At 33.3% G+C, this 59,855-nt stretch overlaps 1 long non-coding RNA gene across 1 annotated transcript; it reads left to right on the forward strand.

The window, feature by feature from the left end:
* The first annotated feature begins 1,121 nt into the window (after nucleotides 1-1,121).
* LOC139905235 (uncharacterized) lies at nucleotides 1,122-59,605 on the forward strand. Its single transcript, XR_011779877.1, has 3 exons — nucleotides 1,122-1,222; nucleotides 1,962-2,075; nucleotides 59,470-59,605. It is a non-coding gene; the product is annotated as an uncharacterized lncRNA (long non-coding RNA).
* The last annotated feature ends 250 nt before the right edge of the window (nucleotides 59,606-59,855 follow it).

The raw sequence follows: 59,855 nt of genomic DNA on the forward strand, positions 1-59,855 counted from the left end.
GGTTTCGGGCCAGCTTGCAGGCTTTTGGGGGAAAATATGATAATTTATTAACTAAAAGTATTCTAATATATATTCATGAGAACTAAATATATTGAAAAAATTAGCATGTAATAACTAATTGATTATGTCAAATATCACACAATATCCTATGTATTTTTTGCCAGCTGTAGATCCCCTCGTATTTTTTAACTTATTCTTTTTGATAAATAAATGCTATAATAAGTTATTCTAAACGTTTGCTCTGTTTCCAAAAGGACAGGAATATAATTTCTTGGTGATTACTCGTTCTGTATATTTATTTATATATTAGCCATTTTATTATTTATTTGAAGAAATTTTGGGTATCATTACACACATACAAATGTATAGCTAGACTTTTAACTTTTACTAAGCCATATTATAATATTTAATAAAATACAATGAATATTTTAATATTACACAATATATATATTTAATTAATTTTAATAATAGTGAAAAAATAATATGATGGTCACAGTTGGGGAGTACATACTTAAGAGAAATATAGTAGTTGGTATGATTGATTTATTTGGCTTACTACGGCCTTATAATTTTGGGCCTTTTTTTGTTTCTTTTCGGAGGAAATGTTGCGTGATAAATAAAAGTAACGACGAGATAACCAATGATGTCATTAAAAAAAATCATAGTTATAATGCATTTATTAAAAAATGAGCGTAAACGTTTATAAATAATAAAGTTATACCCATAACAAAATACAAATCATTTCATTTCATTTTAAGAATACCCAGTTTTTTAGGTAATGAGTTGGTTTAAAAAAATCATCTATACCCATTCACAATCAAAGTAGCAATATTATCAAGTAAGATCAACTTGTTAGATCCTATAATATATTAATAAATTTGTAAATGAACCTTTTTATTGCTTATTTTTAGTTGAAACCAATTTTTAAATTTTGTTCTCAAAGTATGTAATGTGTGTTACTATAAAACGCTTAAATTATTGTTTTCTCTTAAAAAACTGATGTATTATGCCTAATGTATAAATCAAACAAGTTTTCCTATGTGATGTAATCGAACCAGAGACAAAATCAGTAATAAAATTAATTCAATAAGAAACACAATAATAGGTTATTACGGCATCAACTTGAATGGAAGAAGTGCTAATCACTTCTCTGTTATTAATTATTATTAAATATGATGGATTATTTATATTAGAAAAAGCTAACGAAGAGGCACAATATGAGGTAAGAGCATAATTCAATCATTATTCCAACAGAAAATAAACATTTAATGCATTTTTAAGTAATAAATATTATATTTTTTGAATAAAAATTCAAAGGGAACATCATTTTGAAACAAAAATAAAGAATAACTACGTATAAACCTCATTTAGTAATATATTCAGGAATAAACTTGAAGCAATAAGTCTTTCAGGCAAAGAAATGACCGTGTTAATAAAATATCTTTGCCTTTGTGGCCTACTCAGAGCTTTTTTCAAAAATGTATACTTTTTTCCCAAAATTTTCATTGTTTAGATTGTTTTTTTTGCCATGGAAAATCTAAACAAACGAAAATTTTATATAATATAATAAGTAGGCCTTTAATTCCAAAGGAAAAAAAAGTATTCGAGTTAAAAAAAAAAGTTTATGTATCTCTTTCTCAATACAAAAAAATAAGAAAAAAATAAACTCTGATAACTGAGTAGTATGTAAGGTTGTATTTGTTTTGAATATAGGACTTACAAATCATAATGAAATTATAATTTATCTTCAAAAAGTCTAAAATGTGAAACACATAAAGAATGAAAAGATTATTACATCTTTCATACTTATATATACAAATTGGAGTAATTGCATGCACAAGAATAGTTTCAAATCATTCTTAATTAAAGAAAGTATGAAAGTGTTCAATATTATGTCCAATGAGGACTTACTGTTATAATTCTGCAACAAATCCGCAAAATCATTCTTCGTCTTTTTTCAGCACACACAAATGTTGAATCCGGTTTTTCTATATTATTGTTTGTAGAAGAAAAAGAATTCTACTTTTAGTCTTCTGTGCGTTGATTGGTTGTATCAACGAAACTGTTGGAGTCAGGTAGGATAATTTTATAATTGCCAGACATCATTATTAATCAAGATTTGAAGGCCAAACTGCCAAAAATCGTTGTCAAATCAATGATATTAGTTTCCAGGGATTAGAAGGTTAACGAGACAACTATCATAAAGGGTATAGGCGAGGACATCAGATACAAGTTTAACAATATTAGAGAAGGTCAGCTATTGAGGACATCCCATAATGGACCTGAGATTACAAAGGTAAAAGAAGCTTCTCTCAAAGCTTAAAATCATCCAAATTTACTTTATCTTCATTTCTGTGACTATGAGTGTTATATTGGTGCTGAGAGAGGCTCTAATAAACGACTTAGAGCCAACATGGACAAGCTGATCTAGAATATTTACTCAACATTAATCAATCTTATAGATTCCCTAGTCAAGATGATATGGAGTCTCTTCAGAGTCCATATTGGATCTATTATTAAAAATACTGGTTGCTCCTAAAGTCTTGGAATTTTGTTTTAAAATGACAGTTTGGGAGTTTTTTTTTGTAAGCATCCGGTTTGAATTTTTTGGCAAGATAGTTTTAGAAGTGATATGAACTGATCTTGGTCAGATAAAATACTCTCAAGTGGATAATGGAAACCAATAGAAAGGAGGTTGCCGTTCTAGTACGGACCGGTCACATAAACAGCATTATCATGCTGTCAGTCATCAACCAGATGGTCTGGAGTGTCAGGAAACTGGTTTCTCTCTCAGGATACCGTTTTTCCAGGATTTATAAAGGATTTCATACTTACTCATGAAAATCCTGTGTATTTTGAGCATGTCAGAAAATAAACAGAAACTGAAAGTCAACATAGTAACTCTGACAGTTTGAATAATGTTCTGTAAGAGAGAAGCTTAGCTGTTATGACGTTACATTAGATCAGCTACAAGCAGCTGTGACTAGAGGTGAGGGGAAAAAGGAAATAAACAAATAAAATTGGCTACAATTATCAAATGTCGATCCCCAATTCTACTTCGAGTCCAACAAGGACTTAAAATTATAGCTCTAACAAATCCTCGAGGCTATTTCGCCGTCTTTTATGAGCACACACGAATATCAAATTAGGTTTTGAATATAATTGAATGAAGCAAAAAAATATTTACTAAGCCGTAAAGGCTTAATAGCATACATAGTAACAAATAATGATGTGTTGCACCCTCAGAAGCTGAGAGCAATTGTTATTCCTGAAGCCGCAAATAGTTCGTGTACTTTGACTGGAGAAGAAATTAAATATCTTCCGTCAACTTCAAGACACTATTTTTAAGCTTTAAAAAACATTTAAGGACAATCTAAAATTTAAATTTGAGACTTGTTTTTAGTAGTTTCATAAATTATCTTTGTTTTATTGTGAATCCCGGATTTTATTACCTCCGATAGTATTGATTTTATCAGTTTGATGTTCGTATTTTTTTGTAAATTTGAGTAATATTGCGATGACATCTTATCCCGAAGCTTTAATTTTAAATTAAAATGTTTATTTAGGTATACATTTTACGTAATTGCTTCGGTATTTTAGTTTAAGAACGAAAAAAAAAAAGAAGTTCACTACTTAGAAGTTAAATAACAATGACAACAGCTGAGTAAAAGCAAATTCATTATTCAGATGAAGAATTCCAAAAAAGGGGCCCACTCAAAAATACAAATAATTTAAATAACTGTTTATGCCTATCATTTTACTTGATAATAACAGAATCAACAGTAAAGGGTTTTTCATCACGGAAAAACTGTTTCCATGATATTTAAGATAACTAAAGATGCATTTACAGCGTTAGACACAAGTTTTTTTTTTGGACCTTACAAGTAAAGGTCGTTTTGAAGCCTCACGGACTTACCACCAGCATTTTTTAAGACTCTTGAACCTGTGGACATAGTGGACATTATTTTCTTGGCCAGCTCAGTTATTTTCATTCTCAAATTCACTTCAAAGGACTTTTGGGCAGCTTCTTGAGTTAGTTTGGTTGGTCCACCCCTTCAAGGTTTTCTTTAATGTTATCTCCAGCTGTAAGCTGATCCTCTTCGTAACGGAGCCGGTAGAAAAATATATGTGAAGCTGTGTTTCTTTTTTATGCAACGAAAATGTATTCATGTAAGATAAATATTTATAATATAAACCAAGCAATATTGATTTATAAATGATATTTAAAAAAAATGCAATCGTCATACTTATAGTTTAAGATGCATCTCTAGTGATTAACTATTCATGAAGGATATTAAGTTGGTTTGACTAGAAAGAAGTATACGTACTTTGAATTGAATTACCAATATGTTAATAAAGATAAATGATTTTTGCAGAATTTGGTTGCTATATTTTCATAAATCTACTCAGAAAATAAAATACAAGTTAAAAAATCAAGGATGATGTTGTGTTGAGTATGATTTTTCTGGGAGAAGTATTCAATAATTAAAGAAGGGATATCTGTTAAGAAAAAACTAAGTATAACAATTAGAAAAGGAAAAATAGTTGTTCTTTTAACTTTTTTGTTCATTATTTATGTATGATTTAAAATTTAGCTATAATATTGTCCCTGCTCTAATGCAATTTTAAATGTAGAGGATGCTCTTCCTTATAGCAGTAATTCATTTTCTCCCTCCAAAATCATAAAGCAGACAGCTGATATTAAAAAACGATATTAATTCAGGAACACCATATCCCTCGCTCCCGCCTTTTCCTCGCAGTCTCACACATATCCAATCTATAACAATGAAACATCATTAGTGATGTAAATCCTGTGAATTTTTTAGGTGTCTGTTTTTATTTTTATTTGGTAATCTGAAGAATAAATTTTCTTTTCCCTAGCAGTTGTCATTATTCTTTAATTCCTGAGTTGTGAACTTCCTTTCCTAAATAGATTACCATTCCTGTGTACTCATATAAGACTGAGCGTATCCCTGAGGATTTGTTGCGGATTTATAATTGTAAGTCCTTTTTGGACTCAGATTAACATTGAGGATCGATATTGGAGCAATTATTGCCAAACTCCTGGTGTATTATCTTCTCCCCCCCTTTTTACATTTGATCTCCTCCAAAACATTCCTTAAATTGCCAGGGTTACCATGTTGATTTTCAGTCATTATCAGTGATGGACAAGTTAACTTATATTTTTAACTAGTTAAGCTAAAGTTAATTAATATTTAATTTTTTAATAACTATTTGAATTACAGATAATGTCGATTCCAATGAAAATTAAATAATTAAGTTAAAGTTAATTTTGAATTTAATTTTTGTAACTGGTAACGTTTAAGTTAGTTAATTTTAGAGTACTTTCAGTCAATTTAAATTTAAACAACATTGGTTAGGTTGAAATTAGTTTCAATATTAAAGAGTAACCATTTAAGTAAGTCTATTGAGATATTTATTGAGGCTCTATAATAACAATGATTCTGTCGGTCTCTAAGGGTGGGATTTTATAATTGAACAATCACGGAAAACATACAGATTCAAACTTCCAACAACTTCTGTTTCGAGCGAAAAAGCATTGCAAGATAAACTAACTAATAAAATGAAGGTCAAGGAAGCTAAAATTTTAGATTTTTGAGTTTTTATGTAATATTAAACTATATGTAAAACTATGAAAATATCCGAGATAATATAAAAACGATTTGGTTTGGAATGACCCAGTTTCAAAGTTTGAACAAATAGATAGTGTCGACACATTGTTTTTACTAAATTATCGGCAAAATAATGATTATTTCAGAAAATTTGTTTTAGTATTTCAACTGAGAATAAAAAAAAATAACTTAACTTAATCCAGTTAAGTTAAAGTTAAGATAATGCAGTTAAAAAAATTAACTAGTTTAGTTAAAAGTTAATTTTGATAAAAAAATAAATAACTAGTTTAGATACAGTTAAAATAACACTTTTTAAATAATTAACTATTTAAGTTAAAAGTTAACTTAACTTATTTTACTTAAGTTAAAGTTTGGATAATGCAGTTAAAAAAGTTGACTAGTTAAGTTAAAAGTTAATTTTAATAAAAAAAATTAACTAGTTGAAAGGAAGTTAAAATAACGCTGTTTAAATAATTAACTAGTTAAGTTAACTTTACTTATCTAAGTTAAGTTAAGTTGCCACAATCTGGCCATTATAGACTGGATTTTCATCACTGTACGCCAACATCGGAGGTTGGGGAAGAGTGATTACAGGAGAAGGAGCCGTAGGAGGAAGTCTAATTCTAGGGGTATGAACATGGGGAACAAAATTGTTGTCATTATTATTTAATTCTAGAAGACAGAAGATCTAAGTAAAAATTAATAACTAGTGGCTGTGCTCATTATAAACGAAGAGTAACAATGAGGTTTTGCGCGGGAATTATAAGGTTTCCTTTTGTTCCTTGTTGAACTTGGAGTAATTACAGCTGTGAAAGGCTGGAGACTTTACTTCACACACGACTCGACTTGGAATCGTTAGTTAGTGTTATATATTTTATTACTTAAGTAGTCGTTCTAATCTTCACTTCTTTACTTGTTCCCTGTATGTACATTGTGAATATTAAGTAGGAATAAAGTATCTCTAATCAGTTCTAGATGGGAATCGGAAGTATTAAGACGTTCATTTATTGATCATAAATCCTTGATTCGGTATTCCCGTGGTTCCCCTTTAGGAATCCCTCATCCTCCTTCTCGTGTCACTAGCGTGCCTGGTGCCTTTTTGGGCCTACCCTTTCGGCGACGAGGAAGATAACTAATAAGTGATTTATCATCATTCTTATATAGGTAAATACACATCAGTTAGTATTTACTGAGTTAAAAAAAAAAAGACTTTATACTTTGTATCAGAGATGCATAAAATATGTCCTAGAAAGCAGGAGCAGCTTTTTCTAGTTGAACATCAAAACAAGCCTTGTTTTCCAAGCTACAATAATGATTAAAAGCAGTATAAAATAATAAATATTTAGTGTGCTCATGAAAGACAGAGAGTATTAATGAGGATTTGCATGGGAGTTACTTATGTAAGTCCTTGTTGCGGAGTAGGATTTGTGTTTATTCCTTACTCTCACAGCTATTTGCAGCTGATTTAATAAAACACCCTAACAGCTAAGCTGTTCTTCTGTCAAGTCCATAGTAACAATGTTAATACATCAAGAAGTTGGTTGGGTAAGCACTACAGATTTATCAAATGAATCTCTCTCTTTCTTTTTATTTCTGGTGACGTCATTGGGACGAGTCATGGTTATTTATACTATATAATTTAAAAAGTCAAAATATATATAAATTAAATCGTTATTATAGAAATGGTTGTTACTCAGTATTTTTAAGCGATATTTTACTTAATCTAATAACAAAAGTAAGTTTTTAAATTGAATGAGTTATCGATACACTAGAGGTCGAAATAATGAGATCTAATAATGGCTTTATCAGTATTGAATTCGACTTTTCTTCCACACGCCAAAATCCAACCCTTCCCTCTCGCAACGTCTTTCGGGTATCGGTGTTATCAAACACATCTTGGGCGTTTACAAATAGCCATTCTAGAGACTCTTTAAATTTTATTTACCTAAATAAATTAAAGATATGAAAAATCAAAAATATTAGAACATTTAATTTATTCACATGCCTTAATAATTTATGAAATTTAAAAACTTATTTTTGGCATTACATTTAGTAAAATATCGCTTAAGAAATATCGAGTAACTATAAATTTTTACTTTTTAAATTGATGTAGTATTTTGTATTAATAACCAAGCATCGTCCCAATGACGTCATTATAAATAGAGAAACATTTATATAATAAATCTGCTAGGCTTGGCCAGCCATGTTCTTGTTGTCCAACCTTGTTCGAGTAACATTGCATGATTATATATTTTTTTGTTGCGTAACATTGTTATAATAAGATTGTATCGTTGTAACTCCTATTTTTTTTTTCTTAGATATGAAGTGGGATATCTTTTCATCCCCTTGTAGCTAATTACAGCTAATTTAATGAAACGTCATGAGAGCAAAGCTGTTCTCCTCCTAAACATTCTTGAAATTCAGGATTAATACGTATATTTGCAGTTTCTTTAATTATTACATACCGAGAGGAAATGTCTGGATATGAATAAGACATTTAAGGGAGATCTTGTACTATCCATGTTGATGTTATTTGTTGACAGAGTATTATAATTTGAAATAGAGTAAATGCTTTAAAAATAAATTGAATAATTGGTTTTTTAATAAAAAAACACAGAATAAGGCAAATATTTCTAAAATAGAGATGCCCATTCAATTCAAATATCCGTATACGTCCTACCCGAAGGAACGAGGCACAAACATAGGAATGGGCAGAATAATTATCATATTGAATACTGAAATGTAAACAATTGTCTGCATGTGCAATGTTAAGATTTTAACTTGAATTATTCATAGCGGTAATTATACCATTTTTGTAAACAAAAAAACTCCCAAAAATAAGCTTAAGAAATGGTGGGAATGATACATATGGTCTTGCCATAAAGAATGATAAAGATACTGTATTGGATCCATAAACAGCAACCATTTTTTTGGCTGCCTTCTCTGCTTTTTTACTTTGGTTATAGTGATACGGAATAATTTTTAGAATTTTCTCTTGTTTTGCTTCCATTTTGGAACGCTGTAACACACAACTGACTTCATCAAACACAAAACTGTGAATGGAATTTTTTAAAATGAATGCTTAACCTTTAAACATACTTTAAGATCTTTTTGATGCAATGTCTAAATCGTGTGAAATTACTACTAAAGACATCTAGCAAAAACCGCTCAGAGCTTTTTACTTAACCTGTTATGTTACAATACAGGAAGAGGGGATCAAATTGTCGCCAAAATATTTTTCTTCAAAAAACAACACAAAATATACATTTTTTAACTTTTTTATTGAAAATCAAAACTATGACGAGTATATAGGTATAGAGTAGCCATTCATTCGATATAATCACCGTTGGCATCAATAACAGCCTCAATACGGCCTTTGAACCGGCCGCAGGGTCTTCTGACCATCTCATTGCCCATGTTGCCGAATACCTCCTTGATGGAGTCCATCAGGCTGGCCTTGGTGCTATGGGGATGTCTGTTGGTATGTCTCTCGACATAGCTCCAGACAAAATAGTCCAAAGGATTAAGGTCGGGAGAGTTAGGAGGCTACAAATTCTTGGTTACGACGTCATAACAGTTCTCGGTTAAACACTGCATGGAGATTTTGGACACATGGCAGGGTGCTGAGTCCTGTTGACACACCCAGGACCTGCCTCCAGCCACCCCTTGGATCCAGGGCAGAACCACCTTCTCCATAACATCCAGGTAGACCTCTGTATTGACCTTTAGACCCGTTTCAAACATGTGGGGAGGCATAACATGACCTTCACTGCTGACCACCCCGAACACCATGCCCGTTGCAGGGAATTTGGTCTTCATTACCTTCCTCACATGGCTGGTGCAGGTGGCTATCCACCTGTTGTTCTGGTTGTTTACCTTCTGATCTTAACAGAAATTCTTTTCATCAGAGAAAAACCACAGCGTCCCGGGCTGCTTTGGGTGCTTGAGCATGTTGAGCAATTTTGTTGACTTCATCAGCCTGTTGTCCTTTGCCTTCTGGGTCAAGATCTGGCCCACTTGCATCTTGTAGCTCCTGCAACTTAAATCCTCAGATACACAGATCCTTATTGTTTTCTCATGGCAGCCCAGATCCCTGGCCATGGCCTTGATGGACCTGTTAGGGTCATCCTCAACCATCTTCTTCACCTTGTCGACAAAGTCGGTGTCCCTGACCTTCCTGTCGGCGCCCTCCTCCTTGGATTCCCTCTTTATGGTGGCATCAACATCCCAAGTGTCCTCTAGCTTCTTACGGATACACTGAACAGTCCGTAAATTCACTCCTAAGGTTGAAGCAATCGTTGAATTGGAGATTTAACCTCCATTATTAACCAATGCCATTACTACGGCGGACCTCGAAAGCTCATCGTTCCACTTATAGCTCTTTATCTCCTCATATGATGACGGCATGGTGCTAACTGAACTACGTATCGTCAGCTGACGAGAATAGCTTTCCTATTTGGTAATCGGTTTTTTATTTGATAATGTCGTCTTCAAGTTATCGAGGTTTAAAGTAGGCGACAATTTGATCCCCGCTCCCTATATATATCCATATTGTCCCAAGGGTAAAACTGCAATACAACTCCCTACCGTACTAGTCCCAGACTACACCGCACTATACTATGATTCATAATAATTCCAAAATATATTTATACAAAATCCGCTGTGCTTGAAACTGCGTTATGCGTCCTGTATTTTAAACGAAAAGTTACAGACTGTCACACCCCATAGTGGATAATATATATATATATACTTTTCGTTTGGTTTTGCCCCTTGAAGTTTAAATTGATGAGAAAATTCTATCCTTCATTTAAAAAGCCATTTAACTTCAATTCTGTAACAGTCTAAGGGACATATTATCATAGCGTGGCAAAATGCCTTTCTTGGATTTTACTGAAAGATATCCATGACTAATCAAATATTTATTCTCCTTCATTATCATTTCGTTTTCAGCAGATGTAGACAGTAGGTATACAAACGAGAACTATAATAAATTAATAACTCTTCGAATAAAAGTTAAATACTTTTGTTTAAATGAATAGTATATGAATGCTTTCTACTAGAGATAATATTAGGCTGTCCAGTTTTTTGACTTAATATGGGTTTTTCCTCCTTTTCTAAGGAAAATCAAAAAATCCGTTTTGGCAATTTTTGCAGCCCTTCAGACCATCTAAATTTAATATTATATGATCTTCAGTGCAAAAATGAATTAACAAGTTGTACATTGAAATCTGAAAACTGACTAAATTTAATAATTAATAAAGGTTGAGCGATTAAAATTAATCTATATTTCAATATATTAAAGCATGAACAATTAGTTATAAAAATAAACAAACAACTTTAGCTCTTTAACTTAAGTACTTTTCGAGAAAAATAAGCTTGAAGGTAAGTTTCTATTCGCGCACTCCAAGTAGTTACGGGTCTCCAGAACCACTGTCTACCCCGTTAGCAAGTCCAAAACGTCCGAGAGGAAGAATGGCTATGTCCAAAAGACCAAACTGGACACGGAGGAGTGAGAGAAAAAACCAGGTCAATCCTTTCAAGTCCATGAGGATCCATATAAGAGATCTCAGAGGTTTCACAAGTCTGAGACGCCTCTTTTGACACCATAAATGGAAGAAACCCATCTCTATCGGCGCAAGACTCTTTTGAATGAGTCTTTTGAACTCTATCTTGATATTTTTGGCACCTCTAAAGCCTTGATGCCAGCCCCCTCGACTACACCTTTTGGATACATATTGAGAGGAAGGTCTTCAGTGTACGTGATTCAAACACCGAGGCCTCAAAGCCACTGTCAGATAGTACTGGGACGCCATAAAATAAGATTACATCGACAGCGGGCGACAGACCTTCCGTCGCCTCTTGGAAGCCATCAGTTAAGATTAAGAGATCTCAGACCCACATCCATTTATACAAATAATTCGGTTGAAATTCTATTGTTTATTAATAAATTATATCTTGTTGGCGTTAAAGCAATACTGAATGTATGCATAACCAAGCCCCAATTCCCACTTTTTTGAAATAAAAAATGATCTTAGAAGTCTCAAACTTTATCAAAGTATAATTTTTGATTCGCCCAGCTGAAAAAGTCTTGTGCTGAAGGAAAAGTATAGCCTAAAGACAGAACAGTCTACTGAACTAAATTTTTCAAAAAGCAAGCATACATTATTCACCACATTATGTATGCATTTGAAAAAGGAACCAGGTAATGTACAAATAACATATTTATATTCATTATTTCATTGCAAATCTAATAAATTCTCATTTTTATTCTTTTTGTTTACGAGGTGTAATGCAAATTTATTTATGCTTCAATTGATCAAGACGTAGACATTAAATAGAGGGAAATTGATTAATTTTATGTAAAAAAATATTTTATATGGGAAATTCGAATGACAGGTGACAACAATCACTCATCTTATTCAAAAATATATATTGTTAAACTGGTCTCTAATTGGTTTCAAACATGTCCTTAGAGTATTTAATCCTATTATGCTATGACAAATTGTGAGTATACTTGGGCTGATCCGTTTTTGTTTTTTTTTGGAGTTGGTAATCTGAAGAAACGATATTTCTTTTCCTAAGCTACTGTCATTATGACTTAATTCACCTGAGTAATGGGCTTCCTTTTCTAATACATCTTCTTTATAAATCCCTTACAGAGCGTCCACGTGATTATATTGTTATTATTTTTTTTTTGGTGGGGAAGAATTTCAGGAACATTTTTTTTTTTACTTCGCTGCATAATTTGGCCCAATAACATTTATTTTTAAAATTTATCTCCATTTTCTTTCATTTGGAGGGAGAGGGATACAGCTCTATCCGCCCCCTCCCTACAGACGCCCCTGAATTGCAGGCAACAATGATTTAGGACAGTTTGTAAGAATTCAGGGATTTAGGTGATCTATTTATTACTCAAATAAGATAACTACAGACCCAAGGAGATAAATTTGGACCAAGTTCATGGCCTTCAAGAGCAGTGATATCTACAAGTAGCATATTAATCTAGAGATATTTTGTAGGGTATATTAATAACTTTCCGAGAAAAAACAAAACAAAATTCCACTTCATGAGGATGAAGCATAAAAAAAAGGTCCGCCGTGATCGAACTCCATCGCAGAGGACACTCTGACCCAGACATCATCAGACTCATGATTTACCCAAAAGCACCATCTACACCATCATCAAGAGGTCTATCAAGTCCAAGCACAGTCCCAAGAGACACAGAAAAATGACCCCAGTCCCCCATGCCTGGCTCTAGAGGTCTATCAAAGATGACCCAGGCAAATCCATGGCCGTATTTCCCAAAAAACCGCTCCGTGCACCTTTTTACCATCTCCAGGGTCATAATTGAGAACTTAAGGTACAAGAGCTACATCCTAAGGGTAAGACATCTGTTAATAGATTTAATGAAACTCAACTCACCAGGTGCAAGAAGATCCCGTCTTCATTGAAGAAGAGTTGAGGACTCTTGCAATTCTTCTCAGATGTGAAGATATTCACTGTTGAAACGAACAGAAACAGCCAGAATAACATATGCATATGTAGATAACTTTCTGAAGTACCTATGGTGTTGAGGACAAAACCCCAGTCGCCGTAATGGTCCTGGGCATCATTAGCAGTGAGATTAACATTATGTAGCCCTAATTATTTATGCCCAAGCAGAATATAAACAAAGAGGTCTACTTGGACATACTAAAGGACGTGGTAAAGCTCTAGATGGTAAAGTGGCTAGAGGTAGAAGGCCCCACTCATAAGCCCAAGATTGTGCAAGGCTAAGTGAATAGATTGTACCTCATTTTGGGAATTCAAGAACTGGTCCTCTAACTCTCCTGATCTTGATACTTGTGATTTTTATCTGTAGGGAAATTCGGAGGAGGATGTCTTTGCAACCTACCATAACTCTGTGGAGGCTCTGAAGCCGTATATCAGGCCCGTGGCCTGTGCCATAGACGCTGAAAAGGTATCAAAGTCTGTCAAAGCTTTCTCGTATGAAGGCCGTCCTTGAAGAAGCAAGAATAGGAGATTTAAAAGAAAATATTCAAAATTGTTTCATGCTCATTTTTTGTAAAATAAAGTATTCTTCAGAACCATTCATTATGGATCTTGGTGGCCTTAAACTTGGTCCAAATTTATCTGCAAGAACCTATATATATATATGTATCCAAAAGCTCGAAAAATACTCTTGCGACCCTGGAAGGGAACGGTTAATTATTTACTGGTGCACCTGTCTAAAATAACTTATAGTTACAATTAACTACATCATTTGAGTCTCTGAAGTTTCATAATAATTCATAACCTCTTTCAAGGCATCATTGATAGTTTTATTGGCAAATCAGTTTTGTATTACGAAGATAATTCAAAAACTAATGATTATCACTTTACCTGTGGTAATGGATTACTTGTAAATTGATAAATTAAAGGATATTAAGGTATATTTGTTAAAGTAGGTTTAATAAGTATGGGTATATTAAATAAATACTTACTACTAAAAACAACAATAAATAATTGTTAAAAGTTTCATTAAATGTTTTAATAGAGGATATATACATAGAATCAGACAAATTAAAATGACAAATGATAAGATATAGAAGCTATTGATAAAAAATAAAACAAATAGATTCAAAACAATTAATTACAATTGAGGTGGATGAACGCTAACATCAAATTGGCCTGCGCGGGACACAGACCACTGTACATCAAGAAAATGCTCGGGTATCCAAAACGCACAATCTCCAACGTCTACAACCACCAGAAGGAGGACAAGGCACATAATAGAAATGCCCACATGTCCCAGAGTGATAAAAACGAACTTCCAAATTACTTGTAGGACTGATTCGTTCTGTGAACGTATTTCCTAGAACTCCGATTAATGTTCTAGCCAAAAAACGCCAAGTCAACCTTGCAAAGTCTCCATGGCCATAAATACTTACCTTAGGATGAAGTCGTACTGCCTTTATAGAAAGCATATCCTTACATACAAAATGAAGGCCACTCAGTCTACCCACGGAAGAAAATTGCAGAACGATTTGACCCCATGTTAACCGAATCATCCATTATTCAGATAAGGCATATTGCACTGTTGACAGATATTGCAACATCCAGAACGATAGATGGTAATGTTATTTTCTACTTCAATAAGTTATTGAGAAAATTCAGAACCTGGGACGATTATTTGGGAGATATCCTGTTAAACTTCATTTCCTTCAATCACGTTACGAACTCAGCTTATGTCTACGTGAGCTGTTCTTGATTTTAAACTCTAAAACTCGCTGGAACTTGCTATTAGGTATTTATTTAGAGACTTTGAAATTAAAGAAAGTAGTTGCAAAAAGTATAATGGATTTTAGAATGCCAGATAAATGCCTTTCAGACAACAAATTGTGTATCATAGAGAAACTTTCCAAGGCCTGGAACTGTCTAAATGGGTTTTAATTACAGATAAGTAAAAGACTAAAAACAACCTTTACTTATGAAATGAATATGTTATACATTGAACGTTTAAATGAACAAAGAAATAACATACTGGTCAGACTATTAAAGTATTTTGCAACTTCTGCCTCCCCCCTCCGTCATTAACAACCATACACCGAAACATTCAATCTTTTAATAACCATAAAACCAAACATTCAATCTTCTAACAACCAAACTATCAATCTTTTGATAATAATACAAACGTAATAATTATTTTAACTTAATGACGTAGGGATCAGTAATGTATCGGACTTCTCTTGACGTCATCACTTGTAGACCATATGCACAGGCCTGCAATATTTATATTATTTATCATTATGCCATAAAGTATATTGTGATGAAAATCCCTGTGTATAATGAGACTGTTAAAAAACAAACAAAAAAAAAACAATAATCAACATGGTAACCCTGACAATTCGAAGAATGTTTTCACAGTTATACTCAGCTGTGACAAGGAAAAAGGAAGAAGAAAAGAAAATAAACAGGGATTTTGCAAAAATTACTCCATTTTCGATCCCATATTCTACTTTGAGTCCAACAAGGACATACGATTATAACTCCACAACAAATCTTAGTACACACGAATGTTCAATCGGGGTTTGAATACAATTTAATCTATTTAGGAGAGGATGTTCACTACTCAGGAATTAAACAATAAGGACAATTTCTAAGAAAGAATAAATTGATTCATCAGATTACAAATTCAAAAAAAAAATACGATCCACCTAAAAAGTAAACACAATTTACATCACTGAAAATATAGAAACCAATATGTAAGCAAGGTGCGTTTTATTATCTCTGATGTAGATTATATAAATATTTTTGATATATGAAATAATAAAGTAGACGTATTTATGAAATATAGCAGACGTGTGCATCTAACAAGTGCACTGTTTCTCTTTATTATTCTCAATGGTCAACTATATCTACGAGTATATTCGTAAATCAGTTGCTTTTATTTTAATAAAATATAAACACTTGTACGTTAAAATAAATTTACCTTGTTTTTATTTGTAGGCCCACTAAAGATTAAAGTACTCATCAGTCATCCCAACACATAAAAAATGAGAAACTCTTTATATTAGTCTTTCATCCTTGAGGAGGGAACACACCACATGAATTGATATAAGTATTGAGTATTTACGTATGAGTCCTTTTATGAAACAGGAAGAGTAAGACTGAGGATTTCTGGAGGAGTTGTCTTCTATATTACTTAAAATAAACTATATCTTCGTGAAATTTATTTAGTGTACAAAACTCAATTTTTTTACCAAATTTGAAAAAAAATATTGATTAAAAAAAAATAATAATTATGTTTTAAAAGTAATATACAGCCGCTCGTTTTTCTTTTTTGTGGAGCATTTTTGATATGGGTCATTTTGGAGTCATAAACAACCAAGTTTTACATAATAAAAACATTTTTATCATTAATATTAAGGAAAGGAGGAAACTATTGGATGTCAAAATGTGGCTAAAAAATAGAAGTATTTAATCTTTACTGTCTTTCATAAATTAACCACCTTATTGTCAAGTTTAATTATATATCTTACCCTAAATTGTATTAAACATATGTTATTGCATCGTTATAGAATCCTATTTCATAAGTGTAGATATACCAATTAACTAGTATAATCGAAAGAATAAGATATTTTTCTCTAATGACCCAACTTTTCTCATCACTAATTGAACAACAAAAAAATACGGATTTTCAGAAGATATTAATTGGATTATATTCAAATATTAGTATTTATCATTGGCATCAAGTAGCAAGTAGTTTGAAACGAAGAGGTTAAGTATTTTTTTATTCTTAAAGTCATTTGATGGACTTTAGTCAATATTTATTGGAAGTGTGTTCATTTTATGCTATAAAAATATCAACTTTGGTCTCCTTCAATTATGAGGAAATTTATGAAGTCAGTGAAAACGCTTTACACTATGTACGTACTACCGAGTGGTCCATTAAAATATGAGCACTTTGAATTTTAAACTTAAACAAGATATAACTTATTAATTAACGATGTAATTTCTACAAAATTAATATAGCAAATAAATGTGTGTTTGAGCTCTATTAATTACTAATTCAGGAGCCCATAGAGGCAACGATGGCATCCAGGCGGTAAAGGAATACCTAGCAACATCTGCAGATGTAGACATCTGTCATGGTGTCCCAGTGTTGGTTGACAGTGGCTTTGAGGACCTTTTTGTTTGGATGGCATACCTCTTGACATCCACCCAAAAGGTGTAGTCCATTACCTCTTCGAGAGATGTCCAGAAATTATTCCGTTAAAGAACGATGGTTTCATTGCTTGTGTAGCATTTAGCGCCATCTTTTTGAAAGTAAACCTTGTCCAGATCAATACCATCCCATTCCGCCCATAAAAAATCATTAATCAACGTGTTATCTTTCGGAGAGGTGATCGTAATTGGCCACGTAAACCTTGTGATTTAACAGCTTGTGACCTCTTTCTTTGGGCCTCGTGAAAGATAAGGTCTACGCCAACAGCCCAGCGTCGATTCAAGACCTAAAAGATGGAATTCGTGAAGCTATTGAACCCATACAACAGCCACTTTGTGATTTGGTGATTGAAAATTTAATAATTAAGGATACGGTCCTGCAAGTGAGGCTGTGGTGGTCATTCGACTGATATTGTTTTACATTATAAATAACATGCTTTTCTCTTAACATTGAAATACACATCCGTTCATTTATTTCAAGAAATACCATTTTTCTTTGAATATCAACACCTCTTATTGGAAAGCCCTATACTACAGCGTGCAGCCGTTATTTAACAGCGAACGTTGAGGGCTAGCAACAACTGTGCATAGCATGTACGATGTTGTTTATTGTTTTGGGTGGCTACTCAAAAGTGCTTTGTGTCATTTAGAAAAAAACGACATCCATCAACAAATTATTTATTACACAATCGTGCAAAAGCAGAATATATTTTTTTGCGATCTGCAACCCATAAGACAATGTTAATATTGCAAACTTCTTAAAACAAGTTCTTTTTCTGGAGAGTAAAAAAAAAGACAAAAAACATTGATGGTGAGCCGTTCCAATCAATGAGGGCCATTGTCAGGGACCTCAACGGTCCTGAAAGGATGATCTGGAATTGAGAGGCAGATAATTTGCGATACTAATAGTACAAGATGCGAAGAGCTCAACTTCTGACGGAAAAGAAAAAAGGTTGTCCTGGTTGTCAAAATTATTTTTTGACTTTGTTGGACAGAGTGTTTGGCCTCCAAGCTCACTGGACCTCAACCACATGGACTTCTTTGACAAGGGTGCAGTTAAACGACTTACAAACAATCCTCATATATCACAATATTCTAGCTGATGTCCAGGATCCCGTAGGAATTATGAAATCTGCAATGGAGACTGCCAACAAGACATGCTCCCCAGTTTCCGTGGTCGAATCGATTGTTATTAAACCCAATGGAGATTGTACTGAAAAATAATATTTTGTGCATGCATAGGTAAATCGTTGTTTGTGTTTTTGGCTATCAATCATTTTTTCCAAAAACATCTTCATCATACTTCCAAATTTACTAGATCAAAGGAGAAAAAATATATCTACTATTATCATTCTAAATTTGGAATGAACGCAACTACTTGTTCAGGAGCTAGTTGCCATTTTTATGTACTTGTTTTGAAAAATTTACTTGCCCTTGGTTGCACGGGACCGAGTTTGTAAATAAACCATCAAACTTCTTATTCATCAAAGACAATTCAAATTTGATTAACTTTCTGGTAGGTAAATGGCCACTGGCAACCTCTAGCTTTTTGGTATCGGGCTCTTTTAACGACACAACAGAAATATTCTAGGTTTGATAAGGAATTATTAAGTGTTAAGGAAATCATCAAAAGATTTCTATGGGCTTTGGATGGACAAGTTTCTAAAGTTTCCACGGACCACAAATCTTTAGTCCCTGCAATTGACATTTGCAATCCCTTTTAGACACCAAGACAGTTCCGTACTTTGCATTCATAGCAGAATTCAATTGTGATATCGAACACGTTTCTGGAAAATTAAATCCTAATGCAGAAAATCTTTCTAGATGCATAAATAGCATAACAATAGGCCCAACCTTCATTGAAGATATAATTGATGATCAAAAGAAACAGGAACCTAATTTACTTAAATTTCAAATTCAACCTTCTTTTAAAAACATTGCAGGAATCCTACTTGTTGGTTTGACAATTTTGACGCATTCTGCGTTGCTGTGTCATCTCCAGAATTACGTGAAAGAATCGTGCATTCTGTACACGAGGACACTCATATCGGGTTCAAAGAAAGAACCGTTCCGGAGGGTTTCACTTTTTTATGCTTGCCCTAATTTGCAAGCAGACGTCAGCCACTTCACTAGAGAATGTTTAGCGTCTCAGAAAATCAAACAATGTCTTGATGGATAGACCATGACCTGCATTTGGAGTTCCAAGTATCCTTACAGCGTCTCAGACGCACAAGATCTACAATTGGAGAATGATCCATTTGTTTATTTATCAATGTTTTTATGATACATTTTATTGTGTATTACTAACTAGACGATCTTTTTACTCACTCTGTCGTGCAGGGGGAGTAGTGTAGGAGTTCAACTGGTTTCGATGATATTTCATGATTATTCATCATAGTACCTTATATTCTTTTTCTTGTTTTTTATTTTTTATTTTCGTGTAAAGGAATGATCATTTTTACCCAGTTAAAATAAATATATATTTAAATCTTAATAAATATATAGTTAAAACTTGAACAAGACTCATTGCTTTTCATACTACAATACCAGAGTGACAGGTATTTTTTTTCTTTTTTGCTCTTGTTCTTTTATAACCACCATCTTGATGGTTAAATTAAAATGTATATTAATAGATATTTAGTTACATTCATAGAATATTCTAAAGGAAATTCTTTAGATAGATAAAAATACAATAGAATTAAGCATATTAGTTCTAGATTTTTTTATACTTTACACAAATATGTACGTATTTAAAAGCATACATAAATATAGAAATAAATTATTCAAAAACTATTTTTGTTAAGAAGGTAAATGTTTTTGATTTTGACGTGCTTTAAATTTTACCACATTTCATTGATGTCTGATATTTCATTTAAGTCTGAGAAGTATTAAAAAAAAATAAAAACTTTAATATTACTTTATGTTTCTTATTAATTTCAAAAATAGGACTAAGCCACAGCGGACTATTTTATAGCTACCACACACAATAAATACCCTGGAATTATTTAAAAAAAAAACCAAAAACAACTGCATTTGTTGTCAAGCTTAAATCCTAAAATTTATGTTTCTCAAATATTTTTTACATTTAAATAATATAAGACTTCAAATTGATTTGTTGATTTGCATATTTGATATGAATTGTACAATTTTTATAATATACTCATCCCAGAATTTTAAAATGAGTTTCTTGGGATCTTGCTGAAAGACACTTACATGGACAATTAGAAAATATAAGAGAGAAGGTTCTTAGTTATTCAGTCTAGCCAAATCTTAGGATTTGGTCTTAATTGTTCTTGGGAGTGGTCCTTAAGACTGTCAGTATCAAAACTGATCAAAAAAGAATGAATAAAGTTGAGTAACATTATGAAGGACCAAATATCAGTTTTTAGGACTGATCTGCAGGACTGTGTTGGACCGGAACGAGACTAAACTAGACGCAAATGCAGTCATTATTCCCGAAGAGGACTAACACATCACCAGATTGAATGAATGAAGATTGAGTGATTGAAATTAATTCAAATTTCGATATATTAGAGGAAAAAAATTAATTACAAAACAAAACCAAAATGAACTCTCTTATCTATGTACAAGTCGAGAAAAGGACACTTGAACGTGATGGACGAATATCAATTCACACACTCCAATCAATTGGGTGTTTCCAAGACCACCGTCTACGCCGTCAGTAAGTCTCAAACGTTGGAGAAGGAGAAAGTCTCTGTCAAGAAGGCCAAACTGAACCCCAGAGGAGTTAAAGAAAACAATCCAGGCCAATTTCCTCAAGTCCATGAGAGCCCAGGCAAGTGATCTCGGAGTTTCACACTAGACAGTCCAGAGAGCTATAAAAAGTGGGTAGAAAGAGCCTTGTGAGGGTGGAGAGGCCACTTTTGCCACCAGCAATGAAAGAAATTCATCTCCTCCGTTGCAAGGCTCTTTTGAGTTATTCAGAATTTTTTTTTGACACTTTTGTACCCTTATAGACCTAATGCCAACCCCTTTGACTACATACACCTATTGGGTGCATCTCGAGTGGAAGGCCTCTATTCTTCGTCATCTAAAAAACCAATGTCCTCAAAGCCACTGTAAGCCAGCACTGGGACACCATGAAAGATTACTATTTCTGCAGCGGGTTCCGGGCCTTCCACCATCATTGCCACTAAGGGTGGCTACATGAATGATTAAGAGATCACAGACACACATCTATTTAGAGTAATCATCTTGTTAAAATTCTATTGTAATCTAATAAATTATATCTTGTTGAAGTTCAAAATTCAAAGTTTTCAGATTTTAATGTACCCCTCGGTACTGTTATTGACTTTATTTAACAAAAAGGGAGATGACGTCAGTATATTACGAATCATTCTTTTTTTTGGAATAATATTTACACAATTTTGTCCCTTAAAAATAAACTATTCTTTATATAAGATTTTGTCTGTTGCTGATGTCTATGTTTTCTGCAATTGGTTAGTACGATCTCTTTTTGCAAATTCGTAATGAAATATTAATCCCTCAGGTAGACTGATCAGTGGACAAAAAAAATGTTTATAAGATACTTTCATAATTATTTTAATCAGGGATGCCTAATCAGGATGCCTTGCTGTTGATTCGTAATCACCTTTACACTTTTCCAGTTCCTTCCTGACTTTTCAAGGACCTGCCCAGGTTTAAGAAGTCAACATTGTTTAGTCCGACGGATATCGCAACAATGATACTTTTCCGCGAACGTAGAATAAATACTTCGTTGATCAATGTCATTTTTATTAACTGATACTAAAATCTTCTGGCTAGCTGGCAAAACAACTGTCGCAGGTGGCCAAAGTTTCTTTATTAAACAACGGCCGCTCCTTGTAGTGCACATACGGGAAAAAATGGGTTCACTGACCTTTTTTGAAATTATAGGAGAATAAAATTATCTTAAATGATAACACTGGTAATTAATTATGAACTAATTCGAGAATTTACATTAAAAATAGAATCAATTCAGAAATTAATGTGTTAAAAATAGAATCAATTCAGAAATTAATGTGTTAAAAAAGAAATTCTGTTGAAAACAAAGAATTATTTTGCTTAAATACTTTTCTATAAATATTTCGAGAAAATGATGTTGTTTCAAATTAATTTTCTCCATTATATTTATGTTTATTATTCATTCAATACATGTTATGAGTATGTTCGTTGTTTCATAAGATATATTTAAGAGTAGGGGAGACAAGGAATGTTTAGTACAATTATTCATTATTGCTCAATTAATCTGAGCTGAGAAAATTTTTATAAATGTTCAAGATTCCCTACTGAAATTCCCAAGAATCAGTACTAAAATCCCCCCAAAATAATAATAGTTTACAGAATATAAATACAATTTGTCACTCACTTTGAATTAGTTATCGTATTTTTTTTAACCTCCAGTAATATCTGCTGATAAGTGTAGAAAATCCTTCCCTTGCCGTGTTTTAAAAATATGTTTGTATGGTTGATGAACATTCCCCTCTTCAAGTTTTGTTATTAAGACGATATCAGGATCCCAGCTCGAACGTACTCCACAGTTCTTTCTCATACAGGGCGTTAAAATGAAAGTGGAGCTGACGGTGATTTTGTTATGATGTTATGTCTGAGGGGGGTCTTTTTTGCTGTCAGAAACGTTGTTGTATCAAAAAATTGTAGTAAAGCTTCGGCCATCATGGCGCAGTTGCTTCAGATATAAGAAGATTGAACTTACAGTGGAGGTACATGGATATTTCAAATCATGAGGTCTCAAATGTCTCAGGAGATCGGCATTGGGTCGGGCAACAATACTCAGCACCTTGACATGGCTCAGACAGGTTGCTCAAGCGGCTGAACGAGCACTGTTATAATTTAGCTGGGAAATAAATGTGGTCCCTCAGTAGTCTGGATCTTAATCCGATGGATTATATTGTCCAGGGTAAACCAATTTGAACATATTTGATTACCTCCATCACGGAGACAATTGCCCACAAGCAAAGTAACTACCTAGTCTACAGTTGTTCCTCCTTTCAGGACGGTACCTATTGATGCTGGAACCAGTTACATCAAATGAGCTCCTTTTTAACATTCATATGTATAATTTAAGGCAATTTGTAACTAAATCCGACGAAAAATGTGGCCTCCGTAGTAATTTTAAGATTTTTGAATATGTGTCGACTCGATCATATATTATTTAGTCGCAGTTAAAATTAGACTAAACGAGAACCAGATCTGAACGAGTTGAAGTAACTAAACATGTAGTAAACTCTTAACGGTTTAGATAAATAAAGTTGGAGGATATAATTGAACGAAAGTAATCAACTCTTGTTAGAAGAATAAAATCCTCAGTTTTCGAAATTTTGATAAAAGTCATCCCTAACGTACCGTCAATATCTAAACATCTTGGGATACATTCAAAGGAATGCCAATTCCGCCTGAGTTGGTTTGGCTACAGTCTTCAGTCTTAAATAAGGACTATCATAAAACTAATAGTGACTCGGACTTTAACTAGACCGGGATTACGAGGAATTGGAACCAATTGAACTCGAATACCTCCCCGTATCGGAACTGCCTGGAGTCTTGGGACTGGTCCATAAAGAAGGACCAACATCACAACAATGATGACCTGGACTTTAATGAAACTGTGATTACGAGGACTAGGACTTGACTTGGAATAAGAGGCAGCCGAACTTCTAAACAGCTTTGCTTCCCTTATTGCAACTGCCTGTAGTCTCCCCTACAATTACTATTAAAATAATAATCAAAAGCTAAAAGCCTACAAAACATAATAACCCTACTTGCAGGCTTGTATTAACTTAATGAAATCATTAGATTCTATGTTTTAAGTATGTAACATGTGATTCAAAGTATGGAAGACTCAAGAACAAAGTATGTACACAGTACATACTTACTCTATAAAAAAAAGAGTTTTGATCCCTTTTCTTGTGTTTAAAATGGATTGTTCTATTCAATGTAAGGGTTATCTTCTAGGGTTTCTCATTTCTCGGAGAATCGTCCTTGATCGGGAGCTCAGAAATATTGGGACCATGGTAGTAACCCAATTCTTTGTGTATGGCATTCGTTTAAATCCAGGAAAGGAACGGAAAGATTTTGACTTCTGCCTTGTACATAGATTCGGAAAGAAAAATCCTCATCCACTATTTGAAAAAGCATAAAAATATTAGAGGGGCACATTATTCATCGTTATTGTACCGTTTGAAAATTGAGCTCTAATAAAAACGCCCACAATTGGCTCACACAAAAGTAATTTTCCATTATGACAATGCACTAGTTCACTCCTCAGCTGTTGTGGTCTCAAAATTAATGGAAATAGGCCCTGAGCATTAGCAATCCGACCCACTTTCACTCTTCCATCATCCATCGCCATATGATGGACTTTATCAATGATTTCTGGAGTTGTAACCTCGACAACAGAGCGTACAGAACGTACTGCGTCACTTGTACTAATATGTCCACTCCAAAAATTTTGAAACAACTTATAAACTGTTCTAATCGAAGGTGTAAAGTCCTCCCCATAATGTTTCTTAAACTTCTTTTTAGTCTCTTGATGCGTTTTGCCTTTCATAAAGTAAAGTTTAATCAACACACGAAATTATTTTTCGTTCCTTTTTTGAGAATTCCTCCACTTCCTCTATTCAAAGGAATACTAAACATAAAGACACGTACCAATATGGCTGAAAGTTGGTGTGTCTTCTTCCAAGAGATGCTACTAACCTACATACAATAGACGCAAGTATTACCATCTCTTGGATATTGCACATACTTTTCAAACGACCCTCGTTTATATATATAAAAAAAACTTGGCAAATTATTGACTATTTAGTAATTTGATTCCATTATTTCCCGGGATCCTACACCACGACAATTTCCCGGAGGAAATAAACCCTACTCTATTTACAGTATAGTTACTTACCCATGTTAGATTTCTTGTACATATCTTATGATTATGTTTATGAGAATGATATTCGAAGCATTAATATTATTGACAATAAAGCTTTATGAGACATCTATGTTATAGGTATGTATGTAGGCATAATATTATATAAAAACATGTTTACAACAACAGGGAAATGAGATTCTTTTTTTATTGGTTGTAGAGGTATGGATATAAACAAATAAGGAAGCTTTATTCATGATAGAGCTACAATGACATGTCTTTCATTTCCTGAATTATGTTCCTAGATAAAATGTCATACTTTTCACCTACATAAAATGTTCTTTTTTTGGCAATACAATTTGCCTGCAGCCTTTTATCATAAATGAAGATACAAAAAAGGACAAAATTCTGCCAAGCCTATATTAAATAAATAATCTTTGTTGGTAACCTGCAGAACCCAGGGATGGGGAAAACTTTGAGAAAAATCACTGGCTACGTATCCATATGAATAAACCAAAATTTGTCTGTTTATCTATCTAGAGAGAAATCTTTTTTTTTTCTGACTTACCTCTCTTAATCATTAATGTAGCCACCCTACCAGGTGGCGGTAGATGGCCTGGCACCCCTTCTGATACAGTCCTCTGTCATAGGGTTCCAATTGCAGGTAAATAATGGCTTTGATTGCTTCGGTGTTTGGATGACGGAGACTGCAGGCCTTCCACTCGACATGCATCCAAAAGTTGCAGTCAAAGGGGTTGGCATCAGAAGTGATGGGGAGCCAAACGTGTCAAAAAAGAGTTCAAAAGACTATGCCAAATGAGTCTTGCAAAGGAGGAGATGGGATTTTTTCTTTGTTTGTGTCAAAAGTGGCCTCTCCACCCTCACAAGGCTCTTTCTAACAATTTTTTTGATTGCTCTATGTACATTCTGGTGTGAAACCTCGAAATATCCTATATTGACCCGCATGGATTTGAGGGGATTGGCCTGGGCTGTTTTCTTTAACTCCTCCAGGTCCAGTTTGGCATTTTTCACAGAGCCCTTCTCCCTCTCCAACATTTTGGACTTACTGACGGTGTAGACGGTGGTCCTGGAAGATGCCCAACTGCTAAAAGCGCCTGAATAGAAATTCGTCGATCATGTTCAACTGTCATTTTCTCGACTTCTACCTAAGCTAGAGAGAGTAGGGGTTTTAAAGCAAATTGTTTTGAATTAGCATATTGCAATATGAATTAATTTCCATAATTCAACCTTAATTGATTATTGGATTATTAAGTGCTCAGATTTCTATGGATCACCCGGTATGTACAGGGAGCGGGGATCACATTTTCGCCTACTTCAAATCTTGATAACTTGAAGACGTCATTATCAAATAAAAAACCGGTTACCAAATAGGAAAGCTATTCTCGTCAGCTGACGATACGTAGTTCAGTTAGCATCATGCCGTCATCATATGAGGAGTTAAAGAGCTATAAGTGGAACGAGGCGCTTTTGAGGTCTGCCGTAGTCATGGCATTGGTTAATAATGGAGGTGAAATCTCAAATTCAACGATTGTTTCAACCTTAGGAGTGAATTTACGGACTGTTCAGCGTACCTGTAAGAAGCTAGAGGACACCTGGGATGTTGATGCCACCATAAAGAGGGTGCCCAAGGCTGATGAAGTCAACAAAATTGCTCAACAAGCTCAAGCACCCAAAACAGCCCGGGATGCTGCGGTTTTCTCTTATGAAAACAATTTCTGCCAAGATCAGAAGGCCAACAAGTAGAACAACAGGTGGATAGCCACCTGCACCAGCCATGTGAGGAAGGTAATGAAGACCAAGTTCCCTGCAATGGTCATGGTGTTCGGGGTGGTCAGCAGTGAAGGTCATGTTATGCCTCCCCACATGTTTGAAACGGGTTTAAAGGTCAATACAGAGGTCTACCTGGATGTTATGGAGAAGGTGGATCCGAGGGGTGGCCGGAGACAGGCCCTGGGCGTGGCAACAGGACTCAGCACCCTGCCATGTGTCCAAAATCTCCATGCAGTGGTTAACCGAGAACTGTTATGACGTCGTAACCAAGGATTTGTGGCCTCCAAACTCTCCCGACCTTAATCTTTTCGACTATTTTGTCTGGAGCTATGTCGACAGACATACCAACAGACATCCCCATAGCACCAACGCCAGCCTGATGGACTCCATCAAGGAGGTATTCGGCAACATGGACAATGAGATGGTCAGAAGAGCCTGCGGCCGGTTCAGAGGCCGTATTGATGCCAACGGTAATTATATCGAATGAATGGCTATTCTATACCTATATGCTCGTCATAGTTTTGATTTTCAATAAAAAAGTTAAAAAATGTATATTTTGTGTTGTTTTTGTAGAAAAATATTTTGGCGACAATTTGATCCCCGCTCCCTGTAGGTCATAAATCCGAAGCATTTTTTAGTTTGCGAGTTTTGATGTTGGTGACAACCGGAAAATTGTTTTTTTTTTATTTATTTTCTATTGCATTTATCGTTGTTCTTTCATTCTTGAAGAGACAACTTTTATGTATTGAGTAAAGCACGTATGTCTGTGCACATAACAAACGGAGAATAACACTGATGATTGTTTCGGGATTTATTTACTATACTATTAAAGGAAAGTTTAGGATTTTATGTTAATTATAAGGTAAATAACTAACATTTATAAAATTTCATCTCACACTAGTAGACCCGTATAGAAGAAACCAAGCCCTGACACCTCCCAGAATATTGATTACCCCATTCCTTGAATACATGTGAGTCTGGTTACGGGATTGATAGGGAAATAAATAAAATAAGGAAAATATCATCCTGACATGTAGGTTGGTCGAAGGATTCATTCACAAACCAAGGGAATTTCTGTTGAATTGAGTGCCACATAGAAAAAGGTAGACTATGAAAAGAAAGTATTCTATTCATTTCTTAGTATTTATTTATAAATCAGTATAAGAATCTTAATATGGAAGAAGAAGCAATCAACTCAAGAATCATGTACTCAAACCCCTTTACTGCATATTCACATGAGTTGTTTCGGTAATGGCTGGTGACATCCTCGAAATACACCAGCAAGTCAAATAAAATGGACGTTGGAGGTTTTTTCTGTAAATAAGGAGTTAAATCTTCGATCTTCGTTCCATCCATTTTATTTCTGTGAAGAAGTGAGACCTTTATTGTTGATGGTTGAGAGTAAAGGGACTGAAAAGGAAAGAAGAGATGAGATGGTTGAAATAAAAAGAACAGAAAACTATGTTGATGAATTATGTTCAGGATTCACATAACCTCGATAAAGAAATATTGAATATAAATATCCTACGTAGATGATTAGGTTTATGCATTTTTGTTTTAAGGTAACTTTTATAATTTTTTAGAGCATAATTATAATTCAGATACTATCAACTATGGCTTTAATTAATAGTTTTAGGTTTCTAGTTAAATCTAAAGAAAAATACATAGCCTTGTCCAAAAGGTTGATTGCTATTAAATTACATTAGATAAGTCTTTGTCAAAAGATGTGATATCCAAAAATGCGCAAGAGATGAAGAAGCGCATACACCGAATTTTAGACGAATCAGAATGATAGATAAGAAAAAACATTTTATTTATATGTTTTATTATTTTAATTTTGATCTTTTTTATATATTTAAATGTTGAATAAATTGTAAAAAAATAATATTCTTGATTCATATACATGACGCCTATTTTCCTTATAGTCTCTTTAGCGGAGAGTATCCATAGTTTTAACACAGCTCTCAAGGCTGACCCATTGCTCTTTCAATGAGAGGATGAAATTATGTACTTTAAACTGGAGGCTATAATACCAAAAACTATCAAAATACTTTATGTATGCTGATAAAAAAGGACTCCTTTTCCTGCAGGTCTAAACTAAATCATCGTGAGATATAAATATAATCAATGGACTTTTAAACTGCACAAATTTTATATTTATATTTTATAAAAGATACATTTACCTCATGTTTTAATAAATTTTCAATCTTTAATGCTTTTTTAGATAACTTGAAGAACTCTTTTTTATTTATTTTTCTTTGTATATTTTGTATGGGTGGAAAGAAAAAAAACAATTCAAATGTTGGGACTTGGTCCGTGACCAATTTTGGTCTAGTTCGGTCTTAAACAATTATTTCTAGAGCAATTGGGAATAATATTTTGATGGTCAAGATTGCATTATAAAATTGTGGACACTTTGTCACTACATTTAATTGCTTAATTAATTTCTGCAGTAATTTACCAACTTTTGAATGAAGACACCTTTTGATGAGTCTGTTAGAATGACGAGGTCAACGAGTCAAGGGAGAGAGCCCACGCAAGATATAAAAAAAAGTAGTAAAGGCAGTCCGGATTTATTTGAACGACCCTGTAAAGTTTATAACGAAAATCACTGTCTTTCATATTTAATAAGTTTTTACATTCTCTACCATTGGATAAATAATTAATTAATCATATGTATACTTAAGTTTATTTGCCAAGGCACATGACAAACAAAAAGAATGACTCATCAATAATTATTTCCATATCTCCAGACAGTTTCCTCCCTCTTTTTCAGATATAATCAATTAATTTTTGATAATTATCGAATATTTTTGCTTTGACATTTTAATGTGCACAACAGAAGGACAAAGTTATTTGTACTCTGCGACAGAGAGTCGGTCCTCTTGCGTATTTAATAAAACTCAAATGCCACATAGTTTAGAGATGAGAGAAGGTTGGTCGTTTTGTTCCTTTTGTTATTTTATTTTTTTTCCCATATGGCATTCTATATTTAATTAATTGTGATATTAAAAAAATAAAAAGTTCATTTTTAGAGCATACACTTAAAACTATATTAAAAGGATCAACAAAACGAACATATAAAGCTGTAAATTAAAAGTAAAGTAAAAAAACGACAACTAAATAAGAATTTAAAATAGTTAATGAAGAACTTTGATCACCAATTATATCGTAGGAATTACACCTCGAAGATTTATATCTTATGGCGTCCCTTTAGCATGAATAATCTTTTGGGTTTTTATAATAATAGTGTTAACTTTATCTTCTTCCTTTCCTATAAAATGTGATGCAAAGTCTTTCTGATTAGTCTGGGCCTTATGATTCTCTAAAAGAAGCTGGGAGAGCTGTTTGTACAGATCCTTTAATATGTCCAGAATAGGTAGTCCGTTATTTACTTATCTGTGTTACAAAATAAGCATAAACATCTTTAGTCTTTAAAAATTTGGCTCCAACTTCTAAAATTCCTGATCAAAGGCAGTATTTAAACAACTTCTCCGGTGCTCCCAAGCATTCGTTTCGCACGTAATTGATGCAGTCTTTTGTGTCTTTTGTATGCTTCTCTTCTTCAAATAACACTCAAATGGTTTCATTTCCTCTTTTTGTTATTTTAAATACGAAGGGGGTTTGAAAAGTTTCCTAGCTCAACGTGAAGAGGGCCACACTCGTACATAAAAGCTAGTTACATCTATCTTGCATCTGTTGATAGTGTCTCACCAAAAATTCAGCCATTTTGGATGCACTTTTGTTATGTACCCAATTGTTTAAGTAAGTTGATATGAGTGTTTTTGTAAAATATACAAAATCGGTTACCGAGCTGTCATCATTAAATATTTGTATTTGAAAGGTTTGTTGTGTTAAAATGAGACGCGTCCAAATTAATCAAATTTGCAGTAATTTAGGCAAAAAAGAAATGTTTCGTGTACAATTATTTTGCGGAGAGAATGCCTAGTAATATTTGAACGGGTTTCTCGAAAGGGGAGCATCATTTGGAGAAGTGTATAGAGTTAGAAGGGGACTATCTTGAAAAATAAAAATTCAGAATAAATGTCTTGTTTCTTTGTTAGGTCGGAACCTTTTCAGACCACCCTCGTATATGGATTTCAAAGACACTTCCTAGGTTCGATAAGTAATACTATAATACTTATTTATACAATCAGTACAACTCCATCTGATTAGGAACAATAAAAAAACATATTCAAATTCTTCGACTTTGACTGTATGACATTGAAAATGTTACTCACGAGAATAACAAAAATGGCTGCTATTAGGATCAAGACACATCGTGTGTAACCAAATCCTTGTTGTTTGTCCAATACATTACTTTAGGAAAGATCCATGCCATAGATCTAAATTTTGTTGTACTAGTATAATGTTAGGGTGAGCCTGGTGCCACAAAAATTCTCAAATTTTGACAGATAACGCTCAACCATTTTTTGGTACAATTGTGTATAGCTTAAGGAGCATTGAAATAAATTAATCTTTCATTTTAGGACAAAGCCATTTTAGAAAAGTATTGATCACTTTTTGCATTTTGCTAACGAGGGTATGAGAATGCTTTCCCCTCATTAGTAGAAGGATTTCATCAGGATAGCCAACAACCTTGACTGCGTTATTATTCAATTTTTTTAAGTAGGATGGTAATGATCATGTTCCATATCATAGGTAAAAGCACACCTTCTTGAGGACTACCCCGTGTTAGTTTTTTGGCCAACTTTTCTCCATTAAGTTCAGCTGTCACTGTTCGCCTTTTAAGGAGTTCTCTGTATCAAGATCTGATACTATCTGGTATTCCCATTTTTCCCATTGCACATTTCGCTGAGTTGAATTGAATACAGTTAAATGCACCGGTACAATCAAAGCTGACCCCGACTGTACATTGATTCTGATATATTGATTTCTCAATGATATCCGTCACCTGTGACAAAGCCGTTTCTGTTGATAAATCTTTCTTATATGCATGTTGTGAGGAGAATATTGGAATTAGTCCTTCAACTATCCTTTGAACGATTCTCTCAAGACCTTTAAGGAAGAAGTTAGAGACACTTATTGGTTTGAATGATTTTGCCAAGCTGTAATCATCTTTACCTGGTTCTGACTAAAATACAACCTTCATTTATCTCCAGCTTTGGGGTGTGTAGCCTGTACTGAGAATCGCTTTATAAAGTTCCGAAATGTATTGAATTATGTTATCTCCTACCTGATGGAGGATCATTGGCTTTATTCCGTCTGGTCCTGAGCTCTTGTAAATCCTGAAGGAACTAAATGATTCTCGTACTTTGTTGTCGCCTACAGAGTCAATATTAAAGGCGGTGGATCGCAATGGGTTTACGTTTTTTGTGTTTATTTTGCATCCTGGGAAATGGGTCTCCAGGTAGCTCTAACTCTTTTACCCCATTTTTGGGGTTTCCGCTTGATAGTTTCCCATTTCATAACTGTAGAGCTTGGGATCCCAGTTTGATCGGTCCCCCATATTGATTGAAAACAATTTTCTCAGATCAAAAGTGCGTGAGGTTGCATTACTTTAATAGAAAAAGTTTCGCTAAAATATCTCTATGATGAAATACTCCTTACAAGGTGAAGAGGAAAGACAAAATAAAACATAAAGGACCTATCTTTAGTGAGTATCCAGCTTTCAATCCGTGAAAAGTCGACACCACGACGACTGAAGAAAGATCCTTGTACTGAAAAAGATGCTGGAACACTCTTATAATACGCTAAAGTTGAATAAACAAGTCAAAAATCACTATAACCTCTTAAAATAATTAAATTTCTAAGACAACACATTGACCTATGTTGACTGTACAAAAGTAAAACGGTAGCTCACAAAGGAGGCTTAATTGATTGAGCTTAAATTCAATTATTGTATCTGCTCAAAGTGTCTCTGAGGGTCTCCATTTTGGGATAGCGCAACCTACAGACCTTCCCCTCAACATGCACCTTAAAGGTGTAGTCAAGGGGGTTGGCATAAGAGTTATAGGGTGTCAAAAAGAGTTCAAAAGACTTGTTCAAATGAGTTTTGCATAGGAGGAGATGGATTTTTTTTCTTTGCTTTTGTTAAAAGAGGCCTCTTCATCCTCACAAGGGTCGTTCCACCCATTTTTTTTGATAGATCGCTGGACGGTCTCCTGTAAACCCACGATACCTTTTACATTGGTTCTCATGAACTTGAGGGAATTTGCCTGAGCTGTTTTTTTAACTTCTCCGGGCACAGTTTGGCCTTTTTGACAGAGTCCTTATTTTCTTTCCAACGTTTCCGACTTGCTGACGACAATGCACTGATTCTGGAGACGCCCAATTGCTTGAAATTCGTGGATTATCTTCTAGTGTCATTTTCTTGTCTTGTACGTAAGCTAAAGAGCTCAATTTTTTTTTGTACTAATTGTTTATGCTTTAATAAGCAATTGATTTTTATTGCTCCCCATCATTAAGGATTGAATTAGTAGTTTAGACGACAAAGTTGTCTAATTAGCCTCACCCTAATGACGGTATTTACTATCTCTGGTGGCATTTGTTTGTATTTTAATTCTACTAATATAACGAAATAGGAATGCATCATGTTCGAATATATTAAATACCTATAGCATTGTTCTTTTGATGGTTCCATATGAAACCTATATATGTACTAAATGTATTTTTTGTTTGTCTTAATAATTATTATAATTTAAAAACAAATATTGTAAGTGGCACACAACTAGACAATGTAGACATAGACGGGTGCACATCAAAGAAGTTGAAAGTAAAATACTCTTTTTGTTGTGTGTGTTTTTTTTAAATTATACCTACTAGGTGATGCTAATCAGAAGAATTTTGGGGGTCTTAAATAACAAGAAAACAAATCTAACATGAAGAGCAGCATAGTTGTCGTGACTTTTCATAAGATCAGCTACAAGGAGATGTGATGAGACGAGAGGTGAAGATAAAAATATACAGGGTGTGCAACTATATATATGCTGCCTCATTTGCACTTTCTTTTTGATAAACGTAAGGGGTAGGCTGTAGGAGCTCTAGCCCCCTCAAATGAATGAATTTTTGCTTTTTCAAACAATTTAATGTGTTTTTTTGTTTGAATATTTAATTTTTGTGAACAGTTGTGAATTTTTGTAACTTTTTTTCCATAAATTTAGTTTTTTGAACATAATTATAGGTTTTTTCCTTAGAATTTGTTTTCTTTTGTTAACAGGAGTAGAAAATTTAATTATTTGTCCAGTTTTTTATTGTGAACAGGTGTGGATTTTTGAAACACTTTCCAAAAAATTCAATTTTTTGATAATTATTATGAATTTTTGTGAACAGATGTGGTGGATTTTAGAAGTATTTTTCGAGTTTTTTTTATTTTTTTGTGAGTAACTGTGGATTTTTAAATTGAAAAATATATTACTTGAAATTTAATTTTCAAAATTGGTATCCAAAGAATGAGTAATTTGTAAACAGCTGCTGATTTTTGAAATTTTTCTGTTAATAGCTGTAGATTTTTGAAATTTTTTTCCACAAAATATTAATTTTCAATTTTTTCTTCAAAAATTGGTAAAAACCAAACCCCCCTAAAATATAGTCCAGCAAACACCCCTAAACGTGGGCACTTAGGCAACTGATTTTGTGTGTATAATAGCTTGTTCAAACCTACATCATTTAAAAAAAATAAAATGAAATAAATTGACAAATTCCTTTTACTAAATATTTCGAAAAGGCACAAAGCAGTCCTTGGAATCCGCGCCAGGAGCTACAACTTAACATTTACATGGATGCTCGAGTGACCAATGTGAAGTCTTGGATCAACATGTTTGCATATGGGCACGCCTTGGATGTGGTGGCAGGACTTGGCTCCCTGTTACAACTCGAAAAATCTTATCAAATGACTCCAAGACCATTCTGATGACTTCATATAACCAGACTTTTGGTCTCCAAGTCGACGGATATGAATCTGATGGATTTTTTTTTGTGGTGTGCCATCGAACGACAAACCAACCGAATACCTTGCAACACCAAAGACAAACTTATCAGTCGGATATAAGGAATTCCAGGGTTTGTGAGGGGATCAATTGACAAAGGCCATCTTGCACTTTCGGAATCGTATAATATACACTTATAGTGAGGCTGGAGGTGATTTTAAAAATAAAATTAATCCAAATCCATTAAGCTTTTAGAATCTGGTTTTATTTTTTTTAAATTTGATAACTTATTAGAGATAAAATTCCCTTAAAGACAAAAGTCATATTCGAGACACAGATAACTTGTACACCCGGTACAATGACAAAGGCAATAATTACTCTGGCGTCACTTTTCAATTATACTTGGCGTCTATCAAGGACTCCCAATAAAACTCCTTTTCGAATCTTTTTGGTTACTCTTTGTCTTTTATGAACACACACAAACGTTCTATCAGGTTTTGAATATAATTGAATGTAGGGGAAGAGGAAGTTCATTATTCAGGAGTTGAACAGTAATAAAAATATATTCAATCTTCCAAACGGGCTAGTTCAAAAATAGATCCGATTTACATCACTATCCATGTATGATGTCCACTGATCTAAATATGGAGTCATATATTGTGTTCTTAGCGGTACCCAGTCAGTTTTAACTTGAATGTTCCAAGATGGTGGCTTTATTCCCTGGAAACAAGTTAACTAATAAATGAGTATTTATATTGATTTTCATCATAGAAAAACAGTAAAAACAAAGTTATCACCAATGATGAAAATCGTCTGTAAGTTGGACATGTTAAAAAAACAATAAAACGGAAAATCCACATGGTAACCCTGACAATTCGAAAAGTGTTTTGGAGGAGAACAGGTTCGTTTTTTGGAACTTTTTCCTTTCTATTTTATAAAAATATCTTTTTTGAGCCCCCAAAATGGTATTTCCTTCAACTACGATGCAAATTATGACTTAAGCGAAAGGTCCCTATAGAAGTGGATATCGGAGTGGATCCTCCGACTTTCTTGCCTTTGTAAGTAAGAGCCGTTATCCGGAAAGAAACCAACTTTAAACTCAGAAAATAGATTTATCATTTTACATCGACTCTAAAATTAACTCGTTTGAGTTATACTATTCATTCATCCTTATTTCAAGCTCCATTGACTCAAGATGACACGCTGCAGATTCGTAATGAGTGATGAATTCCATGTGACAAACTTTGGATGGAGTCTTTGGAGCAGACCCTCACAAAATAAAATCCTTGCAGTCACGGACAGTTCACAAGGATCTCCATACAGCACATGCATATTTCTTTATTGATTAATACCGATCCCGAATACAAGATCCTATTCTCGAGATTTATTTCATTTCACCCTTTAAATCCTCCTCTCCTTTTCTCTTTCTTTAAGCTATGGTGTACAAATATATGGACTTTTATTATGAGATCAATTCAAAAATAAGTTTCATCCTTCTAAAAGACGAATTTCTAATTAAAAACACGAAATTTTGTGTTTTCAGAAAAAATATGATCATTAGAATAAAAAAAATCCAAGACAGTAAATTTAATCGTATATTAAAATTTAAATGTGTGGGGTTGGCAGGGGCATGGGGGTCCATATTGTCCTGGTCTTATTTCAAATTGACAACAATATACATAGATCGTTTTTGGGGAGGCTGTTAAAAAAAAATTAAAGTTCATATTTTTTGCTATCCAATGAGATACATTTAAACTTTTTGAATATATTCGTCTTGAAACCATTTCAATAGAAAGGTGTGCCACCTATTTTCAACTTTAAGCAATGATAACTCGAATTATAAGCATAATATAGACATTTACAGAATTTTTTAGAATTTTTTAACATTGGCCTTTTCAACAGCAAGCGCTTACAAAAGCTTGGAACCTTAAAAATAGACAAAAAATGAAGTGAAGGCCACAAAATAAGGTCACATTTGAAATCTAGGGATCCAACGCTATTAAACTAAGTACATCCTTTTATTGTACCATTTTTGTTGTTGGACAGTGTAATCTGATCATCACTTTTCTAACTTCAAAGAAAAGAACAAGCTAAAAAGTATAAATTGCTAACAATTAGAAGAGATATAGAAATATGCTCTAAAAAGCAAGTGCGGCTTTTTCTAATCGCCAATCTGAACAGGTTTTATTTTTATTTTCCTAAACTTAATAAAATGAAATGCCTGTTCTTATAAAAGACGGTGAGTAAAACGGACGATGTATTTGGTAGTCTAAAAAAATATATATATGCATACACAAATCTCATATATAGACTAAAATTATTCTGATGACTTTCCTCAATTCTAATCAATCCAACAAGGACTTTTAGATATAACTCCCTAGTCCTCATTGTCCAAGGTTTAAAAAAAATTAAAATTTTAAGATCGCACTCTTTCTATAATTCCTACCTGAGAAGAATTGCAAAATTTACCAAAGTTGTCTTATTCATATATTCTTGAAGAAATATAAGTGTAAATTAATTACAAGTGCGTAAAAGAATAAAAATAACTCTGAGAATTTGTTGTGGAGTTAAAGTTAAAAGTATACTGGAATCTGGTAACAGACAAAGAGGATGGATTCAGGGGGTTGAGGTGTGGCAAACGAATAAAGAAAAGTGTGAGTCATATTCTGGGATGCTGCCCAACAATCAGAGAACACTTTGAGCATTTGAAGAAGACCCTGAAAATATACCTCAACAAAGACTTATCTGAAAATAGATTAAATCTGGGATTATTATAAAAAACAAAATGGACGCACTAGCAAATAAATCATTAGTTAAATTCCAAGCGATGGTGATTCAGGGAGTTGTAAACAAAACGTTCTTAAGCAAGGGTCATGTAAAACTAGCACTGACAGAAATAAAACTACAAGTAACTTTACAATCAAATACGAATCCAAGGTCAGAAGTAGTATTTCGTATGTTCATGTTTGAGGTTGACGTGTTTGTGTTTATATAATTATTTGGTACTAGAGAGCGCTTCGTTTTGAATACTTAACCTGTTTTTAATCTGAAAGCGGATTCTTACCATTTGTGTAAATTATGTAGTATGTATGCTTTTTGTTTTTTTTGTAATACATTTTATAAGAAAAAAAAAGTATATGTTCTTATAGGATTCTGACTCTAATTGAGAGTGGACATCTTTGAAATTCCAGCCTATATCTTTACTGGATATGGGGTCAACTTTCTTTTCACTTCTATCGTTGCAAAGCTGATTGTAGCTGATTTAATGAAACACCATAAAAACTACCCTGCTCATTTCTAGACATTCCTCAAACTCTCTGTGTGATCACGTTAATTTTCAATTTCTTTTTTTTTTAGCGTACCGGCAAATTATATTTTTTTCAACTATGACTATTTTGCCCTCTGTTTGTAAAACCACCTGTGAACAACCACCGTTTTTTGTGATGGTAAAAGCTATTTAGTTTAACTAAGTCACTAATTAGTTTAAGTCAAGTTACTTTCTTTGCTTAACAATAGAGTTCATGGTTAATTTATTAAAGCAAGCAAATCTGGAATACATCATTTATTTTGTGGCAAAAAAAAAAAAGTGATTATTAATTTTTACACACAGGAGGCAGTATTATCACTTATTCATGGACAATCAACGCATTGCTGCAAATAAATTAAATGTATCTTTCTTAGGTAAAGCCCGCTGTCTGTTAGAAAAAATGGTGACTGATAAATCGGTTCTATACATATCTTGCTCCTTATCAATCATCCTCTGAAAAGTAGATTGGTTCTCTTCAAATTATGTTTTGTTAAGTTGTCAATGATTCCCTATAACTATTACATAATTAAGGCCGATAGGTTAACTGCTACTGAATGGTTTTGGGTTTCTTTTTTCACTTCTTTTTGGAGGATAAAATAGAGATAATTCCGTCCCATGCATTGTTGTGTATTATGTAAGACAATATTAAAAGAAAATATCCTATTTGATAATATCAGAGTTATTCTTCATTTACTAGGAAATATTTACAATGCAGTATTTAGTTTTCATATTTTTCTTATCAAAATCATTTGATTTATTCCTCTACCAAACATAATCTCTTTTTTCTGCAACAAAGTTTAATATGAGCACAGATAATTTTCAGAGTAGAAATGTTTCCTTTATCACAAAAGCTATAACAAAATTTTCACCTTTCTTTGATATTAAATTTAGTAAGTCTTCCATCTCATTTATCTGATTAGAGGTAGAAACAAACAAAATTGATTATTTTCTAAATTTATAAATATTTTTTGAACGAAATGGGTTTTCCCAAATATCTTCAGAGTAACTGTCTAAAATAAAACTATTATATTATATAAACGTTTTATAATTTGCTAATAGGCCACCCATCTTTGCTTAATTTTTAAAAATAAGCACGAGAGGTTTCTTGGTGTTTAAAGATAATTTGAATTGGCTTAAACTGTTTTCCAGGCCTTTGTTGATTTCACTCTTTTATAGGTAGATTCAACGGAAACTTATATAAAGATAATATATTCTTGTTTTTTTATTATAACTTAGATGATTTACTTGATATTCAGATGCAACACAACCATCACTCATTCTCACAAAAATCAAATTTAAGAGTGAAACAACTTTCTTAAAGAAATATGTTAACCTATCTATAATTGTACATACAAGAAAATAAATATGTTTATTAGGTTATATATTTAAAAATGTTCTAGAAAGTGGGAGTTGTCTTTTTTGTTGTTAATCTGAATAGTACTATTTATTTTCGAAAGCTTTTATCATTGTTATTTAATTATTAAAAACAGAATATCTTAGTATAAATTAATCGCTAGTAGGGTTCTCATGAAAGATGTAATGTAACAAAGATAGTAGCTTAGGGAGTTATAGCAAACTGGACTCGTAGAAGAAATCCGGCCTATAAATCCTCGCTGGTGAACAAAATATTTGCAAAATATTGTAATTCCTTTTTTTTTTTTTCAATAGAATAGTTTGAAAGTGAATGTTAATTTGATTGAAATCACTTTACCTTTACTTCCAAGAACTTTGAACTTGTCAAGAAATATACAATATCTGCGAGAGAAAAATGTTCAAGTACATCCATTCCTTCTATACGGAGTTTATAAATTGCTAGCCCATAAAAAAAACTTCTTGCTACTTAAAAGTGGGCAATTTGATGCAATCGTATATTGGTTTTTGGAGCAAAAAGTGGTATTCTCGACCTCGTTAATTACATGCATTGGGCTTTTAATAGAACTTTCTAATACTATCAGCTTTTTAAAGTAAGTACACCTATAGGAGAAGTATTTATACCTTCTCTTTTTGTGTTACTTACAGTGGTAACATATATATGAGGGCTGAAGTTGCCGTAAAAATTCATCGGGTGAAACATCTTAGAATATTCTCCGCTACAAACAGAATGGGATATTTGTTTACAGTGTCGTCCGCAGGAGGGCTTGGTTTTTGTAATTTCTTTGAAAATATTCCAAAAATTCATAGCTATACACAAAAAATTAAATTAAAAAAAATATATCAAATATATATATCAAATTTGTATTTTTTTTTCAAAAATCCTCAGCTATTCACAAAAAAAAATCAAAAATCTATAGCTATTCATAAAACCTTACCTTTTTTGGAAGGGAGTTTATAAAATAATTTTTTTCCTCTGCTACAAAATTTTCGGGAATGATGAAAAAAAATTATATTAAAAAGGCAAATTCCTTTATTTTGGAGGGTTTATAGCCCCTCCAGCCCACCTCTGCAGAAGCCCCTCTTTTATATTCTTTCTTCTCACGGCTGCTTGCAGCTGATCTATTAAATGAACCTAAGGTGCTTTTCTCTCAAACATTCTTCTAATGGTCAGGGTTACCAGGTGAATTTTCAGTTTCTCTTATTTTTACGTACAGGCAGGATAACTATTAAACAATATTGGTTTCTACAAAAGAAAATAGGAATGGTATCACAATAGTTTTGGAAATATAATCTACTCTTATGCTCAGAAAACATAACACAAATCATATACTGGTAGTTGCATAAATACGCGGAATAATTTCTAAACGCTTATATCTCGAGGCTCCGCGACCCAAAATAAAAAACTCCTGCACAAGTAACTCGGTAAATCTTTTGGCTTTGTTTTTGTTTTTCTTACTCGCAACAAACAAAGTCGTTTACGATGAATGACGAGGCCAAACGTCATATGGTTGCCACTCTCCTTCGCGCCGGTAGGTCTGTCAAGGAGATAATCAAGGACACTGGACTATCCAGGACTACTGTACTCAAGGTCCACAAGCTTGTCAAGGAGGGAAAAGATCTGAAAGACCTGAATATACCTCTGGAATTACTCAGGATTGGCTCACTGCCAACATGTCATTTTGGAATAAAAACATTTGGCCACCTCAATCACTTGATTTGAATCCCCTTGAATACAGTGTGTGGTGGCAAATTGAGACGAAGGCCTGAGCTACCCGCCACCCGAATTTGGACTCATTGAAGGCCAGTGTAAATGAGAAACCATTGAAGACCATTACGTCATCAATGTGTGTAAGGGCTTGGAGGGTGTCATAGCAGCTGATGGCGGTTATATTCAGTAATAATATTTAATTTTATAGCAGAATAAACTCTCTATTATATAATTCTCAAAAAAAATACGTCATACGAATTTTATTACACATTTAATTATTTGCCACAAATAGTCCGCGTACTTATGCAACTACTGGTACTTAAGTCGCACAATTTGAAGAAAATTTTTAGTAAAGAAGCTTAGTTATCATGATGTTTCTTTAGACCAGCTTCAATCTGCCGTGAGAGGAAGAAAAAAACAAAACATGTCCCACTTTTTATCTTAAAAGGACATAGGAAGGAATTACTCTGATATCAATCCTCAACTCCACTTCGAGTCCAAAAAGTGCATAAACTTTTAACTAGTGGATTGGACGATTAATCAGAATCGGGAAAAGGAGACTCAGATGCTTTTCGTGAATGGGATTCGGAAAAATAATGTTTAATTTCCGATTCTGATTCTTATGTATATCTCTACTTAACAATTTATTATTGGATATAGGAAGGCTCGTCTTTGGAAAATTGCATAGGGAAAGTTTACCGAGGGATTACTCGTCCTGGGAAAATTCGCCTTGGAAAACGCTCGCCGAGTAGATAATTTATCTGATATAAATATTATTAACTTGAAATAAAGTAAACGATTGATTTTATCAATTATAATTCTTCGAAATGTAAAGTAAAATATTACTTTTTATTAATTATTTTTATTTATATATTATAAAGAGTGTAAGTGAACTTGTGTAAAAATAACTCCCAGAATAAAATATTAAATTATGTGATTAAATTCATCAAAAATTGATTAAAAATTGCTAAATATACGAGGAAATCTTGGAATTGAGATTATTTCAACAAAAAAGCTTGCGTATCTTTTTACTGGGTGTTTCAAGAGTATACTAAAAAGTTCTAGTATAAAATGTAGCTTAAACCAACGAGATGCACTATATAAAATTCGGGGTAAAAAAATCCCAATTCCACAACAAAGGGTAAAATAATCGGCATCCGTATCATAAATTATTACTCAAATTACATTGGAATTGGCTTGAGGAATTTTTACTCAAATTTCATCGGGATTTTTTAAAAATTGTATACTTTTAACTCTCGAGTAAATCCTTTGTGTTACTCTCTGTCTTTCACGAGTATACACACGAGTGATTCTTTTATATTTAGATGTTTTCTCTAAAAAAGTCAAATAATATAAAAAAGTGCTCTTTGGATTACACGCTAATTTTCTTTTTGCCACGTATGTAGGTCATATTTTATAAAACTATAGGTATGACGACTAATGTTTACCTTGCAGAAAAATATTTACTTTTTTATTATTCTTCTTTTAAGTAATCCGCGATAATACCACAATGGAAATGTTGCAGGATGAATTATTGTTTCTAATAGAATCTTTAACTGTCCTTATTTGACAAAGCCTTGAGAAAAATCAATTAAAACATTTTTGTAGTAAAAGAATAATGAGGGAACTCATTACCACATGTAACAAAGTTACTTCTTTGACACTTGTTTCTAAAGAAACAAACAATACTATAACATCATTTTGGTAGGGGGAGATGTCTACACGAAGGATTATTGGACATTTCCAAGTTTTTTGTCTCTTCCTCAGTTGTTGGAAATGTTTTATCAAATTAAAGTTAAGATAATAATCTCTACATTGATAAAACTATATATCATTATACAGAGTGAAATAGCAAATAGGTGAATCAATTAGCCTGAAATTTGACAAGGTAATGTTGAACAGTGTCTTTAGTAACGTTGTCAAAAAAATTTGGCCTTTTTTTTTTCTCCAATAAATAGTTCCCTTATCCAAAATACAAAAGCTCAATCGAGGTCGTTTGCTAGTGAGGTCCTTCTCTCCCTCTGCAGGATAAGAAGTAACTCTAATGCCACCGGAAATGAGGTGCCACATATGTTTGTCAGAGCCTGAGCACGGGATCGACCTCCTACCCGAATTGCTGGTATCACACGAGCATCTCTTAGGTAGAAGGTATCCGCCAATTACATACATAGACAAATGGCAGACACTTTGGTCGAACCTTGACTATTGCCGTCAAAGCTGTGCAATGCTCCTTAGAAGTTAGACTTGGGAGGTGGAAGCCGTATTTGGATTTTTCGAAAAGAAAACGGAACTCCTTGGTTCATTTTATCACTGGGCATTGTCTCGTACGCCAACATTATCCTCTCATGGACTATATTGTTAGCCCACTATGTCGTGTGTGGGGTTTAAGAGATGAACAACCACTTCATTTTGTTAATGAATGCCCAAAATTTAAGGTTGAGAGGACACCGCTTTTGGACAATTTTCAACCTTTTTCAAGGAGATTCCACCTCCAGCCTATCCAGTCTTTTAATGAATTCTGATGTCAGGCGCTGGCTGAGAAATACATAATCTCTAAAACACGTTCATGACAGACTGCAGTAGGGTGCTTAACCGGCAAACGATTGCGATGGACCCTAATTAAAGTTATTTAATACATGTGACCGTACTGATTGTATGTTTTTATATGATCTGTAGCAATAAATATTTTTAAATAGAAACCCTCAAAATGGCAATATTTAATTTTTATTAAATTTTACATGTGAAATAATTTTTTCTATTAAATTTCAAATGAATAAATGGATAATTATTAAATTAGTAGACCTCCCTTTGTAAATCCCCAAGAGGCCGTTGGAAGCCAAAATATCTTATAATTATCTTATAGTGATCAATTTTTAAAAGATTAAAATTAAAACTGTTACGATTTCAAGCAAATTTTGTTTCTGTCAATATTTGATTTGGGGAATTTTACTAGTTGAAAAGTTATTGACCTAACACAGAGATGGAGCTCCAATCAGAAAAAATTATGTTTCCTGCTGGGTGGAAGGGTCATCACTTTTTATTACTAGTTTGAACTGTGTTTCTCAAGTAAGTAGATTGTTTAAATGAACTGTACCAGTAAATGTTTTTCGTCTGTTATTCTTGTTAAAATTTATACAATTGAACATCGTGTGGTCATGGCTATAAATAATTTCGTTTTGGATGGATTAACCCCTAATGAAATCTCTAAAGTTGAGAAAAGTTTACATGGACTCTGCTCCTTCCATTTCAACTGTTTATAAGTAGGCAGCTGAATTTAAACGTGGTTGCACGTGAAGGTCAGCCTAAAGCTCCTACCACGAAAGAAATCATTAAAAAAGTGAATGATAAAGTGTTGGATAAGAAACGAGTGAAAGTACGTTATATATCGGAGGCTGTGGATATATCGGAAGCAAGGGTGCAAAACATCTTGTACGAAGAATTTCAGATGTAAAAGCATTGCAAAAGATGTGTGTGGTATGAATGTTGAGTCCTGATCAAAAGCAATTGTATGATTTGCTGGGTAATCCTCATGTTCTCCTTATTTAGACTGTTCACATACCCCCTCCGTACACAAACATTAAGATATTTGTTTCTCAAAAGCGTTTTGCATTCAATTTAAGAAGTTAAAAGGGCCTTAGATGAATACAGGGTGTCCACGATAAATTCAAACTACTTTACACTTCATCCAGATCCATAATATGGCTATTCGTGGTTAAATCATTCTAATATAAAAGTTTGCGTGAACAATACAGTATAACTTCCATCACAATTGTTTTGACAACAAACAATATTCATCATGGAACAAGCAAGGAGAGACGCCGTCCTCGAATTGGCTCGCGCGGGACACAAGCCCTCTGCTATCTACAACCTTCTTCACTACCCCAAGACCACGGTGTACCGGGTCTTCAATGCCTGGGAGGTTGAGGGGAAGGTCTGCCGCAAGGCCCACAATATGAGAAGTGACCGAATCCGCACTCCCCGCATCCTTGAAGGTCTCCGGAAGTCCATCAAGGTTTCGCCGGGGACTTCCTTGTCCAGGTTGGCCAAGAACCGTGGAGTCAGTAAGCAGCTGGTCTCCAAGGCTGTGAATGAGGACCTCGGGTACAGGTCATCCCGAATGGGCAAACAACACATCCTCACGGCATCCATGAAGGCCACCAGGCTCACCAACGGTAAGTGTTTCCTCAATTACCTGAAGAGCCATGGAGGAAGAATCATTTTCTTCTCCGACGAGAAGAACTGGACTGTCGACAGAAGCTACAACGTCCAGAATGACAGGTGGCTTGCCAAGGAGAGAGAAGAGGTCCCTGCAGTCCTCATCACAAAGTTCCCGTCCTCCGTGATAACCCAGGGTATCATCTACAGCACCGGTGAGGTTATGCCTCCTTTCTTCTTCAATCCCAAGGAAAGGGTTAACGCGATAAGGTACTACGAAGTCATGGAAGAGTTCGTCATCCCCTGGATGAAGGATACGGCCGCTAGGAGGGAGTTAATATTCCAACAAGACTCAGCGCCTGCGCACATCGCCATGAGGACCACTAACCTCTTCAACTCCCACGACATCACTTTCTGGGATCGCAACACCTGGCCCTCCAACTCACCCGACCTCAATCCGTGTGATTACTACTGTTAGGGGAAGTTGGAGAGGGAGGTGTGCAAGGTCAGCCACAAGAGCATTGCGGCCCTGGAGGGATCGATTACGAGGGAGTGGAATGCTGCCGATTCCGCGAAAGTTATCAGTGCATGCAAATCAATTACGGCCAGGATGGAGAAGATGGTGGCTGCTGAGGGAGGACATGTTGAATAAATGTATTGTTTAATATCATGTCTAACTTTTTCATATTAACAAATACACTCCAAATTCCATTTTTATCAAGCAGGTTGAATTTTAAGATAGTTCCAATTTATCCTGGACACCCTGTATTTTCACAACTTTCCAGACTTTCACTTCTGAGAGTATTTTAGTCTGAAACATTTGTCTACTACTAATGTTTCTCGGACATTATTGCACTTGGTCTGTTCACTCGTGAATTATCAAAGGTCGAGCATAAAGGTCTCAAAAGAAGAAATTGACCATATTATAAAACTTTACTACCTGAAAGGAAAAAAACATCGATGCCACCAAAAAAATTTGCAAATTTATGCTGGTGCCTTCGGTTCATGTTGCACAACAGTGGCTCACATAATTTTTCCCCTGCTCTATTGTACCCTCTATTGTGAACTACTCGACTGTTTGAACCTGCCAGCATTGGCGAATAGGGGACAAAAAGGCATCATCAAGACAACACCAGGTCATGACGCGTCAGAAGCTCTAGGAGCTTGGATGGGAAGTTCTTATGGATCCACCCTACTGTTCAATCTTGGCAACAAGTTACTAGCACCTGTACTTGTGCATGACCAACACGATTGGGGGTACAAATTTGGTCTCAATAGAGACATGTGTAAATTGGTTGTCCATGTTTTTGGAAAATAGAGACAAGGGTTTTTTACTAGAAGGGATTTATCAAGTTAAGTTGGATACTCATTGGCAACAAGTTATCGAACAGAACGGCCCATACTTGAGGTAAAGCTAATGATTGTAACACTTCTTATAAAGTATTGAAGTAATGCAAAATTAATTCGCTAGTTCATCGCTAGTTAAATGTAAAAAATATGGCAAAGGCTGAGGAACAAAAGATTTATAAAAAAATAATATATATACCCGTATGAGTTTGGAGGTGAATAATTACATAATATAATCATACAACTAGTAACAACTCTATACTTATATATATGTATAGTTTGTCAATCATCATATTTATTTTTTGCAAAAATAAATAAACATCAACATCCCGACTGAACAATAACAGAAGGGTATTTTTTTTTAACCACACATTATTTAGCTAAGTTATAATACAAACTGCATTAGGTTTTTATTTGTTAATAGTACATAGCATAAGTAAATACCCATTTTAATAAAATATGTTTTTGCTAAAATGAATAAAAATTCAGAAACACTTTTAGATTAATGAAAAATATTATTCTACTTATCTCTTAAACATCTATTACTAGACACTTGTTATTTTAATGTATTACCGTGCAAAGAACATCAACCTCATATTTTATTCAATATGACGACCCTTGTACTAAATAACACCCTTCAATTGGACTTGTAGCAGAGGTAGAGAACACTTCTTATAGAGCAAGTTCAAGTCTTTGTTTACATGCCCTTTAATATTATGATCGAGTATAGTTCGAGTCATCAAATTTATTTTACGTACATAACAAGCTTCTGACTATAATATAGGATTCATAGCAATGAGATATAAAATATGGATGTAAACATAAAAGAAACGAAAAATGACCTTGGTAATGTTGACAATTTGAATAATGCCGGGAAAGACTGCTTGTCTTGTGCCTGTTCTTGTTTATTTAGTCCATTCCAGTCTTAGAAACAGTCTTTGGTACTGCCAGTCCTCGGTACTCGTCCTTAACTGTGAGTCATTGGAAGTTTTTCCTCAAAATGTCGATGGTTTATTAAGTCAAATACCCTGGATGAAACATGAATTATTGATGCAAGATATGCTCAATGCTCCTAATACATATTTCATCCATCGTATTTGACGATAAAAAGTTATGAGCATTTTTAGCTAGATGTATTTAATGAGCTATATCTTACAATTAATCAATTGCATGAAAAAAAAGCTTGAAATATACTTAGAGGTTAAGTGTAAACTCAAAAAAAGTTCATTTACAGTTTTGTGTTTTCTGAAGTCAGTTGTATGTTACAGTGTTACATAATGGATAAAATTTGATACATTCATCAGTACCGCTAGGACCAAAATTATAAGGCATAGCAAGCTGACAGTTTTTTTTTTTTTTTTTGTTTGTGTTTTTGAAACCAATACAGTATTGAATCCAAGAGCAAAATGGTAGTTCCAACGATTCCGTTCCAGAATCTTGCACGTCAAAGATGAGGCACAATCGAAAATGTCGATAAAATAATGTAAATCGTCGAGTTGGATCGGCATGTTAATTTAATTTCCAAAATAAAGCGAAAAAAGTTCATAAGTTTTTACTTCACCTATTATAATGGAATAATTAAAAGAACCCGAAAAAGACTCTCAATTACGTCACGAGGGATCAACTTTACCTTCTTTACAGACTAAGGAGTGAGAATGGACTTCAGTCCTCAGTTCTAAATAAGGACCAGTTTAGCTATAATGACGTTTTATAGAATGAGCTTCAAGAAACGTTGATGGTCGCAGAAAACTACTGCGATTTCTTCTCCGAAAGAGATTGGTTGGTTGGTTGGTCTCAATGGGAGCCAACTATTTCAACAGAATAGAGATGGAGACGATCATTTCAAAGGTTCAAAGGACAGCAATATATTTGGCGAGATGCCAAAAACTCTCTCTTCCGACTAGTATTATTACCCTCATAAAGAATGCAATTATGGTAATTGATTTTTTTTTTTAATCTAACACATTAATTTTTTTAATGATGATTTTACCTACAGTTTTTATTTGACAATATTTATTTTACTTTACAAGTTATGTTTCTCCTTTGTTTAGTACTGTTTTTATTTTATGTTCTAAGTGTTGTGAACTTCAAATAATGATAAAAAAACTGTTCATACAAAAGAAATAAACACAAATCCTATTCCGTATTTATCAATGATATAGGGAGACATTGCTCCAATGTTGATCCTCAATTCTACTCCGAGTCAAAACACTCATTGTTGCTCTCCATCTTTCCCGGGTATCCGCACTAGTTATGATTTTATGAGTAAATGATCCCTTCTCAAGATTTGGAGAATAATTATACCTGTAAGACATACATTTATGATTAATTCATTTATAAAAATAAGGTGTTATCTTCACTTTGACAGAAAACAAAATGATACCAATCCCTATGATGAAAATCATGACAGATTATATAAAAACATTTTAAAGAAAGTTAGTCTCAAGTTCCATTTGAAGAAAGCCTTAGTAATGATGAGCGGATGTCCTCTACAAAAGGTAAATGTTTCCTTAAACAGTATATGCCATTAATACCTCATAAATGGGGCATAACTCTTTTTCTATTATGTGGTGCCTCAGAATATTCGTCTAATTTTGAGGTGAATACTGGGAAATTAAATAATCTTTTGGCAAAGAAAAGACGATGAAACGGATTTAAGAACATCCTCAAATATTGTGGTGCTTTTGAGCCGAAAGATTTCAAGAAATATGCAGTATAAATTGTACTTTGACAATTATTTTACATGATTAAGTGTGGCTTGTCGAACAAGGTATATTTTCAATTGGCACGGTTAAGTGTAATAGGTCTGCAAATAGCAAATTAATAACTGAGAAAGATATTAAATCAATTGAAGAGGTTTTTCTACGGAAATGGTTACGTACAATGATTTGATAATAAAGTTGTATCCTACCTTTCATCTCTGACTGGGGAAACTCTTGTTTCTACAGTTGGAAGGTGGTTTGATAAGTGAAAGATGAACCTCCCAGGATGCCATTTAATGACTCATGTACATATATTGCAGTAAATGTGGCGTAGCACTTTAATAAAAATCACAATTGTTTTCATACATGTCATACGAAATATCTAAAATATATTCTGATATTATATGACCAATAAGGTGTTTTCTTTTTGCATGCATGCAAATATATATTTATTTGTTTATGTTTTGATATTAGGGTCTAAGTCAATCAATATGTTATTGTTTTATATTTTGACCCAAATATGCCATTTGTTGCAAAGATGCAACATCATTTATTTTTGTTGAATTATTATATAATTTTTTCTATCTTAAAATCCCCCTATTATAATGTTTTTCCCACTATTAAATTCTTGTTTTTTTCAGAGAAAAAAAAATAAAATATTAAAGGGTAAAGTTTCGATGCCACAATATAAATCATATTCTTCTTTCTTGGGAATCATCTTGTTACCCCTCTGTTGTGTCCATACGACCCCAAATTTAGAAATCACTGCTTTAGAACACTCAAATTTGGTACATGTTTAGCCCAGGCTAAAATTTACCATAGTTTATTGCTTAAGTCAGTTGTGGATATTAGCAAAAATTGTTCTTGGGAATAGAAAACCTTGCTACAGTCCTTCTACAATGAGGACAAAAAGTCATCTTCATAAATTTATATGTTTAAAAAAATGGTCATTCTAAAAATATAATTAGTTTACAAATTTGATAGTGTACTAAACTCTGCCTAGGATCATTTCTTCTGTAAACTAACTCAAATTAAACTAATGTGAGTAATGTATCTCAATTTGGTTCGTGGGACCTTAATGTTTAACCTTTATATTTCCAAATTGAATTGATTAAAGTCTCACAAATGGTTCAAAAGTAGTGGTTGATTTTGCTTTTTGAACCATATGAATGACTTTACCTTAACCCCTCAAAGGTAAAGAGCCTTTTACTGTTAACATACACAATCTACATGCAAAGTTTCAATGAAATCGATGTGGAACTTTATCCGTAATTCTACTTTAAGAATAAAAAATAGAATATTTATTGAACCTTGAACTTGACCTTTAACATTTACCTCCTCGAAAACTGAATAGGGTTGCATAACTTTCCTACATAGTTTGATCAAAATCGATCAGTGTCGTTTTAAGTAATCCTGCTTACAAACAGGCAAAGAAATCACCTTGACCTATTAAGATTTAATGGTATTTTAATGTGAACTTTATAAATAAACTATAATTTGATAGTTGTTTACCGTAGACATAAACGTGAAAAGAATATACAAATATTAACGTAAAGTATTCGACCACACAATGGGGTCTTTGTGCTATTAAAGCCAATCCTGATTATTCGTTAGGCATGGAAATTGTTTTCAACAATTCTTCTCATTTTTGAAGTTTCATATGTTTTATAACTCAAACATCTACATCTTGTTCAAGCATGATTTCATATCTTTCATGCAAGAGTTCAGAATATTTACTTATAGGATGATCTGCACTCTGCAATTCTTCCATACAGTCATTACATGTTGCATCTATATTTTCACAATTAGTCAGGCGGGTTAAAAATGGCCGTGACCTGTTTACTAAAAGTTTCATCTTTTCACATCAAAGTTTGACACTCTTTGGCTTCGGCTCTTTCAGCATGATGGGTCTATATTTCATAATTTGGTCTTCCTGTATGGCTTCCACCATACTAAAAAAAAAAAAGTCACGTATGATCCTCTTAATATAACTTTTAGGCACTTCTACTTACTTTGAGTTTTAGTTCTTAGTGCCAATTTTTGCTACGTAATCTGCAAATACATATCTTGTTACTTTTTCCAACAAAAAAAAACCTAACCAAGAAACAAACCGAAGCGAAAACATAATAATTGGTATCTTTTGTATGTATAATAAAAACACTTCCCTTAGAGCATAAGGTCCCCCGGCCATGGGTCACAAAAAATGAGAAATAACATCGAGCAAAAATGAATGTTAATTTTATAAGAAAATGGTTTTAAAACAAATAAAGAGACCAAAGCTATACATAACCCCATATAATTTATTTGGCGAAGTTAATAATCGGTGAAGCTCATTGACAGTATTTTGGGTTATTTAAAAGTAAAAGAGCAACCAAAAATCACCATGATAACCCTTCCAATTTGAAAAATTTAATAAACGAGAACATAAGCAAGGATTACTACGGTGTCGGTCCTCATCAATGATTACTACCCTGTAGGTCCTCATTCATACACTGAGTCCAACATGGAGTTATACTAAGAACTCTCAAACAACTTATTATCGTTCTTAAATGTTACTTTAATTGGTAAGAAGGAGTTGTACTGATTAAGCATACTACAATTACTCTATCTGGGATACAAATCATCTGAGTTATTCTCCGTTTTGTATGAGTATACAAGCTATCATATATACATATATATATATGATAGCTTGTATTTTGAACATGGAAGTTATCTCCTCAGGACTTAAATAATAAGGACAAGAGCTTAGTAAAAGAAAATTGACAAGAGTCAATTTACTTTGTCAACTAAACACACAACAGCCGGCAACTTCAAAAAGCTCCTGATTTTCATTGTTAAAAATAATACATTTGATAAATATAATGAAAAAAGGTCAATAGAAGGAATTTTTCTTGTTAAAAGAAGGTATGTGAAATATTAGTCAGATTATTTATGTATCTTCTACTGAGCATCCTTTTTATAACATAATTAGTGAACTGGGTAAAAAGTAAAGCCCAAAATTAAATCGTATTTCATTACATGATAAAGAATTAAACTATTATACGAATTACGTAATTTAAATTTTGTATCATTTTTTTAAATTAGTCCTTCCATTTTGGAGTCGTAAATATCAATCAAAATGCTAAAATACTTGCAAGACATTTAGCATAAATAAATACATATTTGACTAAAAAGTTTTATTAAAATATTCATTACTTTATTCAAATTTTGGGAATCAAATTTGTGAAACCTTGCGTTTTAATGAGGGTGCGTGTATTATATAAAATAATGGCCACAAAATTATAATTTTGTGGCTACTTTTGTTAGGCTCTCTTCTCACATTGAAAAAAAGAATCAGAAAATCAAAGGTAAACACAAATGAACGATATATAAGTTCACTAAACCTCGAATAAAAATGATTGATTATACGAATAAATCTTAAACAAGGCATTTTCAGGATAAATAAAGAATTTCATATAATCTTATTTGATGTTTTATGAGCATACTGGAATATATTGGCGATAGAATGTCGATTCAAAGAAACAAAAAGCATATTTATGCTTCCTGGGTTGAATAATACCCCAGTTCCCTAACGGAAGTTCAAACGTTAAACAAAAGAAAAGGAAGGCTTAAGTGAGCAACTCCCTTTGTGGACTACTGATACCAAAAAGGAGCCCTCCAAATTTCACTAACGGAGCTTTAAAATAAGAAATATAAGAAAAGGACCTGCAAATTTATTTTAGCCCCAGACCTGCTCACACTTAACTCCCACCCCTGAGGACAGCTCGTAGAAATTTGCTCGAAATGGAGGTGTGTAGCCTGTACTTCTCTCGGGTCTGCAGTCAAGATAACATCCTATCCTTCCTGACCAATTAGAAAGTTATTTTCATATATTAGCACATCTGTATGAATGTAATTGGAAGAATGGATTTAGGTACACCCATACAATCAAAATCCCTGGACTCTTTTCCCATTTGGGATAATTAATATCACTTATGTTTGCTTTTACTTGACGAGTTATTTTCTTAATTTATACAAACAAAAATATTTTTATTGATGATGTATTAAATGATAAATGGCCCAATTTGCAGGGATTTAATATAAGAGTTCTATTTGCCTTTTTCTTCTTATCTTTTTATGCAATAAATTCATCATCATTTCAAGTTGGACAATGGATTATTGTTTTTACTAGAGGCTAATAACAAGATTTGATAGTCGTTGTTGTTGTTGTTTAACAAAGTGTAAACATAATGGATTTTATGAAGTTAAGTATGGACTAGCCTTAAAATAAGAAAATGTAAAGGTGACAAAGTATGAACCCTTATCAACAATCAGCTGTTACCTTTGTAAGCTTTAGGGATATATATATTCCATATTTTTTCCAAGGATTTTAGAGTGTGTGTGTGTTTTTTTTAAAATAGATATACAACATTTTGAAATGAAACCATTGCACAATGTTACCTTTATCCAATAATTATTGAGAAGGGCTCACTGCTTATCATTTTACCAATCAACTTTCAGAACACTGCTCAAGAGAAAAGAAGCCTGGTTATAGACCATCCCTATAATAAAGTGTTGAATGTTAATCATAACTACGAGATAGCTTATATTGATGATCACATCACTGGCTCGTATCCATAATGACGTCATTTAGAAAAGATTTTTCCTTTGGATGTCTTTTTCAATTTCTAAAAATTATTTATCAATCTATGTTTGTAAGAGAACAAAAGGTTGAAACAATATCAGTAAGAGTTCTTGTACGAAGAGTTTCTTTCAAAATAATGCATAATCATTGTCTCATAGTCACAAATTGTTATCGAGAGGGGGGAAGGGGGATGGGCTGAATAAACTCGCACAGCTAATGCCATTAAACATTGTTTAGTGTCGTGGTAATATTAGCAACAACCATAGTACCGCTATCCAATTTAACTTTGAGCCAGGTCAACGGCTACCTGTAACTAGGTTTTAGAACTAGTTAAAGCCTCTGCCCCATTTCCATGATACCATACGCCCTTTTCGGATGCGTCCTTATGATCTAGAATGGGAATTCATGTAATATGAACAGAAACTGAATTTTATTTACATAATAAGTAGATTCATAAACGTGATTATTGTTAAGGTTAAAAAAAAAAAAAAAAGATTATATAAAGCTTTCTTTAACTTACATTGATAGGAGCACTTTTAAATAAAGAGAAGTTGATAACTAATTTAATTTTGCAACTTTATTACAAAGAAATAAAATTCTTGGATCTATTTCTAGTATTTTCTAAAATTAAAAAAAGAAGCAAAAATATTTATCTTGCAATATTTTTGTTATGACATTTAATATTATGTTATATTCATCATGAATTATTTATTGGTTCTATTAATAATATTTTTACGAAATATCATTCATTATATGAACGAATCCGTATTACGTTCTTAATATCATTGAGTTAAAGCCCTGTTTACACGACAACGTTTGGAATGACAAACAACTTTGCTTCGATAATAGAGATATTTACACCTTTTTCTTTTTTTAAATGACACACTCAGATTTAACTGCACACTCTCGTTGCTGCATTATTATTTCTCAGATCAAGTTGTCACACAGTTCTAAGATTTTTCAGCGCACACTTAAAAATTGAGACCTACGCCAACTTACAAACTTTTCTTTGTAAATTTAGATACAATGTGGTATTTGTAAACGATCCCATGCTAAATTGGGAAAGCTATACATTTCCATAGATTTTAGAGGGTCTAGGAAAACTGGCCGAACGGATTTTTTTACCTAAGGACCATTTTAATAACATTTGGCAGAAAAATGATATTTGATTTATTGATATTTACAACTGTTTATTTTAATTCAATTTAAAGTGATAGAAAGATAAATACTCAAGGAATGACAAACACGTATAAAATTAGGCAAGAGCAGTGATCTTCCCAAAGAGTTGCCCAACCGATACGTATCGTAATTTACCAAGCTAGAAGATTGCATAAAGTGTTGAACTAATTTCTTATAACCTTGAGTATTTTTAAATATGATGAATCCATCATGTCGAATGATAATTAATTGATAACTCAGGAGTGATGATGTAAGGGTGGTCTCCTCTGTCAAGTTGTTCCAGGCGGATACTTTGATGCCCTTCAAGTTGTCCACGTTGTTGTAGGAAGTAACATTTATCTCCCTCTCCTCTAGAATGGACTATATGGAGAAGTACATTACGTATAGATCTGGGCAAGAAGGAGACACATGTCCTTGCTCCAAAAGTGTCCTCTGGACCTCGAGCGACCACTCCTGAGACTGTCATCGATACTCTCGGTCTTATTGTACCACTTGATAATGTAGAGGACGTACGTACGAATTGGACACATTGAGGTCTTTCAGGCCCTTGGTAATGGCTCTACACCTCTTCCCTTTCAAATGAAGCTAAATTATAGTGTGTTTTGTGTTCATGATACTATCGTTAAAGGCTCAAGAGCTCGTTATCGAAAAAAGTTTATGTCTCAAAAGACCAAGATGGAGGTGGTTTCTTGAATCATATATAACATTCAACAAACTTATAATGAACATTTCTCGGAATGATAGATGGTCAGTTATATCACTTTTGCAGTAACCCCTCGATATATAAATATAATCAGATGTCCTCTTCATTATTGGATCGTTCAGAACACAGTACTTATAAAAACTTTAAGAATTTAAAAAGAATTAATACACTTATTAGAAAACCAACTATAAACAGATGTACCAAATTCTCGAGCAACAGACATTGATTAAAAAAATAATTAAAAAATAACAAAACTAGGTGATAAAGTTCTGGAATATAAAATGTAAACAGTTACTAAAAAAAGATATGTGAGTATTAAAGATATCCCAATCTCAGTAGCTGCATATTCTGATCAGAGTAATTTTTTAAAACAGAGGAAAGAATCTGGATCGAGCAGTGTAAATATCTGTATAATCTTCATGATGACATAATCGGGGTTGAAGAGATTGTTCCTATTTGGTTTCTATGTATACTTATTTCGAAATTCTTCTAGAAAATTTGTAAAAAAGTTCAATAATAAAGCAACTAAAGGTACTTTCAACCTTCTTTGTTATTTCCAAAGCCGTTTAAACCATAATTAGAGAATTTATAAACATTTAATTTTCTTGTAGAATGCTACACCACTGCTGACATAAGAACAAGTAAGCTTTTGGAAATTGTGCCATTAAGAAAGTGTGTAACTTTAGACGGAGGGGCCCTTATAGTCTTTAGATAACAATAACAAACGTTAAGAAAAAATTTATTTGATAATTAATTTTGATTGCATCCGAGTTAAAGAAGTCACATTAGTTAATTCTTTATCACCAATGACAAAACTATTAAACCAGTATGTAATACAAAGTTGGGCAGCAAAATGTGGACTGTTAATTAATGTTAACTTTATCGTGAAGGTAGGAATGTTTAGTGATTTATTTTGTACTTTGGTTCAGCCATCCTTTATGCATAAAGAAACTATAACAAACATTTCGTTATCTCGTCATCATAAGTTAGAAAAAAGCCAAAAGGGAAGGCATCTCAGATCTCCTAGATGCTAAAGTTGAGGTGTCGAGGATTATGGACAGTGTGAATTGCTCCAGGAGCCGGGAGCAAGAACTCTTGAGGAAAGTAAGGAGGGAGTAATTTAAAGAAGAATCTTGAGTTTCTGTTTAGCTTTAGGAGGAAGATCAAGGAGGACTACACCAAATCGATGAACTGCCTAGCCAACGACATCTCTGTGGCTACTAGGACCATCAGGAGGGCCGTGAAGGTGGACTTCGAATTGTACTCATACACAAGGATCCCACGTCACCTTATGACAGAGGTCATATATTGCTAGGAAGTTTGAGTGGTAAAGAGATTTGGCTTTCTTACTCGCTAAATTTGTGCCTGCTGGACTTTTCTGTGTGGTTGATGTTACAGTACAACCCTGTACATGGTGTGATATTAGATATGTATCGGGCTAGTTTATCTGAGATGCATTATCTTCATATAAATATAAAGTTTTGTGTGATGTACATATGTATTATTCTAAAATAACGTTAGTTGTATAATGAGAGCTCTAAGCATCAGTCAACTTTAGTGAATTTTTAGTCTGGAAAGTTTTAACCATTGGGGTGGTCTATCAGACGCGGATTGCACTAGCGTAAGCGGGGCTTTTTTCTTTCTGTCATCATTTAAAGTTTGTCTTTGAAAATATTATATATTTTTTTTCTAAATTCAAAAGTATGACCTTCATTTTATAATATTCATTAAATAACGTTTTTTTTCTTCTAAGAAATGTTTTATTTTAGTCTTGAGTTGACAATTTTGTAGAAAAGGCCATGCCTTTTTGTAGCCTGTCTAATAACATAAGTTATTTCCATATTTTATTGATTAATATTATTAGTCTTTTTTATTATGAAATGTATATTGCAAGTGTGAGTCTAACTGAAGCTTCACCCGCCCAATACTAACCTTGATTCTTTGCAATATAGAAAATGGGTTGGGTAGAAACCTCATTTGTATAAAATTAGGATATAAAATGGTCCAATAAATTGATATCAAAAACGTTTGTTGAAAATAAGGAGATGGTGGTAATTGGCTCTATATTTCAACATTGATTAATGACAACTCTCTCAATTTTGATTGTAATATGGAATCAATTTCAGGGCGAAATTTAATCAAAAGAATCATTAAAATCTAACGTCTGCGTCGATATATTTTGTAAAAAAATTTATTTTTTTATCTTTTATGAAAAAGATTAAGGAAATCACCATTCACAAAACTACATTTATAAATTACAATGTTACACAAGTCATATCAAAATATCAATTTTGTCTGCCCTTTGATTCAGATGGTATGTTCCTGAATGTATTTTTGTTACCAAACATGAAAATGGCTCATAAACCAAAACATCTATTTTTGTAGTCCCCTAGGTATTTTTTGAAGAAAAAAAAGTTTTTAAAACATGATGAATTGTGATTTTTTGCCGTGAAAGATCTAAATAAACGAGGAACAGTTATAACAAAAAATGTATTAGTCCTATACACGACCAGGTCTTGCAAAAGAAATATACCAAAGTGTCCGAAGAAAAAATTAGTTATGAAGTTAATCTTCGTTTTAGATGACTTTATAGACCTGTAACAAAGTTAAGATAAGGTATAGCCACTACTATTGATAAAAATCGTTTGTATTTTGGACATGTTTAAAAAATAGCACAAAAATCAACATGAAGCCCTCACATTTTGAAAAATAATTTAAAAGAGAACAGCTTTGCTCTATGGACATTTTATTAAATCAGCTACAATCAACTGTTACAAGGAGAAGAATATTGGCAAAAAATTACTCCAATGTCGATCACCAATTCTACTATGAGTCCATCAAGAACTTACAATTATAACTCGCCAATAAATCCTCAAGTTTACTCTTTGTCTGTTATGAGCACACACGAACTTTCAATCTGGGTTTAAATATGAATAATTGAATCTAGTAGGAAATGAAGTTAAATAACAACTGAGGAAAATATAATTCATTCTTCAGTATACCAATAAATAAAATTTGGGAGTGTTTAAATTGTCGGAATATTAATATTTAGTGGCATAAAAATCACTCACTCTAAACTTTTTATTATTCACTCGCATAAAAAGCCAGCCCCTAATACCTAAATAAACAAGGTACAGCCAAAATAGCTCTCCACTGTATTACCTAAATCTACAATTCTTAAAAAAGAAAGCAAAAATATTAACTCCAAGTCAAATTTGAACATTTCCTAAATTGAATTGAATCTTTATTAATCATATACATATAATATGTAGGACCAATTTGAACTCTTTACCTTTATGTATGACCAAGTTTTTCTGGATTATACGATGTGTGTTCCAAAAATAAGGTGACTTTTCAAATTTTGCGGGCTATGTAAATTTGGTACACTCAATTGTCTATTTTTTTTTTGATAATATGATCGCCACAAACATATATTTACTTTTTCAACTATCTAATATGTTTTGTTTGTTTTCAGAGGTAAAACGATTAGAAGCATTTTGCATGTACAGTGATCTTTTGCTATTGAAAAACATGGATCAATGAGTTTGCATCAAATTTTGAGCAAAAAATGACATTAAGTGCTCCAAAAAATTCGAAACGTTGAAAGTGACAACCAGTGAAACTGTTTTGAGTATAAAAAAAATTGTTTACACCTGATATAAACTCTTCCAAGATGTTCAAGAAGATGTCAATGACAATCCTCACTTTTGGATGTTTTGATCACTGTTTTTTTCGACGACTATCGCGACGTAGTACATCAAGAGATCTTACCATATGGTCGTATGGTCATTAAAGAGTATTATCTTAAAGTTATGCACCGCTTTCGAGATGCAATACGAAAAAAACCCATCTGGAATTGTT

The sequence above is a fragment of the Lepeophtheirus salmonis genome, chromosome 4, assembly GCF_016086655.4.
Source record: "Lepeophtheirus salmonis chromosome 4, UVic_Lsal_1.4, whole genome shotgun sequence".
Taxonomy (NCBI): Eukaryota; Metazoa; Arthropoda; class Copepoda; order Siphonostomatoida; family Caligidae; genus Lepeophtheirus; species Lepeophtheirus salmonis.